Source organism: Periplaneta americana, chromosome 7 (genome assembly GCF_040183065.1).
Source record: "Periplaneta americana isolate PAMFEO1 chromosome 7, P.americana_PAMFEO1_priV1, whole genome shotgun sequence".
Lineage (NCBI taxonomy): Eukaryota > Metazoa > Arthropoda > Insecta > Blattodea > Blattidae > Periplaneta > Periplaneta americana.
In genome coordinates, this window is record NC_091123.1 from 171,251,906 (window position 1) to 171,312,935 (window position 61,030).

The 61,030-nt window shown below is 35.2% G+C and overlaps 1 protein-coding gene across 2 annotated transcripts; it reads right to left on the bottom strand.

The window, feature by feature from the left end:
* Nucleotides 1-2,176: 2,176 nt before the first annotated feature.
* LOC138703711 (ubiquitin carboxyl-terminal hydrolase 37-like) lies at nt 2,177-57,953 on the bottom strand. 2 transcript variants are annotated; one of them, XM_069831836.1, is made up of 17 exons: nt 57,757-57,953; nt 57,444-57,627; nt 54,804-54,932; nt 48,057-48,230; nt 41,990-42,094; nt 37,275-37,411; nt 35,690-35,816; nt 31,317-31,520; nt 28,929-29,068; nt 25,790-25,958; nt 22,949-23,140; nt 18,642-18,797; nt 18,471-18,522; nt 17,222-17,353; nt 14,702-14,807; nt 12,443-12,584; nt 2,177-7,050 (listed from the first exon to the last, which is right to left on the bottom strand). In XM_069831836.1, exons 2-17 carry the CDS (start codon nt 57,617-57,619, stop codon nt 6,996-6,998), a joined length of 2,196 nt encoding a protein of 731 aa, XP_069687937.1. In that variant the 5' UTR covers nt 57,620-57,627; nt 57,757-57,953; the 3' UTR covers nt 2,177-6,995. The 2 variants fall into 2 exon arrangements, with proteins under 2 accessions (XP_069687937.1, XP_069687938.1); XM_069831837.1 differs by lacking the exon at nt 48,057-48,230.
* Nucleotides 57,954-61,030: the final 3,077 nt, after the last annotated feature.

The following is a 61,030-nucleotide window of genomic DNA, read 5'->3' on the forward strand; positions in this document are numbered from 1 at the left end:
ACCTGGAAATTGATTTAGAATTGAAAAACGAGATGACAAATTGAATTTATTTGAATATTATTTACAATTAACTCTAATTATTATAGTAATAGAACATAACCTTCTGCGACAATATTGGATTTCCAGCCTCCGTGACGTTTCGCTAGTTGTCTTTCGATTGCATATCTGAGAATAATCGGTACTTGCGGTTTTATAATGCTACAATGGTGATTTCTCATTGGCTGAACAACTGAATTATAATGAATAGGTGTACTTTAATGAGGTGCATTAAAGGCTACTACCAGGTGTATAATTACTACATTTCGGCATGGTCGAGCATAAAAATAAAAAAGAAATAGAAAGAAAGGAATCGCCTGTATTTATGTTAGTCACTTATTTCTCACAGAGCAAATCTGATTTGGATACACAATATGATTTTTCTATAGATCTAAGCCACTATATATCTTAGTGTTGAACACAAATCAATAACTACTTGATAATTGCTACTTCTACATCGAGACTGATAAGATACTGAATATGAGGAAAGTGGTAAGCAATGAGGTTTAAGGCCCGATTGTATAAACCATTTAATCTTAGATCAGAGGTTAAATTGATCCTTGTTTCAGCTGAACTTGGAATTTTGTGTTGTATAAAGTCTAATCTGAGATTAATTTGTCTCAAACTAAAGTCAACTTTGACTGAAGAAATTTCTCCGATTAAGTTAGATGATCCAAGTTCAGTTATTTCTTTTCTGTTTGAAATATACGAGTGACAGTTTGTGCAAATAAAATATCCATTATTATTATTAATATTAATAGATATGATAGGTACATTTATATATATTTCTTTCAATTTCTTGCCTTAATACACAAACAATCTTATATTTTATAAGGCTCTATCGTGTTCAGCAGTATCAAATAACATAACCTATAATTATATTATGTTTATAACAACCATTAATTATTAACGGATATGATAGGTACATTCATAAATGTTCAATTAACTGTATTACTAAACGAAAATTGTCGTTTTATAAAGCTTTATTATGTTTAGCAGTATCAAACACCATAACATGATAACAACTCGGAGAACAGTAACCTTCTTCTTATTGTCCGCCATTATTTACATTGCACAAAAAACCAGTGTCTCCAACATAGTGTATGGAAAGTCGCCAAAAAGTAGTTGTAAAGTCGCTAGATTTCTCATTATCGACAAAGAAAGATTAAATTTTGTCACTATGGGGTGCTAAAAAGGTCGCTAAATTCCTATTTAAGCAATATAAAAGTTAAAAGAAATTGTTGTTGAAAAAGAGTTAAAGTCGCTAGATTGGCAACACTGAACAAACCTGTCCGCGCATCACGTATTTCACCTGTTTATGCGATGTTGCCAAATCCTTTTCACGTGAACTTAGATTGCATTTGAACCAAGGTAATTTGATCGCAGGAAAGTTTTATACAATAGAAGAAGTGTCTGAACTCGGTTCACTTTTCGATCTTCGATCAAAGTTGATCTTTAGTCAGGGAGTTTTATACAATTGGGCCTAAAAGGAGTATATACAGAGGACAAGTTCAACATCAATGAGAAGATTGAGGGAAGAAAAGAAATTTAAGAGAAGAAAGGGGAGAAAGTGAAAGTAAAAAATGAAAAAGAAATATAAAGAAAGAAATCGTCTGTATTTATATAAGTCACTTATTTCTCAAAGAGCAAATGGGTGAATATTCTGAAATGGGCAAATATGAATAACGAAACTGGAAAAAATATATTATATTAAATTGTGTACTTTTTTCTCACATTGGTTACATTTGCTCCTATTATTGAAGATTCTGGTATGAGCTGAGCTTAAAAAAATTTTATGAGAAATTTTCTAATTAAAAAAAAAAACAAGGGATTGTTGTTATCTTTCCCTTACAGCCCATTGTTTAAGGTATCTTCTAAACTTCTGTACTTCAGATTTCACTTGTCTTCGAACATTTCTTTTTTCACGATCAGTCATATCTGCTATTTTCTTTCTTTTTTTTTATATTCTTTACCATAGTCCCTTTTTTTCTGCAACTCCTCTTCAGTCATATTTGCCCTCTGCCTACGTATCTTCTCTCTTTCGTATTTCCTACTTTCATCATCAGACTTTTTTTCTTTCCTATAAACAATCACGTAAAATAATATTCGAAGTCACTTTATCCACCAGTATTTAATAATTGCATGTTAAATGAAACCTCGGTCCCACAATAAATGGACCGAAGTTACAGGGACCATTGTTACAAATTAGTATAATTTTCGCAATAGTTCTGACAAAATAAATCGTTAAAAATATCATGGAGGTTAGATTTTTTAGTCGACAAACATTGTAATGTTTTGCATATACTACGAAAGTTTAATATATACAAACTATATTTAATGCCACCTGGGAGCGGTGTTACCAATAGAAAACATAACATTCAGTCATCGGTGATGATTTTTGTATTTTTCAATAAAATAAATTACGAAAATGGACGAAAAGTTTTTTAACTGGCGCCATGTTGACCTCTCATCACTACCAACAGTTAAAATTTAACACATGAAGCAAAATTGTCTTTTGTGTAGCTCTTTTATTTCGAGGGACCGGTGGCGTTACGAAATTTTTGGGGACAAACTTTACGTTAAAGTTGTGTCCTTTCAGAATTAAACAAACAACAATTCCTGTCTTTCAAGTATTTTAACTATTTATTTTTAAAATCTTGGCCGAGGAAATCAAATCAAATCGAAACATTCCGAGAAAAACTTAGTAAAACAGAGTAAATGTAGTTAGGGACATAGGGACCGTAGTTACATTTTGACGTTATTTTTTAATTATACATTTTAAAATTAATCTTTTTATGCTTTGTTTCCAACTAAAACATGTGAGAGTTAGTTAATTAAACGCAAAAGTAATCAGTTAACATTTTCAAGAAACTCCTTAAATCAGCCGGGACATACATTTACCCATTTCAGAATATTCACCCAAATCCGATTTGGATACACAATACAATTTTACAAATGTCTAAAACACTACATATCTTAATGTTGAACAGAAATTAGTAACTACACAGTATATACTTTATAATTGCTACTTCTACATCTAGACCGATAAGATGCTAAAGATAGAAAAGATTGGAACAGTAAAAACAATCAGATTTAATAGTTTAAATTATGTACAGAGGACAAGTCCGAAAGTCTATCTTATGTGTATGAGTGAATAATACTTCGAACATATAAAATTTATGTCAAATAAAAACTGAGACTAGTAATGGTGAAATTAAGAATCAAATATTGCATTATGTAGAAAAAAAAATTGAGTTTTGTTTTCCTTCCTTGCTCATCTGGGAGAAGAAAAACTTTAGATACTTCGTAACTTCGTGGTATTTCATGAACAAATCACTCTGTGACCAAGAAATGTGAATGCACCACTGTTGATCAAGTGTTGTATTCCAAACCTAAGGCACATTGCACTTCAGAATATATAATATGAGGTCTTAAGGCAGTTCACAATAAACCGGGAACGAGTAATAGAGTGAAAACGAGAAGCAGAGGACGTGAATACGAAAATTTTTTATTCATAATAAATCGAGAACGTAGACGACTATGCATATCAATATGCATGTCAATAATGATATGTAAAGTCGATATTACGCATTCTGATGTTATTTGTGTATAATTGACCAATGGCGTCCTCTCATGAGTACAAGGCAGCCAACATAAACACAGGTTAACCAACTTCAAAATTTCAACGGTACTGTAAATATGCCCATGCATCTTTATTATCACAACTTATTTTAAGTCTACCATAACGTAAAATAATCAGAGAAGAAACATTTGTAATAGAACAAAAATGAACACAACAGTAGTTATTGAATTGAAGCATGAATATGTAGTGTGTAATATAACCAATACACTAATAAAATATGATTCACTTACGATTGGTGTTCAAAGATGCAGCTATTGAAAGCCACGTATTTTGCTTCATTTTTTCATCTTTATACGAGGAGCGCCGCTTATCGTAAACGTGAGGATTTTCCTCAACACTCAATATTAGAATCTCCAAATAAAACTTGCTCCATGATGCACAGCACAGAACAAAATAATGCATAGGTTATGTCGCGGTCTTCTTGCTACAAAATATACGACGACAAAATAGCTTTTAGATGGCAATAGAATGAATCTAGTGGACTGTGATCGGAAACGTGAACGCCAAAGTTGAAACTTGGGCAACTCTCCGTTCCCGATCCCGGGCTCCGGCAAGCTTTTCGTTAATTGTGAATGCTCACATTTAAATGTACACATTTTAACAATTTTACCGTTTTCGTTCCGATTCTCGTTTCCGGTTTATTGTGAACCGGCCTTTAGAGTCGTAATATGAACACACTAATGTGGATTAAACAGCTATACCTCTAAACTTCAATAATAATGCTGTACTATTTACAGATAAAATGTATTTTATCATCCGCAGCAATGAAGTGGATGCTCTGAGACCCAGAAATCTGTAATTTATGTTGGTATATTTGGTCGAGGAAGATGTGTTCAGATATATGTTTCCTTATCAGTCATTTGTCTGCAACCTACGTTAACCTCCACTCTTGTCTCGCAGTAGTTTTGTATGCTGTTAGATTCAACAAATATCTCCATTTTTGTGATAGATATAAACACACGCTCTCAAGAACATGCTTTCATTAGTGTAAAACAGCTACGTGAACACTCCCTGTCAGTCTTATTTAATATGCTCATCCTGGAATTGATCTAATATTGGCAATGTCATTTTCCTTCGAATGGTAACATAAGATTTGAAATCGTGCGTATGAGCTATTCCATCTCAAATCGACCGAAATATAGAGAAAATTGACCTTACAATTTCTAAATACAATAAAACTTTTTTTGTACGTAGGGAACTGTGATACAATGCTTTGTGCAAAGTTTGAGGCACCAGAACTTCATAGTGTTTAAATTAAAAATATTTAAATTTATCGCATTTTCATAAAATTTGCAAATTTAAACTGTTGTAGCTCCGAAACCATTTCACCCAATGATCAAAATCATGGTTTATTTTGATGCTGAGAAATTAAAGTTTATATTGACATATAAACAGATTTTCTTACTTTTTATGGAAATGGAGAAATTTTGATTTTTCCTCATTAAGACGCCTTTGCCTAGGAAAAAAATATTTTAAAAATATACAGTTATACTGTTTTCGCTGTAAGAAAAATCCTAATGTAAACATAAGCACATTGCTGTCATACCCGTGATTGGCTCCCAGTCCAAACACTCACATGACGCAGGAAAATATAGTTCGTATTCGGAAACCACAATCTTGTATTATTTGAAAATAAAAAATTGAATTCTAGTTGTTAAATACGATGAAACATTTAACTTCACTCATGTGTAAAACGCTGTGTAAAAGAAAAGCTACTTTTATATTTTGTTATGTACAATGAAAGCGGATGAATACCAACAGTAATACCGAGCTAGTCTGTTCTTGTAACAAGCTGGCGTCACTTGAGCTCGTAGTTGTTCACGTAAGCACGTGGTACTGAAATATGGCTTCTGCATCCTCAACTGTCCATTGTGAAGACATAAGACTTAAAAATAATTTAATTACAGTGATTATAAAATAAATGTTTCCTAAGCAAACGAATGCATAGTAGTGAGGTTAGGCCTACTTGACGAGTAACGGGAAATGTTTAACATGAAACCGAATGTACAACAGTAGGCGGGAACACGTACTGAGAATCTATGGCGCCAAACAGCGGCCAATGAAGCCTCACTTCAGTCACGTGCTATTGTTTACATTAGGATTTTTCTTACAGCGAAAAGATTATAGATTTCGCATTGAAAGTACAAATAAACACATATTTTTTACTGATGGCACGTTGATAAAGTATTGAAAATATCAAATAAAGAAAATAAATAGTACGCGCGTGAACTAACCAGCTGACTGTGAGGCGGGACCTAGGCAAGACAAGCACGTGATGTGTCGTCTAGCAGCGCATGGCTGTGCTAGCTTTATCACAGGTTTTCATAAACACAGGAGTAAAATGACGCCCAACGCTCACTTATCTTCAGCTCTCGGCCAGTGCGTGTGGTACTGCGCCGTTCAAGTCTAGGAGTGTGAAAATAATTTATTTAATACCTTCGAAACTTATTGCCGAGCCACTAAGCAAACAATGCCAAATCCCTCTTAATAATGCAAGGTTTTTTCTCAATATTTTTTACATTTTTACAAATTAGCAAAAAGCCTAAAAGTAAGAAAAATCAGATTATCTCCCTCTCTGTATACAATAAAAATAAGGCTTACTTCTTAACATAACCTACCAAATGTCAGCTTCAAAATGAGCTCCCATTCAATGTTCTGCAGTAAATGGTTCCAGAGTTCTCAGCGCTGAAAGAGGCTTGTTTTTATAAAATACGCTAAATTTGTCGCTCAATAGTACGAAAACTGTTTGACTTTTGATAGTTATATTTTTGAAAATGCACTGTCCTCAGCACCTTGTATAAATAGGGAAAAAATTAGAGTATTAAAAAAATGCGAGGTTTTTTACTGATCGATTTCACATGGAATAGCCCGTATTAAGACATGAAACATCGAGGTTAGTAAGCAGGTATTCAACCACAACATTCCTGCTAATAAAATGACTGTGTACACATTCAAGATTTTAAGATGCTTATTTATATTGTGATGTCCAAATGATAAAACAATGTTGCTGATGAAATAACACACACTCATGAGGAACCTGCAATTGTGTATGAGTAAATTGATGTTCAAAATGTATTTTGATGCTTTCTGTCTTACACTTGCTAATGACAATACTTTCACTACTGTATTTCTGACAATTATATACACGATTACACATCCTACTGCTAATCAAATGACGTTTCTACAGGTTAATTTACCCCAGAATCATTACATATTGTAAAGCAGAGTACACACACCTTAGAAAACACACTCTGGCAATTTTCCCTAGACCAACATCTGCAAAGTGCAGTCAGAAATCCTGGATCAGGTCTACGTGCTACCAGTTCCATGATGTTTCAGCATTCTGATTCGTCAGCTGATTGAACAACCGCCTAAAACACACAACAGTTACATCATCAGCATTATGATATTGATGTAAATCGAATGAATTTTATAACTGAAAAACATATACAGTAGCGTGCAAATTAATCAGAACACGACATATTTTTACATTTTCTGTCATTGTTGGCCTCACAGCTGCTCATACCGCTTTAATTGACATCTGTAGTACGTGTAACTCCATTGTTGAAGGTCTGTCATTATTTTTTTTTATAATATGTGACATTTTGCCTGTCGTTTTGTACTTATAAGCATTTTAGTTGTGTTGAAGACTTAATACTGCAATCCTGTGTACATTCTGTTGTCTTCACAAATGGATACAACTCCACGAAAACGGTCTAAAATTATAACATTAGCAGAGCATTCTTCTATGACACAGACGCAAATTGCTGCAGAATGTCACATCGGTTTGGCTACTGTTAATTCGATCATAAAACGATACAGGGAGACTGGATCCATCACACCCCAGAAAAAAGGAAACTGTGGCCGGAAAAGGAAGACTTCACCTGCAGATGATCGTTTAATTGTCAGGAAAAGTAAATTAAATCCTAGACTAACTGCTGTCAACTTAACCCGCGAGTTAATGGCTACCACTGGGGCGAATATTCACGTCACAACAGTGCGGCGTAGGCTTTTGGAAGCTGGACGAAGGGCTCGTAAGCCTATTAACAAGCAACTGCTAACCCCTGTTATGTGCAAAAAACGCTTAATGTGGGCAAAATTACATGAACACTGGACAGTGAATGACTGGAAGAATGTATTTTTTCCGATGAGTCTCATTTCGAGGTCCATGGCCACCGTGTTTCTTACGTACGGAAAGGATCCGAAAAAGTAACAGCAGCTCATCTCCAACAAGCACCCAAATACCCCCCTAAAGTAATGTTTTGGGGTTGTGTTACACATGAAGGGCCTGGAGCATTAATACCTATCAAGGGAATGATGAATTCTGACAAATATATTCACTTATTGGAAACCAGAATCGTACCCCAGCTGCAAAAATCATTTCCGGATGGCAGAGGTGTGTTCCAACAAGACCTGGCACCATGCCATACGTCTCGAAAAACTACAGAATTCTTCAACAAGAAGAATATTCAGGTACTCCCCTGGCCAGGCAACTCACCCGAATCAACCCCATTGAGAACTTGTGGTCAATTTGCAAAAGAAGAATGCAAAAAATGGATTGTTCTACAAAGGAGAAGATGATTTCTGCCCTTATTGGTGTATGGTTGCGCGATGAAGAAATGAAGAATATTTGTGGGAAATTAGTGGAATCCATGCCAAATCGTCTCAGAGCTGTTATTAGGAACAAGGGAGGCCACATAGATTACTGAGGTATGTCTTAGATCCTTTTTTTTATCCCTTTTGAGTGTTTTTGCGTAAGTAATTACGTTGTTCGGATTAATTTGCACGCTACTGTACATAACACCAAAAGAAATGTCCCAACTCTTTTGGCAGAACCTAAATGCCACACTACAGCTGGATTAAGACACAGTAGGAATTATGGACCAAGACTATACAATTCAGTATTGAAAAATAATCCAGACCTAAGCAATCTACACATTCTAAAGTATAAAAATAAAGTGAAAACGTTTGTATGATATTTGTTAAATTTTATTATTATTTTAAGTGTTACAAGCATTATATGTTACTAATATTTATTGTATTTATCTGATGCATGTAGCCTATAAGGTAAAACATTGTAATAAATATAAATAGATCACTTTCTTAATTAATAACAGTGCATATCTCCAATAAATGATTTCTTAGCATCGCCACAGATACACTTGATTGTACTAGTCACTATCTTTGACACTAGAGAGTTCTTGAAATTTATATTTTCCCCACCATTCATAAAATATTTTGATACGATACCTCTTGCACAAAAGGGGAGATCTATAACTGAAACTTGTTTAATATATTTCAGTATTATTTCTATTTATCCTGGTAATAATGAACAGTTTGACTCGTAGACATTTTGTTTTTCAGCATTAACTTCCCATGATTGTATGAGAAGATTCGAAGAGAACGCAGTTACATAGACCTTCGGCTCCCCCCTACTACCAATTATGCATACCACAATGTCAATATGGCGGTTGCTGTCGTCTGCGATACAACGAACTTTACTGTTGATTTTCGAGTTCGTAATTTTTTTCCTGCTATTATATGCTTATTTAAATTGTGTTAACTCTCGCTAAGTGGTTTTATATTTTATTTTATCTGTTTTTGTATTTATTTTATTATTTTAAATATTTTTGTTTTATTATTATTATTATTATTATTATTATTATTATTATTATTATTAATGAATTAATCTGTATTACTATCTTTGTATCATCTCCGTCACAGTTATTCTATTATTATTATTATTATTATTATTATTATTATTATTGTTACTATTATTTCTATTATCAACATTATTATTGATCTCTGTAAAATTTATGTAGACTACTGGACTGTACCCAAGCACGAGCATATGCTCATTTCGGGTATCAATTCATATGTATCCTTTCAGATGTAAATTGTGAATAAATTAGAATTAGAATTAGATTTAATTTCAATTAGGCTATATACAGCTACAGTATTTACAATATATTTGCCAGCTTTGAAACATACTTCCCCCCCCCCACCTCTGCACTACGTCATAGATATCTATGAACCTAGGACCGAAGTCCACACATGTGCTGAGGTGCACTCGTAATGAGTGACTAGTTGGCCGGGATCCGACGGAATAAGCGCCGTCTTAAATCACGAAGTGATTTACGCATATCATATATATTATTATAATGTACCAAAGTACATATGATATTTCCATGCAGATATTCTGCGTCATCATACGATGAAAGAGTCATGGAACGGAGAAAAATTCTCTCCGGCTTAGTGGATAAAGCGTCAGCACGTAGAGCTGAAAACCCGGGTTCAAATCCCGGCGCCGGAGAGAATTTTTCTCCGTTCCATTACTCTTTCATCATAAAGATATAAATTTTCTTTGTATATTTTCTAATTTAGCCGAGTTCGTAGTTGTAATCGAGTTCCCAACTACAGATGCATATTCGAGTTTCAAACTTACAAATTAAACCAAACCCTTTAACTCTATTAAATATAGAATATAATCTAATGGCGAAGTGCATCAATATCGGTTAAAAACGCAGTAATCATAGATTACGAAACGACGGTTAAACAGTAACGGTGGTTAAAATGTAATTTCTGTGCACCATTCATAATCACCGATTACTTAAACATGGTTAACTGACACCTCATTTAACCAGAGTAAAGTCTATGATGGTACACTGTTTCTACAAAATGACAAAAGGAAAGCATCCATACCGCTGCAAAGATAATAGTCAACGTCTAAAAACGACTGCGCTCACTCCGTTCTACATCAAAATGAACGTAGCCTACATTTTTGCGTTGCATTTGTTTGCCTTTGGGCACTGTTATATTTGCGAGTTGCATTTCTTTGTTTTTCAGTGCTGTTAGGTTAAAATCGTACAAAATAGAAAATTGAATGCAAAAATGATTATATTCCAATATGAGGTTAAAGTATCATAGACTTACTTACTATATTTAAATATATTATATAAAAAAGAAGGAATATCCACAAAGGAAAAGGATGTAGAAGATTAGTAGGAATGTGTGTACGATCCAGGACTTCATTTACACCAGGTTACTGTTGATTATCCTAAGATCCATCCATAACCTCTCTTTGTTCAGCCAGTGACATAGAGAAAGAGATATTCAAGTATTCCCTCTTAAAATATAGAAAATAAGTTATATAGAATCGTAATATAAGCGGCCGATCAATAGAAGAAATATGACCGTTTTTGTGTTATTTCAAGTGAGCCATTTGTAGATTTTGATAAACGACATCCCTCCTGGAATTTTCTGTCACCTAATTCCTCGTAAGAATTCTCTCTTGCCACTAAAGAAACTTCACGCTCACGCTCTATCCAAGTAATTCAAGTACTGTACAATAATAATCGTCTTCGAAATAAACATTTGTGGCTCTGGCCGCCATTTTGCTTTACTTGCTCTACTAATCACTGGTTATCTCCTTTAACCGCTCGAATATGGCCGGTTAGAGATTACTGTGGTTAACCTTCCATTTAAGTCGTAACCGAGGTCGATCCACCGTAAAAATGCTTAACCAGGGGTTAGGTGACAATTTTAACTAGTGGTTACACTAACCGACGTTGATGCACGTGGGCATAAATTTAACAGAAGAAATACTGAAATCAGAAGTAAACACTGAAATGCTGAAACAATTGTCTTTAGAGACAATTAATATTAGGTACCCTCCACAAAACTGGCTTCATTTATACACTGATGGATCCTTGATCTCCAGAGAACAAGGTGCCGGTGCAGGTGTTACGTGCTGTCTCTTCTCACTTTATAGATCTCTTGGATATGGAACAACAAGTTTTGATGGTGAAATCATTGCAATAAGTGAATGTGTCAGGAATCTTCTATGCCACATCAATAAATTTAGGAATGCAGTTATATTGTCAGACTCCAAAGCAGCTATTCTATCAATCGTCTCTAAACACACACCTTCATCTCAAACAGCAGAAATGACTAAAATGCTCTCTCAATTAATATCACTCAATAAAAGAATTGTATTCCAATGGATACCATCCCATTATGGAATCCTGGGAAATGAGAATGCGGATGCTTTAGCAAAGAAGGGCAGCACTGCTACTTACAGACCTGTTACTAAATCTACGTATTACTCTGTGAAGAGATTTATTAAATCTACATACTTAGACTTCAACAAACAAAATTTGATAACTCAATCCCAAGGGAAAAAATGGAACTCTCTGCATCAAAATCCACAGTTAATTCCCGATTTACCACGAAAATCGTCTGTAGCTGCATTTAGATTGGCAACAGGCCATGATTGTTTGGCCAAACACCTGCATAGAATTGGAATATATCAGTCCCCTAACTGCCCATTGTGCAACTCAAACCAAGAAATGGATTCGGAACACCTCAAAATCTGTGCTTCAGTGGCTAATTATGATAATATCTTTGAAAAATATTGGAGTGCAAGAGGTCAAATGACTTTATTGTCAAACGCCTGGCATTAGAAAACAACAACAACAAGATATTCGAGTTTCGATCGCACCAATGTATAGTATAGCATTAAAAGAGAATCGGGCGTGGAAAAAGAGTAAGTTATTGACCGTATTATTCCTAACATTCTGATTGCGTGATTGTAAATGTAATCAACGTGACTATGAAAATACAATTTACTGTCACAGAATATTCCCAATATGATCCATATATCTTCTGACCTCTAGACTACGGGTTTCCAACCCATGGCTTGGGATGAAATATTGTAACCAATGAATTATTAAGGTATTTAAACCAACATAGCACCCAACATACCTGTGCATGTAGCAGAAGACATAGCCATTGCGCTGCCTCGCACTGCCAACTACTTCCTCTTCAGAAGGATGAGACACCACTTCGTCGTCATAATGATACCATCGTTGCTGCCCTAGGCTGTATACGTCTGCCACATAGTGACCTAGCAACACAAATGTTTTCCATTTGTACTTAAAACATGTAGTTAAATTTTTTCCAGTACGTTTCTCTTATTGAGACTGAAAATTTGGATATGTAATAATTTATTCATTCTAGTGCTAGAAATTAATGTGTTCACACATTCAATTTCATTTATAGGCATTATAGGCATTTCCAAATGTGATAATGCAGGTGGGTAATCAATAGAAATACCATTTCACATTTTAATGAATTTTTTTCGTGTTTAGATTTTTATTACAATAATGTCAAAAATAGGAAAAAGCATAAAAACAAGACTCACTACACCTCATGCTGAAAAACGTAATTAGTAATAATAAAGTTCATGAGAAGGGAGATTTTGTCACTTATTTAAAAATTTCAATTCAAATATCTGAAGACTAAGACACATAGTAAGAGATTTTTTATTTTCAAGGATTTCACATACCAGTAGACTATCCAGTTTGTAAAGTTTGTAAAAAAAAAATAAATAACGTATTAAAACACACAATTACAATAGTAATCAACATAAAATTCTCTTAAAAATAGATGTATTAATTCCTGTGATATTTCTTTTCCATGTTTGAAATTGTAAGCAAGAAGAATAAATTTTTGTTATTAAAAATTAGAAACTCCCATAGCCAGTTTATGATTTAATTAGCTGTTAATTTAAGGTACGATTTTGACTACTACAGTCCCGTTGCTCTTATTTCCGGCAGTCAATCACGTTGCAGATCAGCTAAATTTAAACGTGTGCATCTTATGATTCGCTGCCTATGATGTTATGCACTTCCTAAGGCTCGATAAATACTTAATATAATCGCCTGCTATTTTGGCTCTTTCGTTGGCGTTCGCAGAAAGCACAGAGGACATTATTTGCCGCTCAATTATTTGCTCAATTACAGTGCAACTGATTTATTATCATAGGAGGTACGGTATGATAAGTTTTACGGTGTGGCAAACAGATTCCTCGTCTGGTAGCTCGGCAACGAAAGGGCAAAAATGGCGAACAATATTACCTACCTAGGCTTTATAGTGCCTTCACTTCCTAAGGAGTAAGCAAAGAGGAGGAGTCACGCCGGAAATAACAGTGTCGCCAATATATGTTTAGGGCCCGGTTTCTTCAACCTTTCTTAAAATGCACCCAACATAGCGTTAATTAACTGTAAGTTAAAAGTATGAATTGCTGTTAAAAATATTGCGTTTCTTCAATTTTACACTTCACATTTTAACATTCTGTTTGTTAACTCTCTGTTAGGACCAGAGATTCTAGAGTTTAACCATAACCTATAACCAAGTATAGGCTCATTTCTGTTTTCTGAACTCTGACAATTGCGATTCTCGCTTGTTTCCGTTGTTTGATTCAGAGAGGATAAAAGCCCTTCTATTCTCTTAGGTTTGATTTCTGCTTCTTTCCTCGTCTGTATCACAATAGCGTGGAGTGGCGTATTGGTATTGCTGTTATGAAATGGAAAACACTGGAACAAAAGAAAATCGTGGGACTAATTTCTCTTCGTTCGAAAGAAACCTTCTGCTGGAAATTATTTCGCAGTATAAACCAATTATTGAGAATAAACAAACGGATCTAAGTTGAAAGCCAAAAGTGAGGCTTGGCAGAAAATAGCCTATACCTTTGTATGAACTTCTGGTCTGTCGAATCACTGAAATCATCCGCTCCGTTTACATATTCATGGATATCATTTTCTAAATAATCCAGATATATAAGTTCAGCATCTAATGCATTGGATACTTCTATGCTAACAGAGAGTTAAATGATTTAACTGCATGAAATTGGGCAGTTAAATTAATATAAGTTTTAACAGCCTGTTAGTACTAACAGTAGTTGAAGAAATGCTTCAACTGTTAAGTTTACAGTTAAAATGGAATAACACACTGTTATAATTTAACAAAGGTTGAAGAAACTGGGCCTAGGATTATTTATTTCAGGCCATTTTCTAACATTTTTTGTGTCATTTTAATAGGTCCTTCTTAGGGCTTTTTAGGTCATCAAAATCCGCTCTCTGGTGATTACAATACAAAAAACATAGTATATACTAGATTCAGGTCAAAGCAACAGAATGAAAATATTAGTTACATAAACATAACTGTCGGTATGTTACTTACCACAATTAGGAGAAAGACCCTGGTGCATAATAATGCATACAAGTCTGTAGCTGTAGTCTGGACTATCATCTTCTTCTAACCCACCCAATGATGTGTCAACATCACCCTGCAGGAATAAAAAAAAAAAAAACTAATGTTATGCTAGCACAAGGAAATGAAAACTGATCATATACATTTTAAAAACAAGATGTTCTAGTATGGCTTGGCATGTTTGACAGATATCTGAATTGCAGCTTGTTCACTTATTTGTTAATCATATCATCACTGCGCCTCCAAAATCTGCTGTGTTTTTAAAAAGGTTTTGCAGGAGAAAGAAAAAAGTGTTATCGCTTTTAATTCCCTTGATTTTCAAAGCTACTTTCATCATTTTTCATGTAATGAAAATCACAAGCAGAAAAGGACACAAACAGTCTGCTAATTGCACAAAATTGTAAAAAACTGTAGAAAATTACTAAATTGTAAGACTGTAAAAATTTGTAAAAATTGTAATTGTAATATTGAAAAATTCTGACTTGTTCCACATCTTAAAGCTTCATTGCTCATGTAAGATCTATGGAATAAAATAAATGAATGAATGAAAATGAATGAATAATTCCCACCCTTTGCGAGAACCAATCAGATTCAATGATGGATGTAACAACCATCCATGACAATCACTTCTTGTCTTTGTTGTACTCGCCGAGGTGTGTGACAAGATGGAATTTTTCACCGTTACTGTACATATCACTAGAAAACAAAGGCCGTGAAAAGGAAAATGCTTTCTCTCTCTAAAAAAGTTAATTTAATTCGCAAAATGGAACAAAAATCCAAAAGCTAAAATATCCGAGATGGCGAGAAGAAGACTTGATTGGCACCCAGCATTTTTGCAAAAGTATTCAAACATTTTAAAACAAAAGTAGCAAACCCCTATTTAGTGTCGACCCCCATTTAAAGTTAATTATCCTGTGTCCCCAGAAAAACGTTAAATAGAGGTTCTATTATAATTATAACTGAACTACATTCTGCAGACAGGAACTAACCCACAAACGAATTTACTGTCTCAATAATTAAATAATTCCAAGGATCTATATTTTGAACACAGATAATCCGTATAATATACCTTTGTTTAAAGCAATAAGTATGTAGTTACACCATATATATGTGAATACTCTGCTCTAATTTTAGCAGAGATAATTAAAAAATGGTTTGAAGCAAAGTGGCACCAACCTTATTTTAAATAATGCACGCATCCCAATTTTTCTTGCTAAATTATTCCAGAAAAAATATGCGCAGAGTATTCACGTTTATACAGTATTTACTTGTAAATTTATCACTCACATTTAACTTTAGGCCTAAACTGCATTTTTGTCAGTTTAAGTATAATGTGGGTTGATTCCTTTCTACAAAATGTGGTTTATTATTATTATTATGGTATCTAACAAACTCCACTAAATATAGTCCGGGTCGGCTTACTTCATACCCTAAGGGTGAAACCTAACCATTTATTCCCCATTACTATATATACTAGTGGATTATGGTGATTTTCTAGTTTGCAGGTTGAATTTTCTTTTGCCAACTTCGTTTCGAATTTCAATACTACAAATGGTAGTGATTTCATAACTGTTATGTTGGCAGCTGAGACAGGCATTGTCGGTACTGGAGTTCCATGGAATTAAAATTGTACTAGATTTCTTGCCGGTTACTGGAAGCTAGTAAAATTTGAACAGAGACCTACTAATATTTAATTAATATCAGTATTAATGTTACTACATAATAGTTATTTTATGTGTTGCATTGTGGTTACAATTCAAGACTATAGTCAGGTAAGTGTAAATAAATATAACATACTGGGGTGTGATAATGCAGGTGGGTAATCAATAGAAATACCATTTCACATTTTAATTAATTTCTTTCGTGTTTAGATTTTTATTACAACAATGCCAAAAAGAGAAAAAAGCATGGCAGCAACTCCACCAAGAAAGCGTAAAGCGTGCTGCGGGAGTGGGGATAACTTCCCCTACTGGTGTTCTGTTCTTTCAAATTTAACTGAAAGAAGATTATTATAACTAGAATAGCAAAATTATTAGGAGTAAGTATTCTTAATCATACATTTCATGGTGATATTCGGTTTTCGGAGTTAGTACTAATAATTTCATGTGGTCAAACAAAATACATTTTTAGGTTAGGTCTCGTGAATCAATTATTCGGTCAAACCAATGACAGACAAAATATCTCACATGTTGATTCCTTTCTCGTATAGTTTGTCTACGAAAATATGTTACAAATTATTGAATTATTTAGAATAACCTTCCAACATAAAGGTAAAGTACAGTAAGTAAATAAGTCATTCAGTACGTAGGATCGTGATTTTACTTCATATTGTGATATCTAGTAACAGTTGGCGACACTGACAAGATGGCAATATTTGCTGTTCAGGAACTGTTCTTATGTTACCCTCAGTATAGAAGCTGAAAATACAGACAAAATACTTTGAACATTCTCAACTATTGTTCATGATGGAAAGAGTAAGACTTCACTCACATTCTGAAAACTGGAATCAAAGTCGTTTGCGTACTGCTGATCTTGAAGGCTAAGTTTGATGGCCTTCTCCAACTCTAATGCTTCCAAGTCCTCCTCCTTCTTGCTCTCGTCCAGACTCTGCTCCATTGCTTCCTGTAGCACAATCCCAAGCAAAAAATTAAATTATAATTTTACATTCAAATATTTGTTTGATTTGCGTCACTCTATGCTAATTCCAATTCGCATAGTGCAGATATTCATGAATCACAGAACTACTTAATGGCCAACGTGGGATAAGGCACAAGAGATACATACACATTCCTTACGAGAAGAAAAGAATTCAGAAGAGAAACTGTTTCAAAATAACCACAACACTACTCCCCACCGTCTCCAGTAGTGTGGTAATTTATGTGGTGGCAGGAGTACTATAATCTTTTCGTTGTAAGAAAAATCCTAATATAAACAATAGCACGTGACTGAAGTGAGACTTCATTGGCCGCAGTTTGGAGCCATAGATTCTCAGTACGTGTTCCCGCCCACTGTTGTACATTCTGTTTCATGTTAAACATTTCCCGTTACTCGTCAAGTAGGCCTAACCTCACTACTGTGCATTCGTTTGCTTAGGAAACATTTACTTTATAATTACTCTAATTAAAACTCACGTAACTTATTATATACATTTAAGACTATTTGTTTTTCTTCGCTTTTGAAATGGTTTGTACTTTTATGTTTAATAACCAAACACACCGAGGATGCAGAAGCCATACTTCAGTACCACGAGCTTACGCGAATAACTACGAGCTCAAGTGACGCCAGCTTGTTACAAGAACAGACTACCTCTGTATTACTGTTGGTATTCATCCGCGTTCATAGTACATAACAAAATATAAAAGTAGCTTTTCTTTTACATATCGTTTTACATATGAGTGGAGTTATATGTTTCATTGTATTTAACAACTAGAATTCGATTTTTTTATTTTCAAATAATACAAGATTATAGTTTCCAAATATGGACTATATTTTCCTGGGTCCTGTGAGTGTTTCGACTGTGAGCCAATCACGGGTATGACAGCCACGTGCTTGTGTTTACATTAGGATTTTCTTACAGCAAAAACAGTATAGTGATACATTTGGTCCTGATGGTGATGATGGTAATCCTAACAATATCAGAAGTAATCTTGTCTTCATGATCATTAAAATTATTCTCATAATTATTTTTTTATTTTCCTTAAAAAGCAATCAGATGTGTTTGTGTGCTAAACTGTCTTACCTGAAACTCTTTATCATCTTCATCTATCTGCATTTGGTCTCCATCCTTCATGCTGCAGGAAAAAAAAAAAAGACATGTTTTTTTTAAATATTGTAAGAGGAACCAAAAATTACACAGCAAATCTCACAAAGAAGCAAAGAGTGACTGAGAAAGGCAGAAGAAAAGAAATACCTCTGTTCATTAGAAGGCAACCAAGGGGCAGGCATCACGACATCGTCTGTAACGAAATTCTTCACTGACAGATTGATGGGAACTCTCAAAGAGTTTGTTAACTTCTCAGCTATCGCTGTCTGAACAGCATAACGTTTCACTTGAACCAGCAAGAATCTACAACAGAAGAAAATAAGAACTATATTAATAACAACAGCTAAGAATACTTACATTCACATATTATTCTGACATGTTATTCTGACTCTCAAGATTTGTTAGATGAGAATGATATCTTAATGAAGTCATGGTGTTCTTCCAATTATTTATGTATTAATGAAAGTAAAGTCACAGATCTTAAATTTAGCTTAGATAGAAAAAGTGATGCTTTTCATAATAACATCAAGTTTTTGGGTATTTATATTGAAGGCAGTTTGGGCTGGGATAGCCATACCAATATGATTTCGGGTAAGATATCTAAAGGAATATTTATGTTAAGATGTTTGTCCAAAATTGTGGACACAAAAGTGCTATTAGCAGTATATTTTTCATATATTCATAGCTATCTTCAATATGGTGTTTTATTATGAGGGAATCACAGTTCATCTTTTAATATTCTTAAATTACAGAAGCAATGAGAATTATTTGTGGTGTTGGACCAAAAGAACATTGTAAACCTTTATTTCAATCCTGTAAAATTCTCACTCTTCCATCGCTATATGTATTGCAGTGTTTGTTATATACCAAAATGAATATAGATAATTTCCCTTCGAACTTGCATTTTCACGAACACCATACGAGAAGTTGTAAAGATATAAGGCTTGATTTTTGCAGATACAAGACTACACAAAACAGTTTTTATTATATGTCTCTTAAGTTTTATAATAGCTTACCTAATTCAACTAAACATTTAAATTATGATTCATTCAAATCGTTAATTAAAAGAAAATTGTATGAACACAGCTTGTATAGCATTAACGAATAATTTAACTTGGCTAATAATTTTGTATGATTTTATTTATATTGACGTTGCTATGCATAAGGTACTTATGTGAAAGCAATAAAGTAGCTATAAAAAAAATAGTATAAACAAATTTACAAGAGAAACAACATTTTTCGAATTTTATTTCTCAGGAACTCATAAGAATTCGTAAAATAAGTAAAACTGAAACTTGGTTTAATTTTTTAATGTTACAGTGTTCATTGGGAAAAATGTCTTTATGCTCAAAATTACTTAAATTTTTTTCGTTTGTATGATGTCATTCCATTTTCGACCAATGAAGTGCAATGAAATTTTGAATTCCAACCAATCAGTCATACACCGCGATAATTTTTGTAACTCAATTTATCACAATCAATTTATGGCATGGTCATTCTTTTATTTAGTCAGTGTCGCCAACTGTTTCCCCATAAATCAATGGGCATTAATCCATTAATGTAACAATGACGTAACAACCGACAGATTAACCAAAAACATAACACGAAAGTACTAAATAAAGTGTGAAATTCTACTTCCCAAATCCATCTTCATTTTCTAATTCCATGTCCATTGTATTGAAACAAAATGATACTCCTTCATTCAGATTTGATAACTGTGTTTTCAACAATTGTTCATTTAATTAACGTATTAATCAGATTATTTGTGATTATATTATAAAATGTTTAAATTAAATTATGATTTCAGCAGATAATGAAAATGCATTTGTTATAATAAGAGAAAAGCGCAGTATATGTAATTAATATTATTAAATCTGTATTTCGCTTTCCTCAACTGGCATTACTGAATAGTCCACACCTGTGGAGTAACGGTCAGCGCGTCTGGCCGCGAAACCAGGTGGCCCGGGTTCGATTCCCGGCCGGGGCAAGTTACCTGGTTCAGGTTTTTTCTGGGGTTTTCCCTCAACCCAATATGAGCAAATGCAGGTAACTTTCGGTGCTGGATCCCGGACTCATTTCACCGGCATTATTACCTTCATCTCATTCAGACACTAAATAACCTAAGATGTTGATAAAGCGTCGTAAAATAACCTACAAAAAAAAATACTGAATAATATCCAATTTTTTTATCGCAGTAATCAATATTTATCTATTTCAACTTCACAATGTCTGAATAGGCAAGTATTCATAATTTTTTTTTTTTTATCCAATGCCACCAGGTTGTCTTTTCGACATTTCTGGTCTTCTCTCCTGGCCATGGCTTAGTTGTAACTCACTTCTGAGGTTGGGGCGCCTGGAAGGCGGAGTTACATTACCCCGATGATGTGATAGGATGATTATGATAATGCGGTAATGTGGTGCCAGGAGAGGTCTTAAATCTAAACTTAACCTAAATTCCAGACCATGGACAAACACAGGAATAATCCCCTTTAAGGAAAAATTCCTGTGCTCTAACCGGGAATCGAACCCGGGACCTCATGAACTATAGCCAGAAGCTCTGACCACTAGACCATGAGGCTAGTATTCATAAATATACAATTATTAACATTTTGTGATCATCTCATAACCTGTGAAGTTCTACCTGATGGATCCACCACAGAGAAATATTGGAGAGCAAGAACGCTAATGGCTTCGTTGCCAAAGCCCGGCATTAGATAATAACAACAACAACAACACATTTTGTGAGCGAATTTTAGGGATATATTACTTACAATTTTATTTTATTCACGAAATAGTCCTAGTAAATGTCACTCGAGGTCTGAGCTTTCCCAGATAAATTCTCAAACCTCTTGTGACATTATTATAGATAATTTGATTCTGGATGGGGAGAAGAACAAACAGATGTCGAATTTTACCACCACGCACCAACAGACAATAATCTGGACCAATTGGGGCCATGTGCTGCCTGGACTAATAGAAATAAAAACAAGCAATATCGTGAATAAAAACCGGTGCAACATAATAACATACAAATACAATATCTGTGTTTATTGGTAATGGCAGAACATGTGTTCCAAGAAGATGTACAAGACATCCCTTTCAAGGACATGGACAGCCTCACTTCACATTTTTTTTTCCCTGGCTACATTTGGAAGCTATTGAAATTCACAAACACCCGAACAACTTTAACCACAAGGAAGAAAGCCTGTTTGGTATCCAGCCTTAAGACGTATACACACAAAACCTAATCAATCATCCACAGCAAACTAACACCATTGCCCCGAACGAGAACAATGGACCACCAAGCGCAGACCACACAGACAACAGTAAACCACGCATCCTCCCCCCCCCCCTTTTCCTATGAATTTGACAAATGACCAGTCACAAGGTCAGCTACCCCTGATATAACGAATCACTTCCCCCACATGTACCTCACTACTGAAGATGTCCCATGCAGCAGTAGACAAAACGTCTGGAAAATCCTTGTTCCATGTTTCACATTGGTTGTATCAAATTTTATTACTTTAAAATACTTGTCCAGATTATACAGAGTGTTTGACAATACCCGCATTATAGGTGATATAAAATTTGTAGCGTTCAGAGTAGACTCAACGAGAATTTCCGTAACTGGTGGATAGGATGCAGAGGACCCAGAGAATGGTCTCCAAGGTCGCCCGACTTAAACCCCCTTTACTTTGTCTTATGGGGTTACCTGAAAGAAAAGGTGTACAAACTGAAGATTCGTGATCTGCAACATCTACGAACACGGACTGACGAAAAGTGTCGTAAAATCACCGTTGATATGCTACACTGCATTTTCAATAGCATGAAGTTTCGTTTTCAGACATGTTGTAAACCTGGAGGTGCTCATACCGAGCACATGCTATAATTTACCCTATGATGCGAGACTTGTCGGACACCCTGTATAATATCAGGCTTTATGGGGTCCAGTTTTTCGGGGTTTACTGTATTTATGTTGGAACAGTAAGCCATTAAATTTTAATTACGCAATCTTTATGTTATGTTGTCCTGGTTGGCAAGTTGGTATAGCGCTGGCCTTCTAAGCCCAAGGTTGCGGGTTCGATCCCGGGTCAGGTCGATGGCATTTAAGTGTGCTTAAATGCGACAGGCTCATGTCAGTAGATTTTCTGGCATGTAAAAGAACTCCTGCGGGACAAAATTCTGGCACATCCGGCAACGCTGATATAACCTCTGCAGTTGCGAGCGTCATTAAATAAAACATAACATTTAACATCTTTATGTTATACTGTTCCCTCTTGACCTTAATTTATTGAAAATTAAAATGCAGTAGAAGCTACAGAACTGTCTACAGTAAATATTTGGAGAATGGAGTAAACGTAACAACTTCGCATATTTGGCGAGCTAAGGATTCTTGTGTGATGTACAGTAGCTTACCAATAACAGAGTCCATTAACTTGCTGAATGATAATTACCTTGGTAGTTTATCAAAAGCTGTCTCAACTCTGCAACGCTGGCCACTGCATTTACTGCACTTCAGTTCCCGCACATCAGGTTGCATATAACGACTTAATGCTTCTTGTAAGGACGGCAGACCTGATGTTGTTGGTGGAATATCCAAAAACAGTGCAAGATGATCCTGACAGCTCGTGGTGCACTCTGAACAACTGAAAGCAGAACAGAACAATTTTATTAAATGCTAAATGCCAGAAAATACAAGAACCTACCCAAGATAGTTAAATCAATTAATGTTCTTAATGTATCCAGCTGTTTGCTGACAACATAAGGTCCACTATAGTCTTTTCAGTTCTTGTTTTTCATGAGAGATGAGGGGTATTTTGATCGGTGTTCATTATAGATGCCTGTTGCTAGTAGCCAGAGTTGGGGTGTAGTCAATATGTACTGCAGAGCTGTGTCTTCTGCAACTGGTACTGATGATTTTAATTTACTTCTTTTGTGGTTTATGGATGGACAGCATAGAAGAATGTGTTCCAGATCTTCATCATGATTATTACACCACAGACAAGTAGGATTATCAGAAAGGTGAAATCGGTGTAGGTACAATTGAGTGACACTGTGACCTGTTCTGGCTCTTGTTAAAAATGTTTGAACATGTCTGGGCAAGTTTTTGTAGATTTCCAAGTCATTTGGTTTCTGTACGGACTGTAAAATTTTTCCTTTGTCAGAAGAGAGCCAATTGTTGATCCATAGGTTTGCAAAATGAGTTTAATGAAGCAAAGACACTGGAAAGAGATATCACTTGAAGAGGTTTTGGTTTCAAATATGTTGCCTGTTTGCAATGTTATCAACTTTCTCGTTCCCAGGTATAAAACAATGATTAGGTATCCATTGAAAAGTCAAACGTTTTCATTAAATTGAGCGGGGGCGCAAAAAACACCACACAAAAAAATAAATAAATAATAATTCAAGATTTTAAAGGCACTCCAGCAATACTAGTTAGTTTAATCACAAAATCTTAGCAACAATGTATTTTAAGTAATACTTTCATCTCTTTTCTTTGATGGCACATTTAGTTCCACCACTCTGTCAACAAATGAATGCAGCTACGTATTAAAATGCATATAAATTGCAAAAACTGAAAACTGATACTAGAAATGCTGCATATACCACTCTTATCGTGTTTAACTTTTTAAGCCACGATTATAGAACTTGCAAATACCTACATAATCTTAAAATAATGCTACCAAATTGGCATTAACACCGAAATCTTGAAAATTCTAAAACGATTTTTCCTAAAAAATAAAATCACTTTCACGAGACTCTACTAAATGGTGTTTTTATTCCAAACAAAGACCTATTAATATTTTGCTAAAAATTGAAGAGTCCACTGCAAGAATGTTGGATGTCATTTGGAATACATTTTGCAGGAGAAGCAATTGAAAGTTTGAAATGCTTAGCGCTCAAAGCTTAACTGTGATTTTCCGATCATTACTGGACAATGACTATCAGTGTTAATGCCATATAACTCTGTATGTACATTCTATATGTCATAAGCTATGCATTGACAGTCTTGGTTCATTTTCGACAAGAAAGTGACATCCATCATTCTTGCAGTGGACTCTTCAATTGTAAAAACTGAAAACTTACACTAGAAATGCTCATATACCACTCTTATCATGTTTAACTTTTTAAGCCAAGATTATAGAACTTGCAAATACCTACATAACCTTAAAATAACGCCACCAAATTGGCATTAACACCGAAATCTTGAAAATTTTAAAACGATTATTCCTAAAAAATAAAATCACTTTCATGAGACTCTACCAAATGATGTTTTTATTCCAAACAAAAACCTATTAATATTTTGCTAAAAATTATTATATTCACATCCATATTTCTCAGCTAAACTGACCCATAGATTCTGGTAAAAAAATGTCTCATCCCTAGTTAGGGAGAAATTGCTGTACAGACTGTAGATGGATGGCCTGAACAACTTTCTTGGTATCAGCAATGTTGAGAACATACATTTCAGTGAGAATCTCAATAGTAATATGCGTTACAAGAGAGGTATGTTGAAGTTTTCATGTTCGAGGAAAAGTTTGAAAAAGCGAAACGTAGTTGAGCTTTTTTAATTTCCGAGAATTGAAAGAAAAAAATACCGCTCGTGTACCGTACATTATTTTGTGCGAAGATCGTTTATTACATACCTGAAAGAGGAATTTCTAATTAGTTGCAATAAAATCTCCACCTTGGTTTCTGTTCAATGACGGCAAATTTGCAAAACAAAAATATCTATCTTCAACATTGTTGCTTTAAAATGTTTTCTGTGTTTACTATACCCCAACAGGCCGTGATATACATCTGTCTTTTTTTTCCCCCAGTCTAGGATGAGTCTGGAATCTTGTTGATTTTTTCACGGCTTCCTTAATGTTACTTGCATCACGAATGCAGTAACTTTAGTGGAGTTGTAGAGTTTACTTAATTTTTGCAAATATTTAAAAACAATAATTAACAGTGCAATTTAGGTGAAATTGCAGTGGTAAGTTTCCAATTTATAATTATTACTATATTGAACATCTCTAAAAATCATATGTTAAAAGCCTAAAGCAGTAAAATCAATATGTCACTTAAGCGGTAAGAAGAGGGAAATTGTTATGTGTGTTAGGTTGGGAATACTGAATGTGGAATTTTAGACTTTCAGCAGATTGGTTTTGTGTGGAAACCAAGCAAATACGCATGATCTCGCACAAAATATATTTTTTGCCACATCCCATTAGCTTTCCTTTATTCCTTGTATAATGAGGTAGAAAGTAAAGTAATGAATAACTAAGTATTAATATAACACTGGTACATACTTTATACAGCAATATGTCTCCTTCAGACGGAATTCAACATTATCACACACAGGGTTGTGGCTGTCATTATCTGGCTGTCCACCTCCTTGAAGTCGCTGCAAAGAGCTGCTTGTAGGCAAGTTTTCCAACTGCAGCTCCCGCAGAGTACAAAAATCCTTTAACTTGCGATCTGTCAATGACAAAATGTACATTCATGAAATCTAAAGATCATTCTATCAAGGTATTACCATTCATTAATGTAACTACAAGTGCAATTGGATTAGTGAATACAACACGAACTGTCATTGTTATTCTGATCACTTCACTATGATGTCAAAAGAGGTGCTGGTCTAGAAATACAAGTCCAAAGCAAAAGAGATAGTGAACAAAGTGAAGCCAGAATAGGTAGTGATAGCGACACTGATATAATTATTTATTCGCTCGTTTTCATACTCTCTCGCTATCATAATATTAATACTCGATCGCAACGTGATAACACGCTAGAAATTCCACTTCACACATCATCTCTGTATTCCTCATCTTTCACTGTCGCTACCACTCATCACTGGAACTCTCTGCCGCCTGAAGCCAAGGGCTGCCGAACATTGAAATCTTTCAAATCCAAGTTAGAAAATTATCTTATGGCGAGTTGCCAAACTAACTTACTATTATGACAAGTGTTGTATTGCATGTTTCCACGTATTCACATTTTTTTTTTTTTTTTAACGTTCTAGTGATATTTAACTTATTTTATATTTGTTTTCATATTTTCTGATAATGGTATACCTATAATGTGATAAGTTGAGCTACATATAATCATAATTTTCCTTACTTGTGTACTTAAAAATATTGTATTCATTGTATGCTTTGTACTGCACTATTTTATTACTACTACTATTATTATTATTATTATTATTATTATTATTATTATTATTATATTATTATCTTATTTTTTTTATACTTTGTATGTCTCATTTATTTTGACCTGCTGTTCACATTTTATTATGCTTTTTTCTTTCTTTCTGTATGTTATATATTATGTCTGATTTCTACTTACTTGTTGTTTACATTTTATTATTATTATCTTATTCAGTTTTGTGTGTAAAATTGTAGTGTACTTTGTAAATTTGTTGTGTTTTTTGTAACGCAGTTTTACTCCTGGTTGAGTGTTAGAGAAGGCCGTATGGCCTTAATTCTGCCAGGTTAAATAAATCATTATTATTATTATTTATGTCTAAAACAAGACATTTTCTGACATTACTTAAAATCTCATGGTGCTAAACTTCCAAGTTGTGGTCTAAATTGCATGAACTTAACTGCCCCCCAAAATTAATGCAACAATCATTATATTTTTCATAAAAATTTACTGAAGCTACTCAGACAACCTAGGTTATATAAAATAAAGTAATGAGATAGTCCCTCACAGAAAACAGACACTGTATTTTCTCGAACACTCCACTTTTGAAAGAAAAAAAAAATTACAAAAATAAAACTTTCAACAAATGTACTCAAGACAAATTAAAAACCAATAATCAAAAATATAGTTCAGTTAACAATAAATTTTATCCTGAAACAGGATCCTTTAGTGTATGGAATAACTTTCACTTACATCCATGTTTCTCGGCATCTTTGATAATTTAAAGTTTTTCGCTGCAAGTAAAGGATAGCAATCTTATACCTTTAGTGGTATAAAATGAAGAATTGAAAATATAAGTTGCACACTTATCACACTTGAACTTGATTCTGACATACATAGGCCTACTGCTAATACAAACACAATTTAACAATGTTAACAGTTGAAATACCCGTGTGGGAAGGTAATGGCATGTTCTACCGTCTTAAGGTACGGTCACACGTCGCTACTTTTGCAGCGATGCAGTACAAAAAAACTGCGCAACTCTCGTACTGCGACGTGTGAACAACGGTGCAACCCGAAAAGTAGCGGCTGCCGAACCTGCTGCCCGCTACTTTTCCATGCTGCACGCAGCTTAAAAGTAGCGATGTGTGAACAGGGTTCTCAGGGTTGCAGCCGCAGCATTTTTGATATCGGTTTCGTTGAAACTTTTGCTGCGGTTGCAACCAGTGTTGCCACCCAAATGTGCCAATGATACTTTTATTGTTTGGATGTATTTTAATGTTAGATGTGATGAAAATAAATTATTTGTAACAGTTATTAAATGCACAACACAGTCTGAGCATATTTGCTGACGATATAATTCACTTTTTTAATTTTCTGTAGCGTAGTTTCAAACAGGAGGGTTGCCAACATTGATTACGTGAATATGCTGTTGGTTATCATTTAAGTATATAGGCGTTTTTAAAAGCTTTATAGTAAAAATAATGCCAATTTATGAATACTAGTTAGGACAGAAAAGCAAATAATAGATAAGTAAGCTTTCGCATGAGTTTATTAATAATGCGAACATAACCACAAAATGTATATTAAGAAGTCAACATGGAGATGAAAACCTGCAGCATGACTGCAGCTGCAAAAGTAGCGCCTTGTGTGTGAACAGACTCACAACCTCCAGTTGCAACTTTTGCAGCACTCGGGTTGCGCAGCACGAAAAGTAGTGTGCAGCGCGCTACTTCTGGCTTACGTGTTAACACGACACGCAACTTTTGCAGCTGCAGAACAAAAGTTGCACAGCAAAAGTAGCGACGTGTGACTGTACCTTTAGGAATTGTGCAGGAGGGAAATTGGGCAATGTTATCAACTTCGTGTTGAATAAGCAGCGCACCCTATTTTTTACTTGTATATTCCGAGAAAAAAAATGCATGGGGTATCCGAGAAAAGACGGTATTTATTAATAAATACTTTCTCTGGTGGTCTATAAAAATAAGCCTAAGGCAAGATAAAGCAGAGACAAAATGAAGTTCGAACGGACTATTATTCTAAAACTTGGTAGTAGTGGTGTTGGTAGTAACCAAGAGGCAGTATAAAGCAAGTTTTTGAAGTTGCATCTACTCACTAAATTGTACAACATAATCTTAATTTAAATATCCATTGTTAAATACAGAAATATGTTCCTTTCCATCATTGGAAATGAGCAAAGAAAGCATGCTATTGAGCATATATCTACTGAACACGAAACATCTACAGGTCTCTAATTTGTGCAAAACAAATTTTCTGACATTACTTAAATCTAAAAATACTAACCTTCTGTGTTGTGATCTGATTTGGATGAACTGAACTGTTCTCGAAATAAATCCAACAGTCGTACCAGAAATTCTGTAGCATCTTGTTGCCTGTCACTGATAAACATCGCGTCCAGAGCACCCAACGAACGAGACAGATGCCTAAAAAAATTGTATGATTTAATTTCAATAAATATTCCATATTGTTTTATAAGATTAGTTGAACGCTCCAAAACTTAAGTGATTCGCTGATGAAGTTATACATTACCTAAGGCTCGATAAATACTTAATATAGTCGCCAGCCATTTTGGCTCTTTCGTTTGCATTCACAGAAAGCACACGAGGACTTTATTTGCCGCTCAATTATTTGCTGAATTACAGTGCGTTTGATTTATTATCATAGGAGCTACGACATGATAATGTTTAACGGTGTGGCAAACAGATACCTCGTTTGGTAGCTTGGCAACAAAAGAGCAAAAATGGCGAATGATACTACCTACCTAGACTTTATAGAGCCTTGACTTCCTAAGACGTAAGCAAAGAGGAGGAGTCACGCCAGGAATAACAGTGTAGCAACTATATAACTTCGTTGTACCTTCCTTTTTCAATGCACTGCAAACCAGTGATTGCTAGTTGACTGCCACTTTAAGGTCATGTCACAAGTTTTTCATCATCTTTGAATTTGCTTATGTAATCAAATTGTTATACAGGGTGGAAATGAAATAATCATGCAGATTTTCAGAGTGAATAGCTCATGTTATATGTAACAAAAAGTATAATACCATATTGGTGGAAAGTTCATAATTTTCTTACAAAAAATGTTTTTTCTCCAAATCTTTAACCTCTTATTCAGTAACTATTGTGAGTAGGATCGTGATTTTTGTCCACGTCGATAGAAAATCTAATAGAGAATAATTTATCCCTCTGGTGCATTGTAATAGCATGGATGGTTTTCGTGTAAATTTAATTAAAAATCCACTAATTTCAAGCCACTGAACAATGCAACCCATCTTGCAACATTGTAGTAAGAAAGGTAGATGGAATGTAGTTTGCTAAGGCACACAGATCTGAGTTCGTTGACCTCTCACATTTGTATTACGAGAAGAGTCCACACCTGTGAAGTAATGGTCAGCGCGTCTGGGCGCGAAACCAGGTGGCCCGGGTTCAAATCCCGGTTGGGGCAAGTTACCTGGTGGAGTTTTTTCCGGGGTTTTCCCTCAACCCAATACGAGCAAATGCTGGGTAACTTTCGGTGCTAGACCCCGGACTCATTTCACAGGCATTATCACCTTCATTTCATTCAGACACTAAATAACCTCGATGTTGATACAGCGTCGTAAAATAACCCAATAAAATTAAATTAAATTAAAAAAAAAACGAGAAGGAAGAGCAGTGTGTTAGCGGCGATGTTGCCAGACTGCTGAAACTTCCAATTCAATTTTCTAATTAACCGTGCATTTAATCACAAAATGTAATATAGATTTCTATTCATTTAAGTGTACCCTATTGTCCCTTTCACTCCACCCCTTCTTGTAAATTACGCTTTCCACAATTTCATTACCAAACACATACCAGTTCCTCAACATATCTTTTAACCAACTTATTGCTTTTCCCCACATCCTTGAAAAGTATAACAGAGAGTTTTAACTGTGTATATTTTGTTTTGTTCTCACAGATCCCATAGCCATTGTCTACGGCTCACCCATACTGTGCTTGCCTTCAATCTATGCAACCCAGGTTCGATCTCTGGCCTGCTAACGATAGAATTTGTGGTGAACAAACCAGACATTATAGAGTTTTTCTTGGGGTACTCCCATTTTCCTCTTTCATTCCACCAACTTTCTCTACCTTACCCTCATTTCATCTATCATCTACAACACTTAGAAACAAGGTGGGTTGAAGTCTTGGTGATAATTAGAGCCGGAATTTTAGGTGCTAAAAGTTAAGAATGACACTGAGTGTAGATGAATAGAAGTGGTGCTCATGAGGAGGGTTTTAAGCTTAGTTCACAAGAATCCGATATGTAATAGACAACAGAATCACAAGGACTGGTCAATGGATCTTGTAAACCGTGCGCTAATTTGTAAGTGCTAGTTAAGAGGATTAGAGACCTTTAACGGTACCAAAAGGAAAATACTGAATGACAAGAATGGCATTTCAAAGAAGTGGAGGTATGGCAATGATCTTGTAAATCGTACACTAGTTTGTAAGTGGTGGTTAAGAGGATTAGAGACCTTTAGTGGTACCGAAGGGAAAATACTGAATGGCATCTCAAAGAAGTGGGGGCATGGCTTCTATATTTATAAACTATAGCAAGGAACAATATTAACTTTTAGCACCTAAAATTCTGGGCTCTAGTGATAATACAGGTTTCCAATGCTGAAGTGTTTAGATACGCTTAACTACAAACCTAAGTGCAGAATGCAGATATGGACGGCGTCCCCTTCGTCGTTGTCTCACAACTTCAAAGAATGAACGAAGCAGTGCAGACTGACCATTTCTCTCCTCCTTCCAACAAGACCGCTCCAGTTCTTCAACAAACGGTTCCATCCCCAACAATGTCTGCAAGGTTGCATTCATCCAACATCGGTTGGTACCAGGTGGATTTGGAAACCTGTAATGAACCAAATGACTGTCCTAATAACTGTTCCGAAAATAAATTTATCACATTGTTCACGCGTGATTACTATGTTTCATTACACTGTAGCTTAAATTTCTATGCTCTTCTTTGCAAGGAGTTATCCACAAGTATGAAAATAATCTAATGTCTTTGTGTAATTTTGAATGCGAAACCGGGCAGTAGATGAAAAATTAAATATTTTTCAAATGTTAATTTATAGTATGTACAACAATACTGCTTGAAGCAATAATATTTAACGTTCTAAATGATTATTTATCAGAGATGTAATTTGAACTTTTTCCATTGCTGGTGATCAAATGATTTCATAAATTTACGAAGCTTGGTTCTACCTTCCTTTTTTGTTAACCTGTAGACAATGGTAGAACCAACATTCGAAACACTGTGAAATCATTTCATGAAGAGCAGTGAAAGAGGTTCGAACTACAACTCTTCTCAGGGTTGCCAGATGTCCCGATTTTCTAATATTACTATTATTTTTCTGACAACTATTTTTCTAATTTTTGTAATAATGTGCAACTGGAGAAAATATCGGTTACCCTGCATCATTACTGCCAGTGAAGGTATTGCCAACAACCATATTTTTGTTTTCTTTTTAAAAAAAAAAGGTAGTGTCATGCCTCATGTGCTTATTGTGTCTTCATGTAATAATCTGTTATATAGGTGGGAAAATCGCAATATAGCGAACGTAGAAGCTCCGCCCACAACCCCTTCCACTTTTCCCCTACTAGCTCATCAGACACACGTGATAGGCGAGTGTTGTGTCGAATACACATTTCATGTGAGTGGGGTAACTTCCCCTACTGGCGTTTGCTATATTGCGATTTACCCAACTAGGTAAACGTTTTTATCTTGATAGACATTACAATACTGTGCATTCAAATTTTGATAGTAAGTATTCAAAATATTCTCAATCAAGGACAGAAAAACTGAAAATGTTAAAAACTTCTATCATATCTGAACAGAAAATGATATATCCCACAATAACAAAAGCATCGTATTACGCTGCAGAAATTAAGCCATTTAAAGACGTGGAGATTGTTAAGGCGTGCCTTTGAGCTGTATGTAACACTTTTCTAAATTTTTAAATTCAAAACAGATTACAGGCGAAATAAAACAACAAATCTACAAGCTTGTATCGATGTGATTTTGTAGACAGCATAGTACGCCCTTCAACTTCAAAATGCCTATAGTATACAGAGTGATTCACGAGGATTTACCATTATTTACGGAGCTTATTTAGGTTATTTCCGAAGACATTCTGAGCAAAAAAATGTCATATAAACATATGCCCTAGTCTCAATATTTTCACAGTTAGACCTACACTAATTTGAAGCGGTTTGTAAAATATCTTTTCTCTTTAGTTTTAAGGGTAAAAGAATATTACAAATATTTTTTAAGTTGGTTATTTAACGACGCTGTATCAACTACTAGGTTATTTAGCGTTGATGAGTTTGGTGATAGCGAGATGGTATTTGGCGAGATGAGGCAGAGGATTCGCCATAGATTACCTGGCATTCACCTTACAGTTGGGGAAAACATCGGAAAAAAACCCAACCAGGTAATCAACCCAAGCGGGGATCGAACCTTCACCCGAACGCAACTTCAGACTGGCAGGCAAGCGCCTTAACCAAATGAGCCATGCCGGTGGCTCTATTACAAATAGAGAATGAACTATCCAGAAGTATCATTTCTTTAATTGGCTAGTGTTCTGAAGCTAGAAACGTGTTTTTCAATTGGTTTGTACAGATTTTGTTTTTCAATTTATAGCTAAAAATTATATTATTCTTATGCACTTATCACAGCAATAATTGTTGCAAATCATACGACTTTAGGAACTTTATTCTTTTCAGTTTAATTATTGAAGAATTTACGAGAGTGGCGTGATTTGTAACAATTGTTGTGATAAATGCGTAAAAAAATGTAATTTTGTAGTTAAAAATTAAAAAAAAAAAAAAAAAAGATCTGTACGAAGCAACTATGGAATTCACAACACATTTTTAACTTCAGAATACAAGCTAATTAAATAAATGATACTCCTGAATAGTTCATTCTTTATCTGTAATATTCTTTTACCCTTAAAACTCAAGAATAATGATATTTTACAAACAACTTCAAATTAGTGTAACTCTAAAGATATTGAGATTAGGACAAATGTTTGACATTTTTTGCTCAGAATGTCTTCGGAAATAAGCTTCCTAAGGGACGGTAAATCCTCGTGAATCAATCTGTATATGTGTTAGTTCTGCTCCTTTATACTTAATAATAATAATAATAATAATAATAATAATAATAATAATAATAATAATAATAATAATAATAATAATTCAAAATCCGCAAATTTTGCTAAGCTTTAATATAGTGAAATGCATTGTGGCTCTCAGCAAATTACTATTTCTCATTTTTTGCTCTCCTCTAACTTCTAGTAAGTACCACTGATCTACAGAAATGTTGTTGTTTTCTAATGCACGAAACTACACAGTAATGCAATAGCAGAACTTATTGGTAAGCAAGTGGGAAGCCAATATGAATCAACAATCCCAGTGTCATTGGACAACAACAACAACAACAACACCACCATCAACTTTGTCTATCTGCTGTAGAAATCTGTGTACGCAGTTTGAGGATAGATTTCGACATAAGTTCATTAACAGTGCCCGTGTTAGGCCATAATTGATTTATAAAATTCAGTGGCGGTTCCTCGGGGGAGGGAAGGGAGGAACGTCCTCCTCACATTTTTTTTCTTTTGAAAGTACAGTAAATACCAAATGAAATATATGCTTTGAAATTCGAGGAAGATCCGATAATTTTTAAGTTCACAGCTATAAGAAAACCTCGGCTGATCGAGTTTTTAACGACGCGCACTCATGTGCTGCTAGAAAACTGTGAGAAGGATGCGAGATTGTTTGTGTGGAGGAATGTCAATCCATTCCTCCTTTTCCGCAGTTAATACACATAGACAACAGCGCGCTAGCGGCCAGAGAAAGAAGCAGAGTTTTAAAGCAAGTCAATGAACGGAGAGGGAGGAGATCCTCCTCTGAATCAGCGCATGGGCGGGAAATAGAAACCGACTGGTCGTGCAGCAAGCTCGCTACCGCTGCCACCTAACGATGCTGCATTCAACCGGACTATAACACATCTAGGAGGAGACACAATAAAAACAGTTTTAACGCAAAGCTATGAAAGACACCATATAAACTTTCTTAAAATTATAAATCAAAATATATTATTCATTGCACTTTATATAAGCTACTATTCATGGTTTGAAACTTTCGAGGATATCTGAAAGTTGAAGTTGGATTTATATAAAACAAAGAGGAAGTAGTTCTACATTAGTATCACAGATCTTTTTGGCCCCTGAAATTCACTTCCATTCATTGTCTACTAGACAGGACAACAGCCAAGTTTTCAGTTTTGCACAAATATCTTTGAAATTGAAAGTACTGCAAACTACATAATTTTTAACATAAAAAAATTAATCAGCCACAGGCAGCTTTGAACAATAATGGTAGTATGACTTTACAAGAACTGACATTCTTCAAAAGCATGTGATACTGAACTTGTAAAATGTACATGTGACAACACAGACCACGTGGGTGGGTGCAGTGTTCTCGCTTTCCTAACAGATTATTTCTCATTCCCATTTCCATAAAACGGTTCCAGTTACGTGTTAGTAGCTGGTCTCTTCCAACACGTGTGATGCTGTAGTGTCCGTGAAAAATGCTGCGAGGTTGTGAATTTCCTTGTAATTGTTAATTTGTGCAATTATTCAGCAATGAATGGAAGTGAAAACATATTATATTTTGGACAATTTAGGAAACTCAGTTCACAAAAACAGATTATTTCTATACAAACGGGAGGAAGGCCAACCCGAACACTACCTGGTCTTACTTGTATGCATGTAGGCTAATTTGTAGCATGTTTCTCTCAAGAAGGTGTCATTTTGCGATGTTAACTTCTTTCCTCCTGTTAAGAAATATGCAGGAGCCGCCACTGATAAAATTATAATGAGCACTCGACTAATTCAATATGTATTAGAAATATTCTAGGAAGCATTTTAAATAACACAAATAAATATTAATTTTTTAATCGTCAGATAGAAATACATATGAATGGATGATTCATGAAAGATATGCAAAACTGACCCAATGTCTTCTGGCAGCATATCCTGTCTTGAAGGCGTGCATAGGCCTACTGTCTTCATTTTTGAAACTGGCGTTGATGAAACTGTCTCCTGATTAGTATTCGTTTCAACATTATCATCACCTACACCTGAAACATGTATAACATGCAGTTATATCTATACCTCAAAATCGTTCTTAATAGAGAATACACTTCACCAAATGGGAACAGTACAATGCAATATTTAATATTTATTCTTGTACAAAATATACAGTAGGTCACGAATTAATACTATTTTCTTATCTTTGTCTACATACACTGACAAAAATTGCTCATAGAATTTTAATGTGTTAAGTAAAAATATAGTACTATAGGATTTAGTTTCCTATAATTTACACTGCAACTTTCTCCTGAAACTACAATTTTACACATAAAAAAATTTGAAGGCAACAGAATTTTACATCTTTTCTTTACATAATAAAAAATCAAGATACAGTGAAATCCCTGTATAACATATCAAAAATAATATTTATACTTATTTTGAAAAGTACCTTACAATGAAAAAGGGAAGTTTTATCCAAATGAAGTTGTTTTGATTTTAAATTATATAACGCAGAATTATTCCACAATATATCTTAGCTTTCATTTGCTGCAGCAGTGTTTACAGTTCATGTAAGATCCAACAAACTCAAGAAACCCACTATGCTTCTACAAAACTACAATATGCGTATCACTCAACATTTTTAATTTAAAGCAAAGAAATTAAAGTTAAAAAAAATAAAATCTTAATTGTAGTTTGGTTTTGTTTTTCTCAATAATTTATCTTCCACAATGACTACTTCCAAGATTTTGGAAGGAAAGTTATATTCGAATTTATCCTTATAATACTGTCGAGAATATTGTTCGAAATGGAAATATAAAAATTGGAAATTTATCTTTTGAAGAGGTGGAAAAATTCAAATACCTGGGAGCAACAGTAACAAATATAAATGATACTCGGGAGGAAATTAAACACAGAATGAATATGGGAAATGCCTGTTATTATTTGGATGAGAAGATTTTATCATCCAGTCTGCTGTCAAAAAATCTGAAACTTAGAATTTATAAAACAGTTATATTACCGGTTGTTCTTTATGGTTGTGAAAATTGGACTCTCACTTTGAGAGAGGAACATAGGTTAAGGGTGTTTGAGAATAAGGTGCTTAGGAAAATATTTGGGACTAAGAGGGATGAAGTTACAGGAGAATGGAGAAAGTTACACAACACAGAACTGCACGCATTGTATTCTTCACCTGACATAATTAGGAACATTAAATCCAGACGTTTGAGATGGGCAGGGCATGTAGTACGTATGGGCGAATTCAGAAATGCATATAGTGTGTTAGTTGGGAGGCCAGAGAGAAAAAGACCTTTGGCGAGGCCAAGATGTATATGGGAAGATAATATTAAAATTGATTTGAGGAGGTGGGATATGATGATAGAGACTGGATTAATCTTGCTCAGGATAAGGACTGATAGTGGGCTTATGTGAGGGCAGCAATGAACTTCCAGGTTCCTTAAAAGCCAGTAAGTAAGTAATACTGTCCTTTGAAAGTACGAAAAACTTACTATTTGTTTCGTTTTCCATATCTCGGTCTAATGTTTGCAAGATCTTATGAATGTCAACGCTGTTGGCATGATCCCAGTTCTCTTTGTTTGCTTCGTCATCTACAGCAAAGTCTTGTCCAGGTGCAGATTTCACAGGCCTGGAAAAAAATTTACAGGTTAATGTACCAACCAGGGCCATATGCAAGGAGAGGGGGTTTGCCAGTTTAAATCCCCTCCCCCTTGAACTTAAAAAATAGTGACATATTTAGATTTGAGTATTTTTTAGCCATAATCGTTTTCCCTTCTCTAATTTTTCACTGTCAGAGTAACAAAATCTACATCGACATAAGGCATAGTCCTCCTACCCCCACTTTAATATATTCATCATGTCAGTTTCATTCATCTTTGGTGAGTTCTATGTTCCATTATTGTGTTTTATTCAATTTATTTCATTGTATTTGTTTGTTTCCATGGATTTTCCTGTTACGTAAAGTCAAGTGTCTTACCTATCATATACAAATAAATGTTGACTAAACAAATAGTCAACTCTGGATATAGTGAACCTAAATCATCGGTCCTGACCAGCACACATTAAAGAGTATATTAATATTTCCGTTTATAGTGAGCCCTCGCTTCGGTTATAGTGAACCTTAAAAACAGAAGTTACGAGAGTTGTATCCTGAGCAAATTCCAAGGCTGAGTACACAGTCACACCATAACAGCGTTTGTCATTTCTACCTGATCAGTCTGTTTCTAGTGTTCGAACAGTGAATGTACTATATAAAGTGTTTTATGCTCGACCATGCCGAAATGTAGTAATTATACACCTGGTAGTAGCCCTTTAATGCACCTCATTAAAGTACACCTATTCATTATAATTCAGTTGTTCAGCCAATGACAAATCACCTTTGTACCATTATAAAACCGCAAGTATCGATTATTCTCGGATATGCAATCAAAAGATAATTAGCGAAAAGTCAAGGAGGCTGGAAATCCAATACTGTCGCAGAAGGTTATGTTCTGTTACTATAATAATTAGCGTTAATTGTAAATAATATTCAAATAAATTCAATTTGTCATCTCGTTTTTCAATTCTAAATCAATTTCCGGGTTATATCAAGACTAATGTTCATCTTATTCTCGAAGTTATATTAAGGTCTCGGAAAAAATCAATACTTTCGCGTCTGCGCACATCTCACAATTCAGGTCAGTTCGCTACTTACATAACCATAACATGAATACTTTTGAATAATTTCAAGTTAGAAATATGGTCGAGCATAAAAAGTCCTATGAAACTTGCCTATAATGGTAATTAAGAAGCTTGTATGAAAATTATGAAACTCGCTTGCGCTCGTTTCATAAACAAACATACTCACGTCTTAATTACTACCATTATAGGCTCGTTGCATAATGTACTATTCTTTGAAAGATAAGGCGAATATAAGTGACATTGAACATGATCTTTCACAAGCGGCCATGGGTCGACAATATAGTTTAAGTAAATCGATTGTGAGTAACAGCATACAGTGTAATCCATTCCACAAAAATGAAATATGTTAATTGCTGTATAGTGTTTCATTTTCTTGTTGACAATTTCATTCATTCCTGTCATTTAATGTTAAGGGAGAGACACTTTGGATTTAGTGAACCTCGTATATAGTGAATAAAATATGAGAGTCCGTAGAGGTTCACTATATCTGGAGTTGACTGTATATATATTTTAAAAAATTGGATGGCTGTGAAAAAATTACGTTTCAAAGATTTTGTAAGTATATTGATGAATATGTTGTATTGGAACATAGTATAATATTAATAAACATACCGTAACATAATAATAATAATAATACACAAAATTTTAAGGGCCATATTCATAGACATTCTTAGTGCGGGCTTCCGGTGGATGATCAGTGAACTAAAGTTTTTCATATTCATAAACCAGTGTTAGCAATACAACATGATATGAATCCTGCACAAGTAATCAGTCAATAGCCGGGGCTAGCGAAATATCTATGCATAGCACCCTTTATTTCGATAATGTAAATTGTAAACAAATTTAATAATAAAACCCTTCGACAAAATTCAGCGTACACCACTAATACCAAGAATACATATCCAAAGTAAATAAGAAAGGGTAAATAATAATTTAACACAGTTTCCCAAAATGAAAGTGTATTCAATTTGTGAACTCAAACTACTGTATAATCATATTTAATGTACTCATGAATGTCAAATATATAACATAAGTATTAATTTTCCCGAACTATTAAACAATAGTATGAACTATGGACAGTTGGTTAATTTTACAATACTTTATCAACTGCTAAGGTTAGTAGGTTATTTTACGACACTTTATCAACATCTCAGGTTATTTAGCGTCTGAATGAGATGTAGATGATAATGCCGGTGAAATGAGTCTGGGGTCCAACACCAAAAGTTACCCAGCATTTGCTCATATTGGGTTGAAGGAAAACCCCGGAAAAACCTCAACCAGGTAACTTGCCCAGACCAGGAATCGAACCCGGGCCACCTGGTTTTGCGGCTAGATGCGCTAACCTGCTATGGTTATGTATCATCTGAATGGGAAGGTGATAATGCCAGCGAAATGATCCACGGTCCAGCACCGAAAGTTACCCAGCAGTTACCCAGATGCTCTTAATGGGTTGAGGAAAAACCCCAAAAAAACAACCAGGTAACTTGTCCCAACCAGGATTTGAATTGGGCCCACACGTTTCAAAGTCAGGCATGCTAACCATTACTCCACAGCAGTGGACTAGATAGTCCTGCAGCAATTATAATGACCATGTATGTTAAGCATAAAAAATTAATGTGAAGATGACATACTTTTTCATATTTATGTCTTTTTTTTATTTTATTGCAAACGAATTGTTTGTAGTTTTTCTTTAATTGTTATTCAATGTACAAATATAAATTAAATCATTTCATATGCATCCAAGTAAGAAGGTACTTTCTTTTCAGGACTGTATATAAAACGCGTAATTTACAATCCCATAAATAAGATACTTGACTGCTTCATTTATAAATCGCACAGTTTAAGTAGATGAATGTAATAAATTTCGCACTGGCATATTCAGCTATGAAATATACATTATTACTTCGGAATATGCATGATAAGACTTTCTTGTGTTAAATTCTAATGTACCTTGTTTACATGATTCGACCTGTTTATGGGTCATCCTCAAAACTGGTCGTTGTTGGTCTTGGCGCTTCTTGTTTTGTTTCTTGTGGGGGTGTGTTCGTGTGGTATATAACGAAAGTAGACAACAAACACACATTCAAAGTATACAGAAAACCAACAACAACACACATACACAACACAAACAAGCTGCATTCCGAACAATGGTACACAGACTACTCAACATACCAATGAACCAACAGGATTACAACGAAGAACTAAACACAATCAAATACATTTACTTACTTACTTACAAATGGCTTTTAAGGAACCCGAAGGTTCATTGCCGCCCTCACATAAGCCCGCCAGCAGTCCCTATCCTGTGCAAGATTAAGCCAGTCTCTATCATCATACCCCACCTCCCTCAAATCCATTTTAATATTATCCTCCCATCTACGTCTCGGCCTCCCTAAAGGTCTTTTTCCCTCCGGTCTCCCAACTAACACTCTATATGCATTTCTGGATTCGCCCATACGTGCTACATGCCCTGCCCATCTCAAGCGTCTGGATTTCAAGTTCTTAATTATGTCAGGTGAAGAATACAATGCGTGCAGTTCTGTGTTGTGTAACTTTCTCCATTCTCCTGTAACTTCATCCTGCTTAGCCCCAAATATTTTCCTAAGCACCTTATTCTCAAACACCCTTAACCTGTGTTCCTCTCTCAGAGTGAGAGTCCAAGTTTCACAGCCATATAGAAGAACCGGTAATATAACTGTTTTATAAATTCTAACTTTCAGATTTTTGGAGAGCAGACTAGCACAAGAAAATGGATACAACCCCAACATAATAGACAACATAAAACGTAAGACAAAACATAATCACAAAAAACATAATACAACACAAACACAAGAACACAAAAAAATACATCACACTAACATACGAAAACAAAAACACACACAAAATTGCAACCTCATTCAAGAAATAAAATTACAACATCGCATACAGAACAAATAACACTCTACAAAAACTTCTCAACACACAAACAACACAAACAAACAAATACAACCACACAGGCGTATACAAACTCAAATGTAACACCTGCAACAACTTCTACATAGGACAGACAGGCAGATCATTTCAAACACGTTACAAAGAACACATCACAGCCATAACAAAATTACAAAACACCTCCACATATGCAGAACACATCACAAATGCTAACCACACCTACAGACATGGAAATACTACACATCCAACCAAAAAAAGCCAGAAACTCAACACACTAGCACAATATGAAATATACAGACACATAAAAACACACCCCAACGAAATTCTCAACACACAACTCAATTTCAGAACACACACACTCTTCGACTCTACATTATACCACACGAACACACCCTCACAGGAAACAAAACAAGAGGCGCCAAGACCAACAACGACCAGTTCTGAGGATGACCCATAAATAGGTCGAAACATGTAAACAAGGTACGTTGCAGTTTAACACAAGAAAGTCTTATCATACATATTCCGAAGTGACACAGTGTTAAAAGTTGTGTAATCGAGATGTATATATTATTACTTTATCACATGCATTACTTACTCGTTTTCAGTCTGGCTGTAGGTCAAAATCCGCTTTGCTCGGCACTCTGGTAACAAATTGACTCGAGGGGATGATAGTTTTGCCATTTTTCTTGGAGAACTGCAACTGAAATATCGAAGTTTATTACTACACAATAAACACAACGATAATTTTGAACACTGAAATGTGCCTGAAAACAGATGCTTGTTGACCTATGAAGCTTCATACACAAAATGCAAATTTAACTCTGTCCTATTCTCTATTAAAGTTTTGTATAATATTTTATGTGAAAATTATAATTCTAATAAATTAAGTAGGTACTATGTACAGAAATAGCTTATAATTGCAACATTTTTGTTTTTTTCTAAATTATGTTCAAATACAGTAGCGTGCAAATTAATCCGAACACAACATATTTTTACATTTTGTCATTGTAGGCCTCACAGCTGCTCATACCGCTTTAATTGACATCTATAGTACGTGTAATTCCATTGTTGAAGGTCTGTCATTATTTTTTTTATAATATGTGACATTTTGCCTGTCATTTTGTACTTATAAGCATTTCAGTTGTGTTGAAGACTTAATACTGCAATCCTATGTACATTCTGTCGTCTTCACAAATGGATACAACTCCACGAAAACGGTCTAAAATTATAACATTAGCAGAGCATTCTTCTATGAACAGAGGCAAATTGCTGCAGAATGTCACATCGGTTTGGCTACTGTTAATTCAATCATAAAATGATATAGGGAGACTGGATCCATCACACCCCAGAAAAAAGGAAACTGTGGCCGGAAAAGGAAGACTTCACCTGCAGATGATTGTTTAATTGTCAGGAAAAGTAAATTAAATCCTAGACTAACTGCTGTCGACTTAACCCATGAGTTAATGGCTACCACTGGGGCGAATATTCACGTCACAACAGTGCGGCGTAGGCTTTTGGAAGCTGGACGAAGGGCTCATAAGCCTATTAAGAAGCAACTGCTAACCCCTGTTATGTGCAAAAAACACTTAATGTGGGCAAAATTACATCAACACTGGACAGTGAATGACTGGAAGAATGTACTTTTTTCCGATGAGTCTCATTTCGAGGTCCACGGCCACCGTGTTTCTTACGTACGGAAAGGATCCGAAAAAGTAACAGCAGCTCATCTCCAACAAGCACCCAAATACCATACCCCCCTAAAGTAATGTTTTGGGGTTATTTTACACGTGAAGGGCCTGGAGCATTAATACCTATCAAGGGAATGATGAATTCTGACAAATATATTCACTTATTGGAAACCAGAATCGTACCCCAGCTGCAAAAATCATTTCCGGATGGCAGAGGTGTGTTCCAACAACACCTGGCACCATGCCATATGTCTCGAAAAACTACAGAATTCTTCAACAAGAAGAATATTCAGATACTCCCCTGGCCAGGCAACTCACCCGAATCGACCCCATTGAGAACTTGTGATCAATTTGCAAAAGAAGAATGCAAAAAATGGATTGTTCTACAAAGGAGAAGATGATTTCTGCCCTCATTGGTGTATGGTTTCGCAATGAAGAAATGAAGAATATTTGTGGGAAATTAGTGGAATCCATGCCAAATCGTCTCAGAGCTGTTATTAGGAACAAGGGAGGCCACACAGATTACTGAGGTATGTCTTAGAACCCTTTTTTATCCCGTTTGAGTGTTTTTGCATAAGTAATTACGTTGTTCGGATTAATTTGCACGCTACTGTAATTCACCACCATGTTGGCTCAGTGTTAGCAGACTGGGCTTATAAGTCAGAGGGTCAGGGTTCAAATCCCAATTGTTGGGCAAGCACACAGTCAAGGCAACAAAGGGGTTTTTCTCAGGTACTCAGATTCTCCTGGGACATCCCAACAATTCCCCATTAACATCAACCTCATTATGAGTATTATGCTATCTCATAAATTTCATTTCACTATTAAAATGATGTACCAGAGTACATATGATATTTCCGTGCAGGATTTCTGAATTATCATTTGATGAAGAATGGATGGAGAGGAGAAAAATTCTCTCCAGCACTGGGACTCGAACCTGGGTTTTCAGCTCTACGTGCCAACACTTTATCCACTAAGCCACACCAGATTCCAGTTCCGGAGCCAGATTGAATCCTCTCAGTTTAAGTTCCACTTCTCAGTTTCCCTTTGGTGGCCAACCCTCACGCATTGTCACGGATGTGTGACAGTGGCACAATGTCCAACACACTATGTGCAGAGGTGCACTCATTACGAGTGACTAAGTGGCTGGGATCCGACGGAATGAGCGTCATCTTGAATCACCAAGTGATTATTTACGCGTTATCATATTAATGTGATGTACCAAAGTACATATGATATTTCCATGCAGGATTTCTGCATTATCATATGATGAAGAATCAATACCAGTTGCAGAAGACACAGCCCTGCAGTATATATTGACTACACTCCACCTCTGGCTACTAGCAAGAGGCATCTATAATGAACACCGATCAAAATACCCTTCATTTCTCGTGAAAAACAACAACTGAATAGACTATAGTGGACTTTATGTTGTCAGCAAACAGCTGGATACATTAAGAAGATTGATTGATATGATGAAGAAAGGGTGGAGTGGAGAAAATGAGAGTTGGCCACAAAGGGAAACTGAGAGGATTCAATCCGGCTTCGGAACTGCAACCCGGTGTGGTTTAGTGGATAAAGCACGTAGAGCTGAAAATCTGGGTTCGAGTCCCAGTGCCGGAGAGAATTTTTCTCCGCTCCACCCACCCATACTTAATTTCACTGTTAGTCTGCTTTCGTCTTTCTTTCTTAGTTTATGTCTCGCTACCATAATGAAGTACTACTGGTCTCGCCAAGATCTTGTACACGCGAATCAATATAGCTAAACAATTCATCCAATCAGAATGAAATTCATGTGTCATATGCAAGATACATATATCGTCCTTGTTCCTGCAATAACTCCTATGGCAGTCGTACATAGGAGACTGTGAATTCTTACATTTTCGAAACATTTTTTTATTTTAGTAGGTTATTTTACAACGCTTCATCAACATCTCTGGTTATTTAGCTTCTGAATGAGATGAAGGCGATAATGCCGGTGAAATGAATCCAGAGTCCAACACCGAAAGTTACCCAACATTTGCTCATATTGGATTGAGGGAAAACCCGGAAAAAACCTCAACCAGGTAACTTGCCTCGACCGGGAATCGAACCCGAGCCACCTGGTTTTGCGGCCAGATGCGCTAACCATTGAAACAAAGATATATATAATTACATATAGAATATTTTATTACTTGCTGTATCACTAAGTTATTTAATAGAGCAAAAATTTGAAAATCGATAAATGTCACATAGGAGTTATTGCAGGAACAACGATGATATACACATTTTTTTTAAATTTGGTCGTTGTCAATAGAGTAGTTTTAAAGATAAAAAAAATTTAAATGGGAACCTGTAAGTTTTCGTCATTTCAGTCTTCAACCTCCCCTTAAACTATCCAACTATCCATTTGGTGCTTTAAAGTCTGTGACACCAAGTTTCGTCGAGATTACTGATGCTTTCATTTATCAATGCCACATCAATTGCTATATTTTCAGCACGTGCTAAACTAAACCATTCCATCTCTTCACATGGTTTCATGTTCTTTCTCTTCTTTGTTTCTGATACAGTGCGTAATAAGAACAAAGCTTAAGTACTTTCTCAAGGTTTATACTTATGAGTATGAGCACTTCCTGTGATTATATACTCGTAACCACTAGAACATACTCATATTCGTAAGAATAAAGACATTCTACCTAACGCGAATATATACTCATCTCTACAGCCTTCTTGATCGTTTAAAAGTTAGTATGTACTCGTGTTACCTATCCTCTTTGACCACATTGCACCGTGATGCTCAGTTTTTCTTATAGACTTTCACATGCTATCCGCATGCTGTAGTGGTTTGTGTTTTGCTTTTTGTAAATTTTGATAACGGATAAATAAATAAAATAAATAAATAATTAAATAAATTAATTAAAAACAAATAAATAAGTAAATAAATAAATAAACATGAAAGAGAGAGTGAATCAGATAAGTGACGTTAATAAAACAGGAAACAAGAAAATAGTAGTGGGAAATGGTCATTACGGGATGTTGGATAGAGATTACAATCCATTTCTAGAATTCCAGTTATGCTAATTGTATTTTTATTATGGAGAGCTATATATATATATATATATATATATATATATATATATATATATATATATATATATATATATATTTTTTAAAGTTACAAGTAATTGCATTTTGCAATTCAAATTTTATAAAATAAACTGTAATTGTTAATTACGCTAAAATGGAGAATTCCCACGGTTTAGCACCAAATTTAAGAAAATACACAATCTTGCCAACATAAGAATACGATGTTGGTGTGTGGCGTCGTTGGAGGGAGAAATTTGTTTCTTTTCTTTCTGTACCTCCTTCGTTCTGAACGTTACTGAGAGATAGCACCACTGTTAGCTACAAGATATATTTGCGCAAATATATTGAAGTAGAGTATGTGACCTATTACGTGACTTAGATGAGTCTCGAGACAAAACAGTTTTGCTATATTTCTTTTTTTATTAAATGTTAAGCACAGGAACGCCATTTCGTAATTTTATTTAGGAAACAAGCCAAACAAATTATCTTTGCATCAAAAACGGATGCTCCCTGGACCAAATTATCGTATTTTATAATTGTTTGAATGCAACAGAAGCCAGAAGTCTTGCACTTGACTAATGCAGTGAATTATTTAAGAATATAGTCGCGAATTTTACTACCACCATTTCGATTGTGTTTTGTTTGGCACGGCTCGGTACGGCCTGGTGACTAGTGGCCAGCGAGTAACGTCGATTATCGACATTGCTCTGCCGTGGGTATTATCCAGTTGTTCCGTTAATTATATTTAACAATACAATCTAACCTTATAATTTGATAGCCATTCATATTTTTATAGGTTATGTTTTTTATGAAGAACAAATACGTGTTTAACTTTTTTCACGTTCACTTTTGTGAAGCATTAAAGGCTTCTGAAGTTCACGTCTTTTTCTATATTTTTCCATGAGGCACTACATTGTTCATAAATTCTGCCATTTTTTTTTTTATTTAACTTTAAACTGAACACAAATCAACAAATATTCAGAATTGAGCCTGCTACAAACCATGCTCAGAGTAACATGAGAACGAACTTATAAATATGAGAATATACTAGCTTTTATTCTTATCAAGCATGAGTATATATTCTGTACAAGATGGACACTTGAGTATATTCTACTATGCTTCCATGTTATGAGTATGTAATCAAAAATGAGTAGGTACCGGTACTCAAATGTTTTTATTCTTACTAACAAGAGTATTTAGTAAAAAAAGTCCAGTATATACTATATACTCATATTTATTCTTACCACGGATTGTGCTTTCTCTTTGAGAATCATTACTTTTTTTTTTTTTTAAATTCACGACAAGAATTTGCCATATCAAGTCGAGACATTTCACTTATGGGCACATTGGCATTTCTGTCCACTTCACGAATTAAATTAACTTTCCAGTAACAAACTTTCCCTTTTCACCGTCATAATTAGGTCTAATTAAATTAAACGGGCAGGTTTACTGAAACAATGACTAGAAAAGAATACAAAGAACATAGCTTGCCAAAACATGCAAAGACAAATTCGAAATTTCTACTGCTGCTAACACCAGTCACATAACAAAAAGTCAGAAAGGTCAAAGGTCAAGTGGCATTCGGATTCAAACCATGTGAAACATCACCTTACTTCATCTCTGTTCGGGTATGTTCAGGCTGAAACTTCTTGGTAACGAATAAAGACAAGCTTCAACAATTTATACATTTCGAAAACATTAAAATGAGAAATAAAATGTCTGGAATTCCTACATTTTTAAAGCTAAATATAGGTTTTATTCTAAAACAAATTACATTAAATAGAATATGAAAATACATTGCTCTTTTGGAATCATTTTCAGGACCTGAAATTTCTTACATTCAATGCAGGTTTACGTTAATTCGAAGTCACACAAAACGAGGGTTTTGCCGTAAGACTTTCAATTTACCTTCTTCTCAAGGCCTGTGACCTACTCCTATTCAAAGGAACACTTTGAGACTTCAAGGATGCAATTGGACGAAAATGAACATCCAGCGTGGATGTCCCTGGTGGTTTTCTACTGACATTCAACTTGTTAATTGAGTGATTAAATCTTTTGCCACTTGAGTCCATCTTCCTGGACCTGAAAAGTATAATGATGGCATTTAGAGAACACTAATTTCAGTTTAGTACAGAAAAATTTAATTGAATATTCATGGCAATAAGAAAACGAAATCCGAAATTAAACTCATGTACTGGAAGTACGTGTGTTTGTATATGCATTGAACCAGAGCTAATTCTGCCAGCAAAGTAACCACACTGCTAAGATTAAGTTCCAATTTTGATAACTTGCATCATCATTTGCATGGACGAACATTAAAGCTTGAACTAAATTAAAAGTGAACTACAATAATTCTTATCTTACATGCAACAAACTTCGTTAATTACACAGGCCTGTGACGATTTTCCAGCATAGAATATTTTATTTCATAAAGATAAAATCAAATGCCCCGATTTCGAAAATAATACTAGTTTTCATTGCACCTGCAGTACCTTTATTTGCTTGAGATATGGGAACCTGAGGACCCGAAACAGACGTGAACCTATTCTCATTTAAAAATATGAACAGGGGTAGATAGTGGTAAAACATGATATGAAATGATGTGACATGTTTACACAATTTAATATACCATGCTACAAGTTGGACGCGCAGCAATTCTAATACGAGGGGGATCCAGGAAATAACGACCGTTTTGTTGTAATAATTAAAAAAAATATATTTATTTCAAAAAACAAAGTCTGTTACATAACTGAAGCTTCCTTTACTTCTCTACATAATCACCACCTACATTTAAACATTTGTCGTATCTGTTCACTAGCTTTAGAATTCCCGTGTTATACTCCTCTGCCGCCAGTTCATTAAGCCAGGTGTTCACTGTCTTCTTCAACTCTTCATCACTTCCAAAACACGTACCACCCAGAAAGTCTTTCAGCTTAGTGAAAAGGTGAAAATCGCTAGGAGCAAGGTCTGGACTATAGGGCGGATGATCAAAGATTTCCCAACCGAATTGATCCAGCAATTCTCGAGTTGAAGCAGCAGTGTGCGGGCAGGCACAGATTTTGTGGTAGCCAAGATGTTGCGACACAATTTCACCAAGCAAAGAACAAGAAATGCCAGGAAAGGCAATATGCAATTCGTCGAGTGATGTGCGCCTATCTTGCAAGATTCTGTCGTTCACTTTAGTCTTCAGGTCTTCTGTGATGAGTGATGGGCATCCGGGTCGAGTTTCATCGTGGACATTTGTTCGCCCATTGTTGAACATTTCGCATCATTTTCTCACATTTCTTTCATTCATTACAGTATCACCATACACTTCTTTCAATTGCCGGTAAATTTCTGCAGGTTTCAAATGTCAGGCATTCAAAAATCGAATCACACTCCTCACCTCACAGTCGGCGGGATTATCAATCACGTCGTTCATTTTGAAGTAACACAAAATGCACAATGGCGACTTGTTGAAACCAGTACTCACAATATTACGAGAACACATGTTAAGGAAGCCAGTTGACCTTCAAACAAGGAAGGGGAGTCAGCTGCGCGGCGGGTATGCGCGAACGGTCGTTATTTCCTGGATCCCCCTCGTACTACAGAGCATTCCAGCGATAAGTACAGATTTATTTTTCGACCACTGGGTCTTGAGGGACTGCCAGCAACCGGGCCCTTAAACTCACGATGCTTCACATAATTAAAATTTAAATGCATACTTACTAACCATAATATGTTGTATTTAACATTAATTATTATGTTATATTAATTACAGAATTTTTGCATATCACGTACAGATTATGCACAATTCTGTATTTAACACAAATACTGAGAGTTCATCATTCTATAGTGTGTTCCAGCGATAAGTACCAGTTTATTCATCGCCAGCTAGGCGATGGCGATGCCAGCTGCCAGGTGGCCAGTTCCACCTCTCTCAGCATTCAATACCTCACATAACATTTCAATGACTAGTCAGTCTGAGATTGGAATATGTAGAGAGGAGTCACGTTGTGTTATGTCGTGCCACTCATTTAGTTACTATGTGGAGATTGCGTAAAAAAAAAATAATCCATGTCGCTACAGCCCATGAAGGGCCAAGACCGACCAGCCGGCTGCTGGCCTCACGTCCACATGCCGAAGCAGAGGTGGACGATCATCCAACCAGAATGGAGGTATCGTGTGGTTAGCATGATGATCCTCCCAGCCATTATAGCTAGTTTGCGAAACTGGATTTTTGCTACCCATCATAGCTCCCCAAGTGCATTACGATGCTGGGTGGGCACCAGTCCCATACACTGGCCGAAATTTCATGAGAAAATTTCTTCCTCCATGAGGACTCGAACCAGCGCGCATTCCGTAACGTGAGTCCTAGGCAGGATGCCTTAGACCACGACACCACGGCGCGGGATGGAGATTGTGTAATGGTGAGATATTCTGTGCTTGAATACATATGTTGTGAAAACGTATTATACAAAAAAGAATCATGTGGTAAAACAAGGCGAGAATTTAGAGATCATTTTCCAGGCCGCCCAGTTCCAATCAAGAGGGCAATAAAACAATTAGTGAAAAAGTTCATTCAAACAGCTTGTGTAACTGACAGAACAAAACAATTACAATCTCGTGTGCTTACATAAGAAAAAACTAACGAAGTTGGAACTGCTTTGAAATGTACACCTGAACACTAAAAATAGAGTATATGCAACTAATCCTCGCACAACTGAGCAACTGGAGGATAACATTTGTGATGCAGTTAGACAAATCAGTGCAGTGGAGCTCATGAATGTGAATAATGGTTTTTTTTTTATGGTGATGTGAAATCTGTGTAGTGCAAAATGATCCAACACTTCCAGCAGCTACTGTCATAAGGGTGAATACAAAAAAGGTTGTGTGTAGTATAGGTAGGTCTATATTATTATTTTACTGAAATTTATAACGAATTTACTTGACGATACCATTATTTATAAATTTATTGTTTAACAGTATCATTAGATTTCCTCTGAATGTCCCAACCAAAATCCCTGGTTTCTAATGTGGATCCCCTAGTGTCTTTTATTGGTGGTCACAATCTTGTGACATAATCTCTGTGTAATGCGGTTTCATACGTGGGTATCGTAATGTATACTATTCCCAAGTGAAGTGCCCGCCATTAAAAAAAAAAAAAAAAAGGAAGATCGCATATCACAAAATTATACATTGTAACATCTCATGAATAACAATATTATTACGAAAGTATTTAACATGGTACAGACACTATGCAAGATTTACATTGTCTCGCTTTCATCTGATGGATATTTCAGATTTTACTTCCACTGTAATGGAAATGAAACTCAGAAACAGCAATTTCACGAATAAGCCATGCAAAATTTCTTGTAGTGTATCCGAACCCAATTCCCCCTTTTGATTTTCCTTCCGAAACAAGTGGACATTAATAATTTCATCAAAACTGACCTATACTTTTTGTATACAAGGCTGAATATACAATTTTATAGACATTATGATTCCATAACCTTAAAGTAAAGATGTTTCCATTTATGGCTTATCTATTCCAAAATATTTATTTTAATTTTTTTTTTTTTTGACAAACCTTTTCCCTCTACTTCGAGCATAAGTTTGAAAAAGTGGTCAAGTTACAATAAATAATAATTAAAATTAAAATATACGAATCTAAAAAATGTGCAAGTTAAAAACAAGATTAAAATATCTTAGAGGAGAGTTTATTTGTAAAATGCATTCTTTATAGCTAACAATATTTCAGTGAAAGTAATGTACATTTTCATTACTTGTCATTGTCGAACATTTGTAGATTAAACATATTTTTTGTTAAAAGATAAATAATAGGTGATTCTTATAGTATTTCTCGTGCTGATTTCAGATCTGTTTTCAAAATGTTTCTATCACCCAGGGTTTTTGAGTAATTATATGAAATGTACTTCAGACTTTTCTAGTATTGATACCAGGTAACATTTTACCTAAAATCATATTTATTTACCTAAAATGTGTGTGAAATAGATTTTAGGCTATACTTCACTTGAGAAACATCTCTTTTGAGTGTCCAGCAGTAGTCTGCCAAAATATTTGGGCTCCATTTTTCCTGGTAGCATCTTTGCATTTCAAAAAAATACTGATGAAAATGCTCCCCAGTTCGTCGCTCACTGCTCGCAGGTTCTGAGTTAAGAAATAATAGATGAGAATCCAAGAAGTTATTTTGAGAGCTACATGACACCCCATCACATTATAGTTCTAAATCAGCTCGCTGACAAGTTCTCTGTAATCGTCTGATCTGTGGTTCCTAGAAAGTAACAGTCTGTTGAATGATCCTTAGGTTCCGGCATATCATTGGAACTGGAAAAGGCATATGACGGAATCCTTTTAGCCAACCAGTTAGGCTAAAAGCATTACATGGAACACAACAGATTTCAGGAGCCCAGTTCCTGTTCTCATCTATTTTTCAATCAAAAGAACATTCATAAGCTCTTTTAACTAGTGTAGTAAAATTCACCTTTGTGCTTTCAAATTAACTACAAACATAACAAAAATTGTTTGTGATTTATACAGCATTTCGAGGTATGTTTCACTTTAGAAGATACTTTTACCGCACTTAAAATTAGGACAAAGAAAATAGGGGCTATGAAACTTGTTTCATGATTGTAAGTTCGAACTCACCTGAGAATTAATATATATTAACTCTTGCAGTCTTATGAGGAATAAGATTCATTTTTATGAATTCTGACTTCACAGACAACAGTGATCTAAAGTTATAGGTCAATTGTTAAAGCAATAAAATGAAATATTTAAAATATTTTCTTTCCATTAGCTTGTTAAGGACTGTGTACAGCAATAAAAATAAATCAATTTTTCTAAAATGACAAAATGGTAAAAAAAATTCCGATTCCATTTTTGGAATCAGCAGATGACATTACATAAGAAACAGCAGAAATTGTACATTTAACAAAATCATTGTTATACAGCCAGCATTCCATTTTAAGATGTTTAGTTGATTCTGTGCCATTAAAGTAGTCCCCACCCGGAGATCCGATTGGGGGACTATTTTACCTCCGGATAATTTTACCTTAATGGTACTCATTTCATAATGAAACAATTGTCTTTAGAGACAATTAATATTAGGTACCCTCCACAAAACTGGCTTCATTTATACACAGATGGATCCTCGATCTCCAGGGAACAAGGTACCGGTGCAGGTGTTACGTGCTGTCTCTTCTCACTTTATAGATCTCTTGGATATGGAACAACAAGTTTTGATGGAGAAATCACTACAATAAGTGAAAGTCTCAGGAATCTTCTCTGCCACATCAATAAATTTAAAAATGCAGTTATATTGTCAGACTTCAAAGCAGCTATTCTATCAATAATCTCTAGGCACATACCTTCGTCTCAAATAGCAGAAATAAATAAAATGCTATCTCAACTAATAACACTCAATAAAAGAATTGTATTCCAATGGATACCATCCCATTGTGGAATCCTGGGAAACGAGAATGTGGATGCTTTAGCAAAGAAGGACAGCACTGCTACTTACAGACCTGTTACTAAATCTACGTATTACTCCGTGAAAAGATTTATTAAATCTACATACTTAGACTTCAACAAACAAAATTTGATAACACAATCTCAAGGGAAAAAAATGGAGCTCTCTGTATCATAATCCACAGTTGAATCCCGATTTACCACGCAAATCGTCTGTAGCTGCATTTAGATTGGCAACAGGCCATGATTGTTTGGCCAAGCATCTGCATAGAATTGGAATATATCAGTCTCCTAACTGTCCATTGTGCAACTCAAATCAAGAAATGGATTCAGAACATCTCAAAATCTGTGCGTCAATGGCTAACCATGACAATATCTTTGAAAAATATTGGAGTGCAAGAGGTCAAATGACTTTGTCAAATGCCTGGCATTAGAAAACAACAACAACAAAATCATTGTTGACCAGTGATTATCGTTTGTTAGAAACATATTCCATAAAATATATTCTGTTTTAAAGTCATTAGAAAGTTAAATATACTATGGACAATGCTGAACAAGTACAATAAAATTAGTCATGAGAGACAGTGATTATTCTGATTTGAAAATGAGGCTTGCTAATATGTGGCATTCTGCAACTTTGTTAAGATGTGAAAAATGATACTGAACTGAATTTGTAATTAAATATTTTAAAGGTCGAAAAATTATTATACTTATGATGATGCGACGTTTCGTAGATGTCTTCAAGTCAGATAAATCAACACATTGCAATCATTTTCGTGTCTCTTATGTAGCCTACTTAAATTGTTAACTTATAAGACCTGAGGATGCTCGAAGTAGAGCGAAGATTTTTTCAAAAAAAAAAAAAAAAATACAATAAATATTCTGAAACAGATAAGCCATAGACGGAAACATCATTACTTTATGAATATATAACGCTTCTACAAATTCCATTATATAAGTTGGAGTTTCATCTAATGATCAGTTAGATCTACATCTCTTCACAAATTCAATCATCTCACGCATCTAAAGTCGACAAATATAAGGTAAACAACAAAAACAACAACAATAATAATAATAATAATAATAATAATATAAAGAAACAAACTGACTCGCATATGTATTATTTTTATTTTCAGGGAAGAAAAATATTTTTTTTTTCCATAATATTTGAAAACTACAGCCTACCTGACAGGCAGATGTCCCCTTTTGTCCCCCTTCAATTTCCATGACTCCTTTGAATCAGTAAGACTGTTTCCAACACTCTCCCGGGGATTTTCTGAAGTAGCAGTGCTGTTACGAACTGCTTTACTAAATCTGTGAAAAGATTTTTAAGAAGTTCCAAATTCATTGCCCAAATAAGAGCTCATGCATAGTATGTTCATAACATATCACAAATATTTTCTTGGAGACTATATAGAGTTTACTACTGCACGATTTTTTAAATAAGGGCTCTTGTTTGTAGGGTAGTTTTATAAGCTGAAAACAGTGTTTTGGTTTTTGTTTTTCGGAAATGACGGGAACATGTTTTTTTATTAGTAATTTATTATGATTTATACAGTTGAATTTGCCTGGCGTTGTTACGATTGGTGGCTTGGTTTCAGTGGGGATAGTTATGACTGGTTGCTGGGAGGGGGAGTTCGATTGGTCGATCGATTGCAGTATTCATGGATCTGTCTTTTGGGAGTGAATGGCGTGTTATGCACGGGATGTAGAGCTGAGACGAGATGTTATGGCACCAACATGCGCGAAGTTTTAAATTGTCGGCCAGCAGGGTAGAGGAGTGGGGGTTGTTTGGGTTACGGTTCTCAAGGTCAGAGCGGCAGGCATATCCGTTTCATCTCTTTCCAAAAACATTCGTCTTACCTTAGTGTCACCACTTTCCTACTCAAGAGTCCGAAGGTACCTAATGGAATTACGCCCGCTATTCCATCTTTACATTCTTATTCTCCGTCCGAATCAGACGACTGATCCATGCTGGAATCAGATGTCCCTAAGTTTATGGAAATGTTCTAAAAATTACTGTCCATCACGTGCTCAATTTCAATGTAATTATTCTCTACTTTCTTCATATAATCATACACTGATATCCACTTTTGGAAGAAGCGATTGCAGAGTCGGCCTCTGCTTATGCGTAGCGTAGAAATTATAGACTTATGACTTCCTCATCAAAACTGTCTACAGCTGCAACAATTTTCTTCTTCGGCTGTGATTTTTCCGGACTGGAGAAAGATTTGCTGTTCCTGCCTCAATATTTGTCCCTTCTTTCCTGATTCTTGCCAAGGTTCGCTTTGAAATACCAGTGGCAGCCAGTACTCTTGCACACACGCTTTTCAATGGAATTGGTATTCCGTTTACAGCCTCTTCTGACATGGATTTCCATACATTGCATGCTATTTCATGTCCTTGACTATGAACTACTCTATGATTTCACACCTTAGACAATGCCATAATGAGGGCGGTCAGAAGGACAATGTTTTCAGTATTAGCAATAGCGGTAGTAGCAGAACGATCTGAACACTCGGAATGCTAGTAACCAACTAACCCAACACCCCTCCAGTTTAGTGTGAGGGCGAGTTCAAGCAAACGAACTAAAATGCGTCTCTCGCGCCGGTGCCATAACTTCTCGTCCGGGCTCTACACTGTCTTTTGTCTTTATGACTTTGATGGGAGCAGATGGTGTGTTGTGCAAATGGTGTAGAACGAGTGATGTAGAATGCATTAGACTGAGGGAAGAAGAATTAATCGTGGTGTGTTATCGGACAGTTGTGCGTGCAGCAATTGAGGGGATATTTTGAAAGCAGATTGGGAGATGTCAGAGAAGGGATAAACTCCAGAACACGGACTGCACCCTTTCCCTCTTACTTCAAAATTCCAACCTTGTGCACACAAAATAAATTATTGGCACTGAAGAGTGCCTTTTCATAAATATAATGATGCGCATTCGACAAACGCAGACGATTATTCTTGCGAAAAAAAAGAGGGGTGTGGTTTTTTTCGTTGTGGTCCATGGTACGTTGTTTAGTAATAGGCTACTTCGTTACGTGTGGAACAAGTGTGTTTTTGTTATGTTCTGGTTGTTTCGTCATCCACTACGACTTACCACTTCACGTCTAATTGGTAAGTTATAGAGCTTATTATATTCCCTGGTACATATGGACTTTGGACTATTTTTTCAAACTTTCATTTTTGCCGTACTTTACCGTCGTAAAAAGAATAGATATACTTTCAATTGTCGGAAAGCACCTATAATAAGGTAACGTAACTTAACCTAACATTCTTAGGTTAGGTTAGTTTAGTTTATAGTTAATTTCCGACAAATGAAAACACTTTCAATTGTCGAAAATCACCGCTATCCGACAAATGAAAATATTTCTATCGTTTTACGACGGTTAAATAGGTGAAAATGTTAGTTTTCATAATGAGAAAATCCTACGAATTACATATAGCAAACAAGCAATTCCATCAAATGCATTGATATAGTAAAATAATAGGTTAGCTACACCGGGTTAAGAAACATATGAGGTGGCACATTGGTAGTACCACCAGTTGTATCAATTACAAGATATACAACATAGCCTGTAACTTAATTTAATAAATAACTTTAACACATTTTTTTTTACTATGGAATAGGGTTTACCACAATACTAACTTCCTGAACTAATAATAGATGGCAAATTTACAACATAAAATAACTTTAGCATGTGGCCCAGAAACCTTCAACGAACATTAAGGAAAAAAATGTGATTATCTGAAGTAGGCCTAAGAATGTTATGAATTAAAATTAAAAATAAATTTACATTACGGTACTTGGACCCCGATACTTACATCATATATGGCACCGTTACTTGATTTTTCGCATTACTGGCACTATTCCCATAAAATGACTTGCTACTTAATGCGAGGGAAGACTTCGATTTGTTTGAAGTGAGGATATTTGACGCCTTTTGATGTGATCGTGCCAGAAGAGTATCGTTTGACGTTGAAATGCTGAACTGTGTCATCTCTGCAACTGAAAATAATTACTGTCATTAACACAATAATTAAGCATCTATCAATCACAAGAGTTGCTTCAAGTACATTGCTATCATAAATTAGTATCTTAGTATGAAATTATACAACACATGTTTCTGTACCCTACCTTCAAGTAATCGATGCTGAAAAAATCACACTCAATACACACTACGACGAAAAATAATCGAATGCCCTACTAAAAATTTTCACACATTTCATCCCACGTCTTCAATACCGCCGCTGTGATGCGTGGGAGATATTCGCGCCAATTGTGTTCCATTTGATAACACCCAAAGATCATGATGTCGTTTCATCTGCCAGAAATGCGTTTCATTGCAAAATGTACTAGACAGTAGGAGTCTATCCCAGAGAAGACCAAAGTTTAGTTCGGTATGTTTAAAATCACAGAGAACATAATGTTGCACTGTAGAGCTCGCTGAGTTCGCTTGAGAGTATGCAGGGAAACCATAGACTTACTAAATATCCGCTGGCGCTAGTGCATACAATGGCGCTATTTAGACAGTGGCGACAATACTTCTTAAACACATTCAATATCAGTTATCATTTAATATCTTAACATCAAACCTTTTTGCAAGTGAAGCAAAAAAACTACATTTTAATAGAATATCAGTCTTCATTAATGGTGTTATTTCTAGTTTGTTTGGGAATGACACAAAATAATCCTAAACAAAAGTTACATAAGCCACTAAAAATTGTGACCTCGATTACTGATGAAATGGTTAGGAATAAAAATGTGCTTGAAAATGTTTTACATCAGCATGACATAGATTTCTTTTTAATCACAGAAATTCAATTAACACCTAATAATAGACTTTGCATTAAAATTATACGGTGTATCACTCTGATGGAAATAAAGGCCCATTTGGAGAAATAGCCATCTTAATTTACATTAGACACTATAGAATACAATCACCTCAGCTTATGTTAAACAGTAAGTGAAGTGGAATTCCGAACTGAGGAGAGAAATGCAACAACCTCCTTCTCACATTATTTATTTGTAACATTATTTCCCAAATAAATGCTTCTAAATGAAAAAATATATATATATTGTAAAAAGTATTACTAAAGTGTTTACATAATTAGTATTTACCTTAAAAGTTATTGCTAATCTTTCAGCTGGGCTTATTGGTTTCTGAACAAATTTTGTGGGTAACTTTACAATATAATTTTCAATTAAAATTAAAACAAAATTAAATTGTTCGGGAGAGAGTCTGTAATATTCCTTAATTTTGGTGGGATCATTTTCAAGATGTCTCAATATTAATGAATTAGAACAGCGCTCTGTATATCTATTTCTAAACATGGTATTAGCTACTTTTAAGACCCATACTTGGTTTTAAAGCAAAACTTATATTGTAAAGTTATCAGATTATCATCCATTCATCAGTTGATCAGGCATGGTCAACTATATAAAATAAAGCCTGGTTTAGACGGTGCGTGTTTCTGTGATGGATTCCAAGGTGGCTGCGCGGATGGGTAGCCTGCGTGCTCACTGCCTGGCTCCCGTCTTGGCTACGGTGATGGTAGTTGTTCACACAGAGCTGGCTCTTTTCACAGTTCAAACACAGTCTACTACATACAGTCGCGAAGCTCAATATGTAGTAAAAATGCAAACATGGGTAGTTGCCCACCACTAGGATCGCTACTATCGCCTCATCATCGCAGATCTCTCTCCTAGTAGACGACGTTGTGTTCTTTTGGAAAAATTAACACCTTCCTTCCATTATTGAAATATTAAGTGCATAAAGTTAATTTATTATTTTAATGAAGTATATTAAATTCCACCATAAACTCGAAGATACCTGCAAGAAATACGTTAATATGATTTTTGTTTGTGCAAAACGAACTGAAATTTACTATAATCGCTTCACTCATTCAAGATTATAGCGATAATTAACTATGAAACCAATATATATTAATTTGCATTTCCCTTTACAACAATAATAATGGAAATATGAATTAATGGAGTAACTTACGTGTACCGGTACTTGTAGTGTAGGCTTACGTAGTTAACAAAGTGGGATGAGGTTAAGTAATAATAATCACACCAGAATTGGAAATAAAACGTGATCAATAAATTTTATTGTAACATACTTTTTCTACGTCTCTAGTAAAGTAACAAATAAAAATAACAACAAAATTAACAGCTATAATTAAAAACATATCCTATGAAAAAAAAGTAGGCCTAAGCAATAATAATCCCACCAGAATTGAAAATAAAACGTGATCAATAAATTTCATTAAAACAAACTTAATTTTTCTACGTCTCTAGTAAAATATTATTATTCCAATTATTGTATTTTAGCCATTCACATTTTCATTACAACCAATAACGAACATTTCACAAGCATCAATGTGAAATACGCAACGAGCTAGCACTCGATGGAAATACGACACAGTCCAAAGTCGACCGTGGACAGTCTATTGTTTCTAGTTGCTAACCGCTTGGAGCGCTTTATGACGAGATTTAAAAAAATCACCTCAAGCTTCGCGACTGTATATAGTAGACTGTGGTTCAAATTGCAAAATCATCTGCTGCTTCATCTGTTGCCAACACTTACGGTCAAAAAGAAACTAACCGTGAGTGGAAAACAACTAAAATCCTATATTAACAGTAGTAAATGTCGTAATAAAGTAATTAAGCCATAAGTGCAAAACAGTTAAAGTCCGATATTTAATTGTTGTTTCTTAGAAACGAAAGAATACAGAAAAAAAAAACAGGTTTAGTTGGAAAACAACGAACATGGCGACATGGTTTCAGTGCTGATATTATATCATCATCTTTGGTTTGTAGCCTGCAAACCATCACGAAAACTAGCAAGGAACCTACCCTCGAAATCCAGCAAGCTAGCCATCCACGGAGCCACCAGAGCGCATTACTTCCGGCGGTTATTTAGTAAGTTATGCACCCGTCTGCACCGGGCTTATCCATCTACGAAGTTCGCCGGTAAAGAAACCCAACGAGCACAGAAGATATAGAGTAGACAAAAACAGCTTGGAGATGAAGCCGCGCTTACGGCCTGTCGCCATCATGATGCTACCAAAACATTAGCTCCCGCATAACACATGGGCAGTTTTATGGTGTTATATAGTCGTTTTTATTCATAAATCAACCAATTTCAAGATACCTACATATGCTGGATATGACTGCATAAACAATTTTCAAAGAAAATTACTGGAATAAATTTTCATAGCTATTAATATGTATGTGTGGAATGTACTAACTGTATAATAATTTAGCCTAGGTTATATTCGTATTGTTCATGTATTAGTCAGATTAAAAGAAAGATATAATGTATTGATACTGTCGTAATTAATTTTTATAATCACGGTACAAAGAAATCAAACTCCAACTTTGCAGACTTAAATATTTATGAGCG

Coding starts and splice junctions, on each gene's coding strand:
- LOC138703711 (XM_069831836.1), bottom strand. CDS start 57,619: ATGACACAGTTCAGCATTTCAACGTCAAACGATACTCTTCTGGCACGA. Junction 18,798..22,948: donor GCTTTTGATAAACTACCAAG/GTAATTATCATT, acceptor CTTCTGTTGTAG/ATTCTTGCTGGTTCAAGTGA. Junction 17,354..18,470: donor AAGATGATAAAGAGTTTCAG/GTAAGACAGTTT, acceptor ATTGTGCTACAG/GAAGCAATGGAGCAGAGTCT.